The sequence below is a fragment of the Odontesthes bonariensis genome, chromosome 7, assembly GCF_027942865.1.
Source record: "Odontesthes bonariensis isolate fOdoBon6 chromosome 7, fOdoBon6.hap1, whole genome shotgun sequence".
NCBI classification, from domain to species: domain Eukaryota; kingdom Metazoa; phylum Chordata; class Actinopteri; order Atheriniformes; family Atherinopsidae; genus Odontesthes; species Odontesthes bonariensis.
Window position 1 is genome coordinate 40,271,855 of NC_134512.1, and position 69,962 is coordinate 40,341,816.

At 44.9% G+C, this 69,962-nt stretch overlaps 5 protein-coding genes across 6 annotated transcripts in view; 2 read left to right on the forward strand and 3 right to left on the reverse strand.

Moving 5' to 3' along the window:
• Nucleotides 1–3,876: 3,876 nt before the first annotated feature.
• znf319b (zinc finger protein 319b) lies at nt 3,877–11,688 on the reverse strand. Its single transcript, XM_075470809.1, has 4 exons — nt 10,937–11,688; nt 10,271–10,327; nt 6,797–6,947; nt 3,877–6,290 (listed from the first exon to the last, which is right to left on the reverse strand). The coding sequence occupies exons 3-4, from the start codon at nt 6,799–6,801 to the stop codon at nt 4,493–4,495; spliced, it is 1,803 nt and encodes a 600-aa protein (XP_075326924.1). The 5' UTR covers nt 6,802–6,947; nt 10,271–10,327; nt 10,937–11,688; the 3' UTR covers nt 3,877–4,492.
• A 1,107-nt stretch (nt 11,689–12,795) lies between these two features.
• Nucleotides 12,796–19,402, forward strand: usb1 (U6 snRNA biogenesis 1). Of its 2 annotated transcripts, XM_075470812.1 has the most exons (7): nt 12,798–13,110; nt 13,956–14,095; nt 14,441–14,624; nt 14,918–14,971; nt 17,092–17,197; nt 17,394–17,474; nt 19,148–19,402. In XM_075470812.1, the coding sequence occupies exons 1-7, from the start codon at nt 12,947–12,949 to the stop codon at nt 19,268–19,270; spliced, it is 852 nt and encodes a 283-aa protein (XP_075326927.1). In that variant the 5' UTR covers nt 12,798–12,946; the 3' UTR covers nt 19,271–19,402. The 2 variants fall into 2 exon arrangements, with proteins under 2 accessions (XP_075326928.1, XP_075326927.1); XM_075470813.1 differs by lacking the exons at nt 17,092–17,197; nt 17,394–17,474; nt 19,148–19,402 and adding an exon at nt 16,556–16,721 and having other exon boundaries at nt 12,796–13,110.
• Nucleotides 19,403–19,734: 332 nt separating this feature from the next.
• On the reverse strand, nt 19,735–36,341 carry pla2g15 (phospholipase A2, group XV). The gene is made up of 7 exons (XM_075470811.1): nt 36,036–36,341; nt 32,577–32,733; nt 31,901–32,019; nt 31,706–31,804; nt 31,395–31,619; nt 22,466–22,578; nt 19,735–21,166 (listed from the first exon to the last, which is right to left on the reverse strand). The coding sequence occupies exons 1-7, from the start codon at nt 36,169–36,171 to the stop codon at nt 20,765–20,767; spliced, it is 1,251 nt and encodes a 416-aa protein (XP_075326926.1). The 5' UTR covers nt 36,172–36,341; the 3' UTR covers nt 19,735–20,764.
• A 14,265-nt stretch (nt 36,342–50,606) lies between these two features.
• Nucleotides 50,607–60,430, forward strand: LOC142384841 (BTB/POZ domain-containing protein kctd15-like). The gene is made up of 5 exons (XM_075471153.1): nt 50,607–50,719; nt 53,244–53,419; nt 55,780–55,924; nt 56,534–56,836; nt 60,111–60,430. Exons 1-5 carry the CDS (start codon nt 50,693–50,695, stop codon nt 60,270–60,272), a joined length of 813 nt encoding a protein of 270 aa, XP_075327268.1. The 5' UTR covers nt 50,607–50,692; the 3' UTR covers nt 60,273–60,430.
• An 84-nt stretch (nt 60,431–60,514) lies between these two features.
• The window catches only part of LOC142384523 (transcription initiation factor TFIID subunit 4-like), a 29,404-nt gene continuing 19,956 nt past the window's right edge, over nt 60,515–69,962 (reverse strand). Inside the window, exons 11-15 of the mRNA XM_075470814.1 lie at nt 67,467–67,594; nt 67,151–67,276; nt 66,998–67,054; nt 66,399–66,521; nt 60,515–62,063 (exon numbers count right to left, since the gene is read on the reverse strand). Coding sequence (XP_075326929.1) covers nt 61,908–62,063; nt 66,399–66,521; nt 66,998–67,054; nt 67,151–67,276; nt 67,467–67,594 — 590 coding nt within the window. The 3' untranslated portion in view covers nt 60,515–61,907. The remainder of the gene's footprint in view (nt 62,064–66,398; nt 66,522–66,997; nt 67,055–67,150; nt 67,277–67,466; nt 67,595–69,962) is intronic.

The window sequence follows — 69,962 nt, forward strand, 5'->3', positions numbered from 1 at the left end:
CCAGGTGGAAACCAGTTAGAAACCAGCTGGAAATTAGTTGGAAACCAGCTGGAAACTAGTTAGAAACCAGCTGGAAACTAGTTGGAAACCAGCTGGAAACCAGTTAGAAACCAGCTGGAAACTAGTTGGAAACCAGTTAGAAACCAGCTGGAAACTAGTTAGAAACTAGTTGGAAACCAGCTGGAAACTAGTTGGAAACTAGTTGGAAACCAGGTGGAAACCAGTTGGAAACCAGTTGGAAACCAGTTGGAAACTAGTTGGAAATCAGCTGGAAACTAGTTGGAAACTAGTTGGAAACCAGGTGGAAACCAGGTGGAAACCAGTTGGAAACCAGGTGGAAACCAGGTGGAAACCAGTTGGAAACCAGCTGGAAACCAGTTGGAAACTAGTTGGAAACTAGTTGGAAACCAGGTGGAAATCAGCTGGAAACTAGTTGGAAACTAGTTGGAAACCAGGTGGAAACCAGCTGGAAACTAGTTGGAAACTAGTTGGAAACCAGGTGGAAACCAGGTGGAAACCAGGTGGAAACCAGTTGGAAACCAGTTGGAAACCAGGTGGAAACCAGTTGGAAACCAGTTGGAAAGGACCACAGGAGGAGGAGGATTCTTCATCAGCGAGTTAAATCTTTGTGCTTTTACTTTCCAACCTCGAACCCAAAAGGTTTTGACAGATCGGGATCAGAACCGCCGGGCCGGGCCGGCTCATTCTTTGGCTTTGAACATGAGACTTTCCTTCCTTCATATAAACAGTTAAAAGTGTGCAAAGTTAGCTCGTGACATATATGGAACCCATTTTTAATTTTTGTCACTTTTATTTCGCCATTTATGCCAAATTATAAACAACTTTTTGCTCTTAAGACCCTGGACTCTCCTCCAGGAAGAGACGTCCATCTCAGCTTTAAGTGCAGCGATTAAAAAAAAAACATCATACAAGCAAATGTGAAATGATTAAATAACATCATATTTCTCACAGTCTGACAAACACACGATCCCTAAAGTGGAAAAGATGGCACGACCTCACAGCGATGAGAAGGGACAGAAAGCAAAGATGGAGGCACAGAGACGCTCATTTAAAGGGGAACTCCGGGGCATTTGAAGCGTGTTTCCATTGCTAGAGGTTGTCAAATAATGATAGTATGACACAGAGAGGTGCGTATCTGCGCTCCCTGTGTGGAGATCGCTCTGTCCGCACAGCGTGTCATGCGAGGCTAATACGTGGTGGCTAAGGGGCAAGCGCTAACCCTTCCACGTAAAACAACAACTTGCACACTGCAGAAACGTCACACCACTTTATAAACCATCCGACAATAAAGTCACAAGCCTTACCATCAAAACCATATGCATGGTTCTCACATTACTGGCATGGGGACGTTACAAAACAACTTTATAAACAGCATGTAACTCACCGGCTGGTTGTACAATTATCTTCTCAAGAAAAACTGCGTTCAAGTATTTAAAACATTACAACAATATTACTGGGCATGTATTGTTGTAATGTTTTAAATACTTGAACGCAGTTTTTCTAGAGAAGATAATTGTTTTGTATATGGGATTATTCTTCATCGACTCTTCTGGGCTTTCACATGCGCGAGCCTACAACCAGCCGGTGAGTTACATGCTGTTTATAAAGTTGTTTTGTAACGTCCCCATGCCAGTAATGTGAGAACCATGCATATGGTTTTGATGGTAAGGCTTGTGACTTTATTGTCGGATGGGTTATAAAGTGGTGTGACGTTTCTGCAGTGTGCAAGTTGTTGTTTTACGTGGAAGGGTTAGCGCTTGCCCCTTAGCCACCACGTATTAGCCTCGCATGACATGCTGTGCGGACAGAGCGATCTTCACACAGGGAGCGCAGATACGCATCTCTCTGTGTCCTACTATCATTATTTGACAACCTCTAGCAATGGAAACACGCTTCAAATGCCCCGGAGTTCCCCTTTAAGGCTCAGACAACAAGAAACTTTGTAATAAATTCTTTTCAATACTGCACTCAGACCTGGAATCAACAGCTGTACAAGAGGGGGGCGACATGTAAACCGAGAAGCTTTTCAAGCTCAACAAGAATCTCACGGCGTTTAGAGGAGGCGTTCACAAACCGCCACGCACCACAGAAGAAGAGAGGAGACGGGCTGGTCCTGCAGAAACCAGTAAGGTTCGTGGTTAAAGAGGAACTGAGAAGGCGCCGGACAGGATTCCCGCTTACATTCACAGGCTGTGTTCGAAACCGCATACTCATCGATCAAACAGTATGCAGAGCGTTTACCCACAATGCATTTGGCTCCTGCCCGAGCCGAAATCAGCCGGCCTGAAGCTGATTTCCCTTAAGCTCTAAACTCTGTAAACTTTAGCAACATTTGAAACATTTTCAGGTGAGAAAGTAGTCGTTTAGATCCCCAACGTGTTAAACCTGACAAAATACCGGCTGTTTACCATTTTGTTCCCACGAATTCGGCGCTACTAAAGCTAGCCGCAGTGAGCAACGCACTTCCTGTTATTTTCACAAAATAAAATACCCGTTGCCTTTTATCATAGGGAAAGCCATTACCATACAATAGGTGCTTTTGTTTTGAAAACAGGAAGTGAACCTACCCTCGTTGTAGCTAGCTTGAAACTGCTGTTTTGACAGGAAATGACGATCGGCGACGTCACGTTACGTTGCATCTTGGGTAGTTTGACTATGAGTAGTAACCTCATGATGCATACCCAACATTTCAGAGAATCTAGTACGCATCCGGGAACTTAAAAAAGTTAAAGTTAGTATGAGTAGTGGGAGAAGTATGCGGTTTGTAACACAGCCATACACTCGCACGCCGGCTTCTCTTGGAGAGTCGCGGCGTCTAACTGGCACGATCACCGGACGGACGAAAACAACAGAGAAAAAAAAGATGAGCTCTCAGTCAAAACGTTTCACTTGGTAAAAAGTTGCAAGAATACAAAAAAAAACTAGTTCTTCTGTACATGTTCTTCTTTAAGAAAGACTGACTCATCCACAGTATGTACAGGCCGGGAGGCGGAGTCACAACCAGGAGGCGGAGTCACCACCAGGAGGGGGAGCCACCACCAGGAGGCGGAGTCACTACCAGGAGGCGGAGTCACCACCAGGAGGCGGAGTCACAACCAGGAGGCGGAGCCACCACCAGGAGGCGGAGTCACCACCAGGAGGGGGAGTCACCACCAGGAGGCGGAGTCACTACCAGGAGGGGGAGTCACCACCAGGAGGGGGAGTCACCACCAGGAGGCGGAGTCACCACCAGGAGGGGGAGTCACCACCAGGAGGCGGAGTCACTACCAGGAGGCGGAGTCACCACCAGGAGGCGGAATCACCACCAGGAGGCGGAGCCACCACCAGGAGGGGGAGCCACCACCAGGAGGCGGAGCCACAACCAGGAGGGGGAGCCACCACCAGGAGGCGGAGCCACCACCAGGAGGCGGAGTCACCACCAGGAGGCGGAGTCACCACCAGGAGGGGGAGCCACCACCAGGAGGCGGAGCCACGACCAGGAGGCGGAGTCACCACCAGGAGGCGGAGCCACGACCAGGAGGCGGAGTCACCACCAGGAGGCGGAGAGGGACAGGGTGCAGCGTCAGGACGGCATTTTAACAGCGGCTCACACGCCTTCCGTCAACTCCTCCTGAGAATTAGTTCCATACATTCCCAGGAGCTCCTCCTGCTGTTTCCATGGGTGTAAAAGAGCTAAAACCCAGAGAGACTGGAACAAGACTTTAAAGGGACAGTTCGCCTCTTTAAAGGGACAGTTCGCCTCTTCTGACATGAAGCTGTGTAACATCCCATATCAGCAGCATCATTTCTGAACATCTTCTTACCCCCTGCTGCGTCCTGTGAGCAGAGTTCCAGCCTCGTTTTGGTGTTGATGAAGGTAGTCCGGCTAGTTGGCTGGGGTTTAAAAAATAAAGCGTTTTGCTTCTCAGAACAACATGCGTTCAACAGAGTAATACATTTGCATCACAAAATGGTTCTCCAGGAAAAACTCAGACCTCACAATCTCTTGGCCCTATTTTCTCTCCCTTCACTACCTTCATCAACACCAAAACGAGGCTGGAACTCTGCTCACAGGACGCAGCAGGGGGTAAGAAGATGTTCAGAAATGATGCTGCTGATATGGGATATTGCACAGCTTCATGTCAGAAGAGGCGAACTGTACCTTTAAAGCATCTGCTCTGATATTATTGCTGAGGAAATCGTCCTCACTGAACCACCGACAAATCGATTCCCTGCTGGTGGAAACTCTCAGAGAAACAACAGATCGGTGCAGCTCAGCTTTAACGCTCTTAGAAACATATTTACTGCCCAGCTCCTTTACAAACCGAAACACTGGCTGCCTGATTCTCACAGAAAGATGTTTGTGCCTCCCGGTGGCTGTTACTGAGAGAGGGGGCTGGGAAACACAGGAAGTGTCCCACACACACACACACAGGTGCAGGTGGAAACAGATGCAGTAAAAGCATCCTGAATGGGAGGCGTTAGTCTGGGCTCAGAGGCACTGCGGCACGCTGTAGCCGCCGCCCTCGGCCGTGTGCTGCACCGTGTGCTCCTGCAGCGTTCCCAGGTCGCTGAAGCGCTCGCCGCACCACACGCACTTGAACTGGCCCTCGCGGGAGTGCGTGCTCTGGTGCTTGCTCAGGTGCTCGCGCTGCTTGAAGCCCTTGCTGCAGTGCTCGCAGCGGAACGGCTTCTCGCCCGTGTGCACGCGCAGGTGCCGGTTCAGGTCCGACGAGTACTTGAAGCGCTTCTCGCAGTCGGGGCACTTCAGCGGCTTCTCCCGCGACGGGTCGCAGCGGTGCTGCACGAAGTCGGAGGAGGACAGGAAGCGGCGGTCGCACAGCGAGCACTTGAGCGGCTTCTCCTGGCAGTGCGAGTTCTGGTGGCGCTGCAGCGTGGAGCTCTTCTTGTAGCCCTTCCCGCACACGTCGCACTTGTACGGCTTGTCGGGCGAGGCGCCGGACGACTCGCCGCACTTGTGCCGGAGCAGCTCGCCCGACTGGCTGAACTCCTTCTGGCAGGAGGCGCACTTGAACAGGTTGTCCATGCCGTGCACGTGCTGGTGGTACAGCAGGTGGGACGGCTGCATGAAGCCCTTGTCGCACAGGTTGCACTTGAACGGCCGGTCGGACGGGTCCTTGTGCGTGCGGCGGTGGCGCAGCAGGGCGCACTGCTGCCTGAAGCTCATCTGGCACTCGTCGCAGTGGAACGGGCGCTCTGAGGAGTGCGTGCGCTCGTGCTGCCGCAGGTCCGACGGGCGCTTGAAGCCCTTCCCGCAGGCGGCGCAGCGGAAGGGGCGGGAGCCCTGCGGGTGGCACGGGTGGTGCAGCAGCTCCGACGACTCCTTGAAGTGCAGCTCGCACAGGTTGCACTTGAACAGGTGCTCGCCGGAGTGCACGTACATGTGGCGCACCAGGTGCGAGCGGTGCTTGAAGCTCTTCTCGCAGACGGCGCACTTGAACGGCCGCTCGCTGCTGTGCGTGCGCTGGTGGTGCTGCAGGTGGGACGACTGGCTGAAGGCCTTCTCGCACACCTCGCAGCGGAACGGCTTCTCGCCCGTGTGCACGCGCTCGTGCCGCGTCAGCTCCGACAGGTGCTTGAAGCCCTTCAGGCAGACGGAGCACTTGTACGGCCGGTCCCGGGCCGACGGGAAGGGGAGGACGGAGCCGCCGTGGGCGGGCGCCGCAGCGTCGCCGCCGCCGGAGGAGGAGGTGGGCGTGGTGCTGCCGGAGGAGCCGGGCCGGTACGTCTTCTCGCAGATGGAGCACTTCATGGGGTTGGAGCTGTTGTGGGAGGTGTGGTGCTGGGCCAGCGAGGTGAGCAGGGAGAAGCCCATCTTACACACCCCGCACACGAAGGGCTTCTGCTCCACCTGCACGCACTGGTGCTCCAGCAGGTCCGTGGCCTGGTGGAAGATCTTCAGGCACTGCGTGCACTGGAACGACCGCTCCTGGCTCGCCATGCACTGGTGCTCCAGCGGGTTGGCCAGGTGGGAGATGTCGTGTCCACAGGCACCACACTTGTGCTCGGCCCCCCCGACCTGTAGGGACGCCTGCTGGGCCTGAGCGTGCTGCTGGCTGCCGGCGTGCTGCTGCTGGCCGTGCTGCTGCTGCTGCAGCGCCGCGGCGTCCGGCTGCAGCACGATGCCGTACACGGCGCAGCCCAGCGCGCCCTCGCCTCCTGCAGGGATGGTGTGGACAGCGGGAGGTGGAGCGACCGTGTGCTGCTGCCAGGCCTCCGTCATGCGCGCCCGGGCGTACGGATTCAGTTTGGCAGCTGGAGCGGCCCAACTGCGGCGAGAAAGGGACACGGGCACATGTCAGAATCAGAATCAGCTTTATTGGCCAGGTTTGACTAATCAAACAAGGAATTTGACTCCGGTAAAAGACTCGCAAAGTATGTAGACAAATGGAGACATTTTTAAATCCAGGTTAAAAACATTTCTGTTCTCATGTGTCTATGCATGAAATCTGCACGATATCTTTGAACTTATCTGGACTGTTGCTGGTTTTTAAATTCATTTAAATGATTTTATTTGTTTCTCTTTATATTCTTTTATGTATTTTAATGCTTCTTCCACTCCCTACTGCAATGCTTTTATTTTATGTAAAGCACTTTGAATTGTTCTGTACATGAAATGTGCTATATAAATAAATTTGATTTGAAAGTAAAACACTCAACAAAAACAAAAGAATAAAAATTAGAAATACAGAACAGTAAGAGTAGAACTTGAGTACGATGTTGAGAAATGGGCTTCGGGCTTTTGGATGTGTCAGGCAGAAAGGGAAACACTCACTCCATGTCTGAAGCGGTGCTGGAGGACGCAGCGGCTGCTCGGTGCAGAGGCCGTGACTGAAGCTGTGATGGCTGAGGCTGGAAGGTGCTGAAGAAAAGCTGGGAGAGGGGAGGGAAACCGGCGGCTCTCACTCCATCCTCTAAGGCTGCATCTGCATGAAAAACAGAATCAAAACAGCACATGAAGAAACAGAACCAGTGTTGGGGTCAAGTCACCAACTCAACATGACAGAAGCTGATGGATCACTTTTAAATGTGTTGTTACTAAGGCCGGGCGAGTTAACTCGTTATTATTTTACGCCGATAAAGATTTTGTCACGCATTAACGCATTTTTGTTTTTTTAATCTTTGTTTTTTTTAATTAATTTTTTGGGGCTTTTGTGCCTTTAATAGAAAGTTCAGAGAGACAGGAAGCAGAGAGAAGGGGAACAACACGCAGCACAGGGCCGTCCAATGCAGGGCGTCTGCTCAGCCCACTACGCCACGGACCACCCCTGTTTTATTATCCATTTTATTATTGTAAAAGTCTGTCGCTCACAGGCTTTTATTTTGTAAAAGTCTGTTGCTCACAGGCTTTTATTCTGTAAAAGTCTGTTGCTCACAGGCTTTTATTTTGTAAAAGTATGTCGCTCACATGCTTTTATTTTGTAAAAGTATGTCGCTCACAGGCTTTTATTTTGTAAAAGTCTGTCGCTCACAGGCTTTTATTTTGTAAAAGTCTGTCGCTCACAGGCTTTTATTTTGTAAAAGTCTCTTGCTCACAGGCTTTTATTTTATAAAAGTCTGTTGCTCACAGGCTTTTATTTTGTAAAAGTCTGTGGCTCACAGGCTTTTATTTTGTAAAAGTCTGTGGCTCACAGGCTTTTATTCTGTAAAAGTCTGTTGCTCACATGCTTTTATTTTGTAAAAGTCTGTGGCTCACAGGCTTTTATTTTGTAAAAGTCTGTTGCTCACAGGCTTTTATTTTGTAAAAGTCTGTTGCTCACAGGCTTTTATTTTGTAAAAGTCTGTCGCTCACAGGCTTTTATTTTGTAAAAGTCTGTCGCTCACAGGCTTTTATTTTGTAAAAGTCTGTCGCTCACAGGCTTTTATTTTGTAAAAGTCTGTCGCTCACAGGCTTTTATTTTGTAAAAGTCTGTCGCTCACAGGCTTTTATTTTATAAAAGTATGTCGCTCACAGGCTTTTATTTTGTAAAAGTCTGTCGCTCACAGGCTTTTATTTTGTAAAAGTGTGTCGCTCACAGGCTTTTATTTTGTAAAAGTCTGTTGCTCACAGGCTTTTATTCTGTAAAAGTCTGTCGCTCACAGGCTTTTATTTTGTAAAAGTCTGCTGCTCACAGGCTTTTATTTTATAAAAGTATGTCGCTCACAGGCTTTTATTTTGTAAAAGTATGTCGCTCACAGGCTTTTATTTTGTAAAAGTCTGTTGCTCACAGGCTTTTATTTTGTAAAAGTCTGCTGCTCACAGGCTTTTATTTTGTAAAAGTCTGCTGCTCACAGGCTTTTATTTTGTAAAAGTCTGCTGCTCACAGGCTTTTATTCTGTAAAAGTCTGTCACTCACAGGCTTTTATTTTGTAAAAGTGTGTTGCTCACAGGCTTTTATTCTGTAAAAGTCTGTCACTCACAGACTTTTATTCTGTAAAAGTCTGTTGCTCACAGGCTTTTATTTTGTAAAAGTCTGCTGCTCACAGGCTTTTATTTTGTAAAAGTGTGTTGCTCACAGGCTTTTATTCTGTAAAAGTCTGTCACTCACAGACTTTTATTCTGTAAAAGTATGTCGCTCACAGGCTTTTATTTTGTAAAAGTCTGTCGCTCACAGGCTTTTATTTTGTAAAAGTCTGTCGCTCACAGGCTTTTATTTTGTAAAAGTCTCTTGCTCACAGGCTTTTATTTTATAAAAGTCTGTTGCTCACAGGCTTTTATTTTGTAAAAGTCTGTGGCTCACAGGCTTTTATTTTGTAAAAGTCTGTGGCTCACAGGCTTTTATTCTGTAAAAGTCTGTTGCTCACATGCTTTTATTTTGTAAAAGTCTGTGGCTCACAGGCTTTTATTTTGTAAAAGTCTGTTGCTCACAGGCTTTTATTTTGTAAAAGTCTGTTGCTCACAGGCTTTTATTTTGTAAAAGTCTGTCGCTCACAGGCTTTTATTTTGTAAAAGTCTGTCGCTCACAGGCTTTTATTTTGTAAAAGTCTGTCGCTCACAGGCTTTTATTTTGTAAAAGTCTGTCGCTCACAGGCTTTTATTTTATAAAAGTATGTCGCTCACAGGCTTTTATTTTGTAAAAGTCTGTCGCTCACAGGCTTTTATTTTGTAAAAGTGTGTCGCTCACAGGCTTTTATTTTGTAAAAGTCTGTTGCTCACAGGCTTTTATTCTGTAAAAGTCTGTCGCTCACAGGCTTTTATTTTGTAAAAGTCTGCTGCTCACAGGCTTTTATTTTATAAAAGTATGTCGCTCACAGGCTTTTATTTTGTAAAAGTATGTCGCTCACAGGCTTTTATTTTGTAAAAGTCTGTTGCTCACAGGCTTTTATTTTGTAAAAGTCTGCTGCTCACAGGCTTTTATTTTGTAAAAGTCTGCTGCTCACAGGCTTTTATTTTGTAAAAGTCTGCTGCTCACAGGCTTTTATTCTGTAAAAGTCTGTCACTCACAGGCTTTTATTTTGTAAAAGTGTGTTGCTCACAGGCTTTTATTCTGTAAAAGTCTGTCACTCACAGACTTTTATTTTGTAAAAGTCTGTCACTCACAGGCTTTTATTTTGTAAAAGTCTGTTGCTCACAGGCTTTTATTTTGTAAAAGTCTGTTGCTGTCTGCTGTGGAACAGGAAAAGAAAGTAATCGGCGGATCCACCAAACATGGAGAAGGGTACGGAACTTTTACTCGGCCATTTTCATTTTAAAGTTCTTCCAGACGGCGGAGTCGACAGAACCAAAGTCATCTGTAAACTCTGCCAAGTTGAATTGTCTTCTCAGCGTAGTAGTTCCAGTCTAAAATATCACTTAAAGGCAAAACACACAACTGATAGCAGCAAGTCATTCAAGGAAACAGACAGTGGAGCGAGGCTTCTACATAAAAACTACAGAAAGATGCTGATGTTAAAAGTGTGTTTGCACAACAAATGTTATGGCACTTTCATTCATATGGCAGCACATTTAAAATAAAGCTAAATGCTAAAAGCTATACGCTACTTTTGGATTCATTTTTGGATTCTGCGTACAAATGCGATTAATCGTGATTAATCAGGGAAATCATGTGATTAATTAGATTAAACATGTTAATCGTTGCCCGGCCCTAATATTTACTAACATAAGGAAATGGTTCCAAGTCTTTAAACTAAAAAAAATATAAGAATTATGAGCTTCTCATAATCCTTACCATCTTCTAAATGGAAGATATTATCACCACAATGATTTTTCATTTACTCTAATCAGTGTTGTGTGTTAGTTTGCCCGCTGATGTTGGGATAACATCTTTACCGTAAATCAGGTTCTCTCAGGTCATCTCCAGGAGCGCAGCTAAACTGCCCATAGTTTCTGAAACAGAAAAAGAAAATCACAATGAGAAATCTTGCTGAAATATATCTGATATTAAAGCGTTAATCAGCATTTTAAAAAAAGCATATATATTATAACAGCATTAATCAGTGACATCAATACCAGATGGGCTCACTTCTAAAAGGATTTCTGCACCAAACTAAAGACAGAAAGTAAAAAAAAAGTGGCTGTATGTGTTATTTAATGGGTAACATCGATCTGCAGAACACTGAATTATTTGAGTTTTCCTGAATCATAATTCTTTAAATGATAAATCTGCACCTTCTCTTACATAATAAGGCAGAAATTCCAACTTAAATCTATACAAATTTCCCCAGAAAGCATCAAATTAAACGTCTGACTGATAATTTCCTCCAGATAAAAATAAACGTGCAGCTGAGTAATAAAGAAAGAGTTCCAATGCAAACTAAGCCTTTATAATTCCGACACACAAATCACAGCCACGCACACCAGCCTGGGTGTATTCTCAACATTTTACTATCATTAACCCTTTAAAATGACACAGCTAATGATATGATTCATTTCCAACCAAAAGGGTTCCTGAGAATGTGCATCATCCTGAGCCAGTGTGCTCATTAACATATTCACCTGGACACAAACAGCTCCACCGGGGTGTATTTTTCTTTTTTCTTTACTTAGATGCTTTATGCTGGAGGTGGAGGTCCACCCCCGTCTATGCACAGATCCAAAATGTTCGACGATTCGCGGTAAAAGTGGAAGCGTCTGCGCATCACAACGTTTCTTCGTCTCCAGGCAAAGATCACAGGCACCAGGATGGGTTAGCCAGCTAGCTTAGCTACCTAGCTCAGGCAAAGATCACAGGCACCAGGATGGGTTAGCCAGCTAGCTTAGCTACCTAGCTCAGGCAAAGATCACAGGAACCAGGATGGGTTAGCCAGCTAGCTTAGCCACTTGCTAACCCAGCCACGGAGGCGGCGTTAGCCCGAACTAGCCTCCGCAAAAAAACAGCAACCAGGCGGGGAAGGCGGCGGCGGCGACACGGAAAAACACCGCTTTTACATCCCCGGAGCTTTGAAGTGAAAGCCTGCTGAGAAATCCCGGTTTTATACCGATCAGTTGTAGCTTAGCTGCCCCCCACAAACAGCGTGAGGTCCCGTCTTCTCATCCGTAAAACGGCTCCTGGATGCTCCGTTGTTCTGAGCCCTTCGGGTTCCAGGGGCCGAAAATGAAGGCGCATTAAAACGGGCGGAAATTGTCCAGAGTCAACCCATTAACGGCTTCATTTCTCGGGCTCCCGACGCGTTCTCTCCGCCGGCGAGAAGAAGATCCGCATTTTGTTGTTAATTGTTAGCTTAGCTACCGGCTAGCTGCGGAGCCCCTGCCCGCGCACGGGAACATGAATAAACTAAGAGTTAATTGGCTGCTCACACACATGCACGCACACGCACGCACACGCACACCCAGACTGGTGTGTGTGATGGTTTGGATGTAACACCTGGAAAAACTTATCATTCACAATCTCTTAATGAGTAAAAGCGGTTTATGAAAGATTTAAATCGTGCTATTTGTTGTCCTGCACATTTAACCTGGTAGCACCACAGTTTACATTTTTTATTTACATTAGATTTTTATTTATATATATAGTTACATTACATTATTTGATTGTTTAAATTTACATACATTATTTAAATTAATGTGTAATATTTTTTTACATTACATTTTTATTTACATGACATTTTTTGCATTTTATATGTGCTTCACTTTTTCACAACAAAGATCTGTGAAATCTGTTTGATTTGTTGTTGAATGGAAAGTTTATGATGGTTGCGTTCCGCACTTTGTATTAAGAATGTTCAATAAAGGTTTATTATATACATTTTATTGTGGTAGCAGCAGTTACTGGTGAACTTTCACTTTACCTTTTTTTGCCAAACGATCGGCAGAGAATGACTTGGTTTTGTGAACAAAATTAATCAGGAAAGCCCACAGTTGCAAATATGCAACATTGCCTAAAATTATCAAAAATAGCCCAATTCCAAAAAATTCCAAAAATATTGGTTTATTCCCACCCAAAAAGATGCAAGAAGAGCCTAATTGATTTTTTTTCAATGATTATTCATATGCTTGGGTGCTACAAGGTTAACTAAACAATCCAAAACTTAAAAACATAGAGTCCTACACCTTTATAGGCTTATTATAATACGATATCTTCAATATAAGTACATATTAAGCACTATTATAAAGTCTGATGGAATAAAAGGGAAGTAACGTGAACAGTTTGTTATGTGAAATTCTCACATCAGAAACACGGTGCTGTAAAAATACCAAATGACTCTGGAAGTACGTGAGGATAAACATAATGATAGTGTAATAAACATTCCTTTTTTTTTAGAGCCATCTTTAATCAGTAAAGATTTTTTTTTTTTTAAACGCATTTTGAGAAGCGGAACTCTGAAGCGGCAGAAGGTGTTGCTCCGGGACCCAAACTGGCGTAGCAACCGATGTTTACACCGGAAGTGCTAGCAAAAGCCGCCGGAAGTTCCTTTTCAAAGCCGAGTTGTCGCTCGTGTTTTGGAGCTTGAACAACAACGTTGAAGCCACCGGCTCCCGGCTGTTAACGGTGCCCGGTGGTGAGGGATGTTGGTCGGTTACAGCAGCAGCTCGGAGGACGAAAGAGAAGCAACCGCGACCCGGAGCCGAAGCTGTTCCCGAAAGTGGCGGAAGGAAGATGGCGGCAGCGATGACTGCACGGAGGAGAAGAAGAAGAAGATAAAAACCGAGGAGCTGGCTCCTAAAACCAGGTATTTTAAAATCAGGTATCAAAATCAGACTTTGAATTTTAAAAACCAACAGTGTAAAAAAAAAAATAATAATTCTAAAAACAAAAATCAGCTGGTCCAGTCCAGAGTCCAGACTAAACATGGAGAAGCAGCATTTAGCTGTTATGCTGCAAACAAGTGGAACAAACTGCCAGTGGAGATTAAACTTTCACCAAATGGAGACATTTTTAAATCCATGTTAAAAACATTTCTGTTCTCATGTGTCTATGCATGAAATCTGCACGATATCTTTGGACTTATCTGGACTGTTGCTGGTTTTTAAATTCATTTAAATGATTTTATTTGTTTCTCTTTATATTCTTTTATGTATTTTTAATGCTTCTTCCACTCCCTGCTGCAATGCTTTTATTTTATGTAAAGCATGAAATGTGCTATATAAATAAATTTGATTGATTTGAAAGGACAAACATTTTCAGATTTGAGCTCCTCAGACGTGAGATTGTCGCAGTTTTCTTTCAGTGTGACGATGATGAGAATATATTTGGGGGTTTTGACCTTTCGTTATATCTGGCAACACTTTTCACATTCTTACAGAAAGATATATTAACTGGGAAAATAATTGTTTCAGACTTACTGACTTGTCATTAAACTGATTATTTAGAGTCGATGACATCATCAGAATGAATCTTCAGCCTTTCCTCTCTTCATTGCCTGATGGTACCTGAGAATATTTAGTGATGAATTTACATTGACCTGAAGATATTGTTCTGACGGACATCTTTCATCTTGTGAAACATGTTATATTATGATGGCCTGTTTATTTGGGCTGAAACTGAACTGCGTGCCTCCATCTTGGTTTCCTGCAGGCTGCCGCTCCCCGGCTGCCTCGCGGCCATGTTTCCAGACGAAGTGGATCCACAAACTGAAGACAGCTCCCTTCATAGTGGACGTGTCCGCTCCTTCAAGCATGAGAGAGGAAACTGGGCCACTTGTGTTTATTTGCCTTGTAAGAGCCGCCCGAAATAGGGCAGAAAAAGCATCCCACCGCCCGATTCGTCACCTTGTTTCATTTCTTTTCTCCTCGTTTTTTTAAGGAGAAAAGATTTATTTTTATTATTTTTATTTTATTTATTTAAAAAATTAAATTTAAATTTTTTTTTTATTTATTTATTTCGTCATTTATTATTATTAGTTAGTAGTAGTATTTTTATTAGAATTGGTATTATTGTTGTTGTTGTTGTTAATATAAAATCATTGTAAATATTAATATTTTTTGAGCCACATTACAAATTCGAATTTCCCCCAGTGGGGGATGAATAAAGTATGTTTCTGTTCTTCCTCTCCTCGTCAGACCCTCCTGAGGAGGAGTTTGAGGAGCTGTTGGAGGAGCTGCTCCTGGCGGCCGGGTCTCGGGGGCTCGTTCTGACCCCACAGGAGGAGTTCCACCTCAGCCTGTCTCAGACGGTGGTGCTCAGACACCACTGGATCCAGCCCTTCACTCAGAGCCTGAAGGCCAGCCTGGCCCGCTGTAAGAGGTGGGTTACTCTGACACTAAACTGCAGACAAGTGCTCCTTTCAGTCAAATATGAACCGCTTTAGATTAGAGACGCGTTTAGTTTGCAAGGAATATACTGACAAAGATTACGATGTACAAAGGTAGGCAAAGAAATGGAAAAATCATTTGTAAAAGGGCTTAAACGGTGAAAATAATGCAGTTTTCCACACGGTGTCAGGTGCTCTCTTCCTTTCAGGATCAGAGCTGAACGAACAGAAAGAATAAACTGATGAAACTGATGTGATTCTGACTCCAGCTGTTTCTTGTTGCCAGGTTTGTGTGCACAGCAGGGAGCCTGCGGGTCTACTGTAACGCTGAGAGGACGAGGTAACGTCTCTAAGGTCTTTTATCATCTGTTTTTCTCAGAGTCCACCCGGTCAGCCGGTCACTTTACACACGTTTGTTCTTCAGCGCGTTGATTTAAGGTGGAATGATGGATATCGCTGTAATGTCGATAAGGGAAGAAATGGGTTTGAGACCTAATGAGACTTAAAGGTGGTTGGAGCAACTGTTGGCTGTTTGTGAGATGCCATTCAGCTTCTGTCAGTAAAGCCAGCAAAGAGGCGACCCGACAGGCAAATGGAAAATAGAGATGTGAAAGAGCAGAAGAAGAAAAATGTGTCAAAGGGAAGTTTTTTGAGCTGTTTGGAAGCAGGTGAATGCAAAGAAAGATTATGTTCTGATGTCTGTAATCATCATTTCTGTCCAGGACAGTTTCAGTTTTATTTATTCATTTTTATTTCTTTAAATTATTCTGTTGAACCACAATTCTAAACCAAGGTCTGGTTTTCACAAGTTTTATTTCTTATTACTTTGGTTGCTTTCAGGTTATTTCAGTTTCTTTCTTTAGCAGAAGGGTCCCAACAATCTGTAATCTCACTAAATAAACACGCAGACTCTTTTTAGGTCCTGTAGCATTACGCCACATTGCTTAAAGGGACAGTTTGCCTCTTTTAGCCGCTTTCGGACAGAGTAGTTCTAAGAACGCAGTTATCAGAACTGTCCTACTCGAATTTCGTTCTGATAACTGTCCTTACCCAGCGGAGCTGTTTCAGTCTGCATTCGCACATGAGTCGGTACCTGATAGGGACTGATGCGCCGCGCGCAGCCGTCTGCGTCAGTGACGTGTTAGCCGTTAGCCGTTTAGCGCCACATTCAACAACAAAACAAAACAAAACCAGGTAAAAGTAAGGAGAGAAGAAAAAACAGCACCAAGAAGCTAACATGGAGAGCGGGGAGGCCACCGTGTTCATGGTCTGCATGATGGTGATATTAATCATGGACAATCACATCGGGCGTCTAATATCGAGGCTGGAAGAGCTCACAGAGAGAGTCAGGAGATACTTTTTCATTTCATGAAGGAAGAAAGGAGAGCAGAGCGCTGCAGACAAATGAGACCAGTGTAAGTTTAACTTATTAAACACCCGCCGGTTGTGTCCGTGTCTATGAGGAAACATTTCAGCCGTGATAGCATGACATGGGGCGTAGCTACCGACCACCACACACCTCCGTTAGATGCGTTCTATAGAACCATGAAAAGACCCGACCTCGGAGAAGGAGCTAAATAGTTATAGGAACTAAGGGAGAAAGCCCCGAGTTCCTGTATGTCTGAAGACGGGAGAAAACGGCCCCGCGGATTAAAAGGTTATTAGAACTGCCAAAGGTTCCTACAGTCCGAAAGCGGTGATTGACATGAAGCTGTGTGACATCCCATATCAGCAACATCATTTATGAACATCTTCTAACCCCCTGCTGGTTTCCAGCAGGCTGTGATACGAAGGGAGAGAAAATAGGGCCAAGAGATTGTGAGCTCTGACTTTTTCCTGGAGAACCATTTTGTGATGCAAATGTATTACTCTGTTGAACGCATATTGTTCTGAGAAGCAAAACGCTTTATTTTTTAAACCCCAGCCAACTAGCCGGACTACCTTCATCAGCACCAAAACGAGGCTGGAACTCTGCTCACAGGACGCAGCAGGGGGTAAGAAGATGTTCAGAAATGATGTTGCTGATATGGGATGTTACACAGCTTCATGTCAGAAGAGGCGAACTGTCCCTTTAAAGAGGCGTACTGTCCCTTTAAAGAGGCGTACTGTCCCTTTAAAGAGGCGTACTGTCCCTTTAAAGAGGTGAACTGTCCCTTTAAAGAGGCGTACTGTCCCTTTAAAGAGGAGAACTGTCCCTTTAAAGAGGCGTACTGTCCCTTTAAAGAGGCGTACTGTCCCTTTAATCTCACTGAGTGAGAGACCAATCGCTGCTGCTGCAGAACTGTTGAAACATTGATGCAGATCTACTGAGATTAAGTTCCAAACTGAAGTGGTTGAAGCTCACAGGCTGAACTCCAGTTGGATGGAGAAGATGAAATTATGGAGCTCACGGTGGGTTATACCCTCAGACTGCAGTTTCCTTCAGTTCAGGACCCATTGCTAAGTGTGTGTCCCCTGCAGGAGCTTCCTGGGGATGGAAGTGTCCGCTGGGCGCGCTCAGCTGTTGGATCTGGTCCGAGTCGTTGACAGAACCATGACAGAGTTCCAGCTGGACACTTTTTATGAGGTCAGTAATGAAAAAGAGCGATTTTAGCCGGTGAAATGTCTCTTTGGAGGTCACATGATGCTCTGCTGACAACGTTTCCTCTCACAGGAAACCCGTCTCACGTCATCGCGTGTTTTACTCTGTTGTTATTATCGTTTCCGTTTTTATTCGTCTTCTTTTTGTGTTGAACCACTCCGGACCCTGCGTTGTTTCCCAGGATCCGTCCTTCCACGTGAGTTTGGCCTGGTGCGTTGGAGACCTGACGGAGAAGCTGAAGGGCTGCGTACCGGAGCTGCAGGTAAAAGCAGCCTCACTTCCACTAAGTCAGTCCGTTTCTTACAGAATAAAGTAAATAAGAAGACCTGCGTTAATGCGCCATAAAAATATTTATCTTTGTTAAATAATTAACGAGTTAACTCGCCCTAATTTTAACATTAACGCTTAACCAGAACAAAGAGATCACATCAGCCCAGCTCTCAGGTCTTTACAGCGGCTCAGATACAGAATAGATTTTAAAGTTCTGCTGCTCGTCTACAAATCACAGAACGGTTTAGGTCCAGAACACATGAATGACATGCTAGCAGAGTATAAACCCAGCAGAGCTCTGAGATCTACTGACTCAGGTCAGATAGTGGAGCCCAGAGTTCAAACTGGACCCGGTGAAGCAGCTTTTAGCTGTTCTGCTGCACACAACTGGAACAAATTGTCTTCCCCCTCTCTCTGCGCCCTGCTTCCTGTCTCTCTCACACTGTCCTCTCATTAAAGTGATGGTTCGGAGTAGATTCAACCTGGGGTCATTTGAACCGTGACATCCAGCCAAGTAGCCCACCCGCAGTTTTTTCGATATTGGCTGAACATCAGCTGAGTTACTGAGTTATCCCAAATAGCTTCGTACAAGCGCTAACGGACCCTGGCAGTATCTCCAAAATTACCACACTAAAATCACATGCCATGACACCAAACTTCTACAGTAGTACAAATATGGTCTGTACTCACAAAACGATGCATTCGGAAGTTTGAAAATAGTCCAGGAGTTTATTATTATCAACACAAGCCTGATAGCTTCTGTGCTGCTAAAGCTGCGTCGACGTCACTTCCTTGATCTGGGAGCTTCAAAGTAAGATGAGGGTTGATCTACTACTGTAGACAACAAAGCAAGGCTGCTCAGTTTCTCCATTGATAAAATAACTTCACAACTCTACAACATAAAAATTCATAAAAAAACATGTAGAATATAGCATATGCTTTGTTGTCTACAGTAGCAGATCAACCCTCATCTTACTTTGAAGCTCCCAGATCAAGGAAGTGACGTCAACGAAGCTTTAGCTGCAGAGAAGCTATCAGGCTTGTGTTGATAATAATAAACTCCTGGACTATTTTCAAACTTCCAAATGCATCGTTTGGTGAGTACAGACCATATTTGTACTACTGTAGAAGTTTGGTGTCATGGCATGTGATTTTAGTGTGGTAATTTTGGAGATACTGCCAGGGTCCGTTAGCGCTTGTGCTAAGCTATTCGGGATAACTCTGTAACTCAGCTGATGTTCAGCCAATATCGAAAAAACTGCGGGTGGGCTACTTGGCTGGATATCACGGTTCAAATGACCCCAGGTTGAATCTACTCCGGAGTATCACTTTAAAGGCATAAAAAGCCCAAAAAATACTTAAAAAAACAAACAAACAAACAAACAACGGGATAAAAGTTTGAAATCTTCAAAATAAATAAAATAAAACAAATAAAAGCCGAGGTCACCCGATATCTATAAAAATCTATAAAATGGGTTTTAAGAAGGGATTTTATTTTATATTTTGTTCCATAGTTGAGCCTGGAGCTGGCAGGAAGGCTCATGTGGGGTCAACATGTCTGATGAACAGCTAAAGTTCAACTGAGAAAGCTGCAGAACCCCCCACAGTCCCAGAGTTTAACGTATTCCCTGTTATGTTCTGACCGGCTTCTCTTTGGGCCGTCAGAGTCTGATGGATGAGCGTGAGGACGGGCCGCTGCCCCTGAGGTTGGACTGCTCAGAGCTGCGCTGCAGGACGGGAAACAAGACGTTCCGCTTCCCTCTGGAGCCGGAAGCTCCGCCCACCTGAAACGCTTTCACTTCACTTTGTAATGTCAGGCTGCGCCGCCCAGCAGGACGCCGTCAGGCTGAATGTGTTCATGTGACCATTTTCTTATGATTCCAAAACTGTAAATAAATAGATTTGCTTCTTGTTTTATAATCTTTGCTGTTTGTTTGTGTCGCTGACCACAGGAACGAGCATCGATGATGTGCAGCTGTGGTGAGAACTGCCTCTGAAAGGCTGAAACCTCGATGAGGAAGCACTTTGGTTGCACAGATGTTCCACCTTCAGGCTGCCGTGCTACTCGGCAGATGAACCTCATTAACCTGCTAACTTTCTCAGCTGGTTAATGAAAGCAGGGGTTTTCTAACATTAGCTTTTAGCTCGTTAGCTTACTTTAGCTCAGCTCAGAATCAGGACGCACTGAAAGCTGCAGAAACTCAGCTGGAGAAGTTTTACCAGAAGCACAAAGAAAACTCAGCAGCCGGGTGTTTTACTTGAAATATTTAATCTACAGAAGGCAGCACATTTACCACAGTTCACAGCAGACGTGATACCTCAGAGCGTATCATCTTGGTCAGGCCCAGTGAGGGCTACACGGCACACAACAATCAGGCGGGTCAGAACCAATGGACATGCCACAAACAGAAATGTTCAGAACAAATACTTCTGGCTCATCCTCTCCGACTCCGACCTACACCCTGTGGCCTTCATTAAATAATACAGCGACGTTTATAGCGCCCGAAAAGCTCGTAAGCTCCTTTCTGACAGTTTTTCTTTGGTCTTTAGACGTAACTAAAGTGATTCCACTAAAAACTAGAAACTAAAATGGTTGTCGTCCCCCAGCTCAGCTGCGTGCCAACAGAAAGGATAAATTCATAAAAACCTTAAAAGCTGCTTTACCGACTCTGGGACGTTAAAAAGCTTCAGAAAATAACCCAAATAATAAACCTAATAACCCAAAGTGGCACAGACAGGATATCTGAGATGTTAAAAAGCTTCAGAAACTTCTTCCACAACATGAATAATAACCCAAAGTGACACAGACGTCAAAAGAAGCCTCACTTTAAAACGTGGGAGGAAAAAGGAACGTTAACAGGATCCAGTCGAGCTCAACAGGAAACTTCCCGACATCGAATCGCTGAATTAGAATCAAAGTTGGTTCATTTGGAACTTGATAAAATGTGAATACTTTGAGCTGTGTGGCACGAACAGGAAACATTTGGCAGTTAGATTTATCCCCGGGTCGGATCTGACCCCGGGCGGGTCGGACCGGACCTGACCCCGGGCGGGTCGGATCTGACCCCGGGCGGGTCGGACCGGACCTGACCCCGGGCGGGTCGGATCTGACCCCGGGCGGGTCAGACCGGATCTGACCCCGGGCGGGTCGGACCGGACCTGACCCCGGGCGGGTCGGATCTGACCCCGGGCGGGTCGGATCTGACCTGACCCCGGGCGGGTCGGATCTGACCCCGGGCGGGTCGGACCGGACCTGACCCCGGGCGGGTCGGCCCAACGGGCTCAGGGGCCGAACAGCACGGTCTTGATGTAGGCCACGGTGGTGAAGTTGGTCAGCATGTTGACGTGCTCGTTGCCCGGCAGCTCCTTTAGGGTGACGGGCTGCTTCTGCCGCCCCACCCACCGCCTGCACTGCACGGCGCTCTGCAGGTTCACCGTCCCGTCCCCGTCGCCGTACACCACCGTGGGCTCCACGTCGGGGAACTTGTCGGAGTAGGCGAAGGCCTCGGCGGTGGGCACGCCGCTGCCGTACAGGCAGTGCACCTCCACGGCGGGCGGCATGAGGTCGGACACCAGCGGCTCCGTGTCCTTCCGCATCAGCCAGCCGTCGCCGAAGCCGATGTCGGAGTAGAGCCGCTCGTAGTCCCGCACCGTGTAGTTGGTGCTCGGCGTCTGGATCAAAACCTGGAAGAAGAACAACTGTTTCATGTGGTTCATTCTGAGTAAGAAGATATTTTTCATCCTTCCTCTGAAACACTGAAGCTGCCATCATCTGAAATGCATTAAAAAAGGTTCATAAACCTAATGTTTATTCACTTTTTTTATTTTATTTTATTTTTTTCTATTCTATTTGCTTGTTTGTACTTTAATTGTTTACATATCTTTTACTGTACGCTGCTGCAACACAACAATTTCCCAAATTGGGATAAATAAAGTACTTATCTATCTATCTAAACGGCAGATAAATATGTTTATGTTAATAAATGCTAGTAATGAATAACTAAAGTCACCGAAAAGTAGTTTTCATTCAAGCTTGTGTTAAAGTAAATTTTTTTTAATCAACTTTAAAACTCAGTTTTACTTCAACTGGAATATTTTTAGATCTGAAAGATTCACATGATGAAGGATATAAGAATAATAATGCTGTATTCATTATAATCGATGTCTTTGGAAGCCGTTTCTGTAATCTGCCATTGTGTGTTTTAACAGAAATGGGTGTTTACCTCATATACTCTAGGCTTAAAATTTGGGCTAAAAAGTTCAAATTGGCATCTAAAGGGTTAATTTTTTATCAGAACTGAAGTGGAATAAAAGATTTATGGGAAAAAAAGTGGAAAAAATATTAATATATGATGTTTTTAGGTCGTTTTAAAAGGGGACAAAAATGTCCCTTTTCAGAAATTAAGGAGTTTTATTTCTACACAATGAAAAATTGCATTGTATATGATGTGTGTTTGAAATTTCGAAAAAATAGATATAGATAGATAGTGATGAGTATCACTATCTACAGTGTGAAATTAGAGGAGAAAGTTCACGCCAAGTGGAGAAAAATGTCCCCTATCAGGGATTAGGGTTAAAACATTTATGGTGAAATCAAAATAATTTTGAGGGATAAATAGATCAATACGATGTTAAAGGAAAATAATCCAAAATAAAAACAGAAATAAGAAATTAACAAAAGAATTCATTATATTCCAAATAAAATAACAAATTAAATCAAAACTGAGTGGTAAAGTTAATTAATAGCAACATTAACACAAGCTTTAAAGAGCAGGTATTTCATTTCAGTCGCATTAATTATCATACAAACTTAATTAATTTGTCATTAATATCAGATTCTAACTGGATCAATGTGCTGCTGGAAAATAAGGATCAGAAGGAGCGATTCTTAACTCTTAAGAGTTCCACCAGATGGATAAAACATGATGGAAACTAGTGTTGTCAGATTAAAACGATCATTGTCTGAATAAAGGGAAAGCAGACCTGATCTTTGGGCCAGGAGTGGGCATAAGGCAGCAGCCAGTTGGTGGAGATGGCGGTCCGCTGCTGGGAGCGGATCTTCAGCGGGCTGATGACCGGGATGCGGTTATTATCGCCTGAAAGCGGAGAGCACAAAGAGGACGGGGAGGTCAGCGTGAGCAGCGACTCAAAGCCGACCGATTCCTCAGACACCTGAAACTCTTTCCCACCCGGCTGCTCCAGGAACCATCCCATCGATGGTCAGAGCAGATGAAGAAAGGGACTCAAAGCTGGTAAAGACAATGGCTGTGTTCCAAACCGCATACTTCTCCTAACTTTTTGAGTTAGTAAGCGAGTTTGAGTATGCGAGAAGTTCCCGGATGCATACTAGATTCTCCTAAATGTTGGGTATGCATCATGAGGTTACTACTCATACTCAAACTACCCAAGATGCAACGTAACGTGACGTCGCCGATCGTCATTTCCTGTCAAAACGGCAGTTTCAAGCTAGCTACAACGAGGGTAGCTTCACTTCCTGTTTTCAAAACAAAAGCACCAATTGTATGGTAATGGCTTTCCCTATGATAAAAGGCAACGGGTATTTTATTTTGTGAAAATAACAGGAAGTGCGTTAGCGCACTGCGGCTAGCTTTAGTAGCGCCGAATTCGTGGGAACAAAATTGTAAACAGCCGGTATTTTGTCAGGTTTTCAACACGTTGGGGATCTAAACGACTACTTTCTGGCCTGAAAATGTTTCAAATGTTGCTAAAGTTTACAGAGTTTAGAGCTTAAGGGAAATCAGCTTCAGGCCGGCTGATTTCGGCTCGGGCAGGAGCCAAATGCATTGTGGGTAAACGCTCTGCATACTGTCTGATCCATGAGTATGTAGTATGCACTATGTAGTATGCAGTATGTAGTATGTTGTATGTAGTATGTAGTGTGTAGTATGCAGTGTGTAGTATGCAGTGTGTAGTATGCAGTGTGTAGTATGCAGTATGCAGTATGCAGTGTGTAGTATGCAGTGTGTAGTATGCAGTATGCAGTGTGTAGTATGCAGTGTGTAGTATGCAGTATGTAGTATGTAGTATGTCGTATGCAGTGTGTAGTATGTAGTATACAGTATGTAGTATGCAGTATGTAGTATGCAGTATGCAGTATGCAGTGTGTAGTATGCAGTGTGTAGTATGCAGTATGTAGTGTGTAGTATGTAGTATGCAGTATGTAGTGTGTAGTATGTAGTATGCAGTATGCAGTGTGTAGTATGCAGTATGTAGTATGCAGTGTGTAGTATGTAGTATGCAGTATGTAGTATGCAGTGTGTAGTATGCACTATGCAGTGTGTAGTATGCAGTATGTAGTATGTAGTATGCCGTATGTAGTATGCAGTGTGTAGTATGCAGTATGAAGTGTGTAGTATGCAGTATGTAGTATGCAGTATGTAGTATGTAGTATGTAGTATGCAGTGTGTAGTATGCAGTATGTAGTATGTAGTATGCCGTATGTAGTATGCAGTGTGTAGTATGCAGTATGAAGTGTGTAGTACCCAGTATGCAGTATGCAGTATGTAGTATGCAGTGTGTAGTATGTAGTATGCAGTGTGTAGTATGCAGTATGAAGTGTGTAGTACCCAGTATGCACTATGCAGTATGTAGTATGCAGTATGCAGTGTGTAGTATGCAGTGTGTAGTATACAGTATGTAGTATGCAGTATGCAGTATGCAGTATGCAGTGTGTAGTATGTAGTGTGTAGTATGTAGTATGCAGTATGCAGTGTGTAGTATGCAGTATGTAGTATGCAGTGTGTAGTATGTAGTATGCAGTATGTAGTATGCAGTGTGTAGTATGCACTATGCAGTGTGTAGTATGCAGTATGTAGTATGCAGTGTGTAGTATGTAGTGTGTAGTATGCAGTATGTAGTATGCCGTATGTAGTATGCAGTGTGTAGTATGCAGTATGAAGTGTGTAGTATGCAGTATGTAGTATGCAGTATGTAGTATGTAGTATGCAGTGTGTAGTATGCACTATGCAGTATGTAGTATGTAGTATGTAGTATGCAGTGTGTAGTATGTAGTATGCACTATGCAGTATGTAGTATGTAGTATGCAGTATGTAGTATGGAGTATGTAGTATGCAGTATGTAGTATGCAGTATGTAGTATACAGTATGCAGTATGTAGTATGTAGTATGCAGTGTGTAGTATGCAGTATGCAGTGTGTAGTGTGTAGTATGCAGTGTGTAGTATGCAGTATATAGTATGCAGTATACAGTGTGTAGTATGCAGTATGCAGTATGTAGTATGCAGTGTGTAGTATGTAGTATGTAGTATGCAGTATGCAGTGTGTAGTATGTAGTGTGTAGTATGCAGTATGTAGTATGTAGTATGTAGTATACAGTATGCAGTGTGTAGTATGCAGTATGCAGTATGTAGTATGTAGTATGTAGTATGCAGTATGTAGTATGTAGTATGCGGTATGTAGTATGCAGTATGCAGTATGTAGTATGCAGTATGCAGTATGCAGTATGTAGTATGTAGTATACCCCGAAGCCGCCGCCAAAAGCGCCATTTAGAATTCCAGCCGCCGCCAGCCAACAATTTTGTAAGTCAAATTGAGCCGCCATCTATTAAAATTTGGCTGAGCCACCAAGAATTACTTACAATGACTTGGCATTATCATGAATGAAGGTAATACAATTTGTTAGTTATTGGGAGGGAGAGAGAGAGAGAGAGAGAGAGAGAGAGAGAGAGAGAGAGTGTGTGTGTGTGAGAGAAAGCGAGAGTTCCCACCAGTGAAGCGCGGGCTGACCCGAAGCCAGCGGGCGCCTGCAGTTGCGGGTCATAAAAAAATATTTTTAATGATATTCGGGTTGCAATCGGTCGGGTCGTTTTGTCGTTTGAGATAAACATTAAAACATAACGTGGTGAACGTTTGTAATTCAAACAGTAGACACAATGTTCTATTAAATAAATAGGGCCTACACTTTATTGGCTGAATAACTTCCGCAGAGATGACGTACGTGGTCAGAAGTACAGTAGGTATGGAGACAGCAAGAGAGAAGGTCAAGTTGGGAGAGCGGAAGCTCCGCAAACACACACGCAGAAAAAGCCGAGATCATCAAAGATGATGAGCAAAGTCCAGGCTTTGTCATGTGCACCTCCTGTGAAGCAATGTATGCATTTGATAGCCAAATGCCACAAAACTGGAACGACCAACATGGCCCGTCACAAGTGTGGCACCGGGAAGCCATCGCAGCCAAAGAGTAAACAGACCAATTTTAACACCTTAAAAATTAATGCAGGTAGGCTATATGAGGTCCGTTGTGCGTTGCCAATGACGCTAGGATGTTCATTAAGACCATTGGCTACTTTTTTTAAAAGCGGGTCGGGTCGACATTTTTTCATAAATATTTCTTGCGGTCTGAGTTAACGGGCGGGTTAGTGGAAAAAGCGGTCGGTTGCGGGATGTTTTTTCGTCGACCCGCGCGTCACTGGTTCCCACCCCTTGGGCTTGAATTCTTTTTTTTTTCATGGTTCTCCGTTGTTCTTGAACTTTAATAAGTGACTGAGATAATACTGTAAATAAGACATGTACATGTATTTGTTCCCAATAAGTACATTGTGCTTGAAAAGGTGTTTTTAATATGAATTTTTTTTAAACTTTTAATAAACAAATGCTAAAATAAATACATTATTTGTTGTAGTACTATCCGTTTTTTTTGCTAACCTGTGTTGTGGAAATAGCCTATGTATATGTGTAACCAGTACACTGCATGTTGGGACCTTGTTAATCAGTAGTAGTGTGTAGTATGCAGTATGTAGTGTGTAGTATGCAGTATGTAGTATGCAGTGTGGAGTATGTAGTATGCAGTATGTAGTATGCAGTGTGTAGTATGCAGTGTGCAGTATGTAGTATGCAGTATGTAGTATGTAGTATGCAGTGTGTAGTATGTAGTGTGTAGTATGTAGTGTGCAGTATGTAGTGTGTAGTATGTAGTGTGCAGTATGTAGTATGCAGTATGTAGTGTGTAGTATGCAGTATGTAGTATGCAGTGTGTAGTATGCAGTATGTAGTATGCAGTGTGTAGTATGCAGTATGTAGTATGCAGTATGCAGTATGTAGTATGCAGTATGCAGTATGCAGTGTGTAGTATGCAGTATGTAGTATGCAGTATGCAGTATGCAGTATGTAGTATGCAGTATGCAGTGTGTAGTATGCAGTATGCAGTGTGTAGTATGCAGTATGTAGTATGCAGTATGTAGTATGCAGTGTGTAGTATGCAGTGTGTAGTATGCAGTGTGCAGTATGTAGTGTGCAGTATGTAGTGTGTAGTATGTAGTGTGCAGTATGTAGTATGCAGTATGTAGTGTGTAGTATGCAGTATGTAGTATGCAGTGTGTAGTATGCAGTATGTAGTATGCAGTGTGTAGTATGCAGTATGTAGTATGCAGTATGCGGTATGTAGTATGCAGTGTGTAGTATGTAGTGTGCAGTATGTAGTATGCAGTATGCAGTATGTAGTATGCAGTATGTAGTATGCAGTATGCAGTATGTAGTATGCAGTATGTAGTGTGTAGTATGCAGTATGTAGTATGCAGTGTGGAGTATGTAGTGTGCAGTATGTAGTATGCAGTATGCAGTATGTAGTATGCAGTATGCAGTATGTAGTATGCAGTATGTAGTGTGTAGTATGCAGTATGTAGTATGCAGTGTGGAGTATGTAGTATGCAGTATGTAGTATGCAGTGTGTAGTATGCAGTGTGCAGTATGTAGTATGCAGTATGTAGTATGTAGTATGCAGTGTGTAGTATGTAGTGTGTAGTATGTAGTGTGCAGTATGTAGTGTGTAGTATGTAGTGTGCAGTATGTAGTGTGTAGTATGCAGTATGTAGTATGCAGTGTGTAGTATGCAGTATGTAGTATGCAGTGTGTAGTATGCAGTATGTAGTATGCAGTGTGTAGTATGCAGTATGTAGTATGCAGTATGCAGTATGCAGTATGCAGTGTGTAGTATGCAGTATGTAGTATGCAGTATGCAGTATGCAGTATGTAGTATGCAGTATGCAGTGTGTAGTATGCAGTATGCAGTGTGTAGTATGCAGTATGTAGTATGCAGTATGTAGTATGCAGTGTGTAGTATGCAGTGTGTAGTATGTAGTGTGCAGTATGTAGTGTGCAGTATGTAGTGTGTAGTATGTAGTGTGCAGTATGTAGTATGCAGTATGTAGTGTGTAGTATGCAGTATGTAGTATGCAGTGTGTAGTATGCAGTGTGTAGTATGCAGTATGTAGTATGCAGTGTGTAGTATGCAGTATGTAGTGTGCAGTATGTAGTATGCAGTATGCAGTATGTAGTATGCAGTATGTAGTATGCAGTATGCAGTATGTAGTATGCAGTATGCAGTGTGTAGTATGCAGTATGTAGTATGCAGTATGTAGTATGCAGTGTGTAGTATGCAGTATGTAGTATGCAGTATGCAGTATGTAGTGTGTAGTATGCAGTATGCAGTGTGTAGTATGCAGTATGTAGTATGCAGTATGCAGTATGTAGTATGCAGTGTGTAGTATGCAGTATGTAGTATGTAGTATGCAGTGTGTAGTATGTAGTGTGTAGTATGTAGTATGCAGTATGTAGTATGTAGTGTGTAGTATGCAGTATGCAGTGTGTAGTATGCAGTATGTAGTATGCAGTATGCAGTATGTAGTATGCAGTGTGTAGTATGCAGTATGTAGTATGTAGTATGCAGTGTGTAGTATGTAGTGTGTAGTGTGTAGTATGCAGTATGTAGTATGTAGTATGCAGTGTGTAGTATGCAGTGTGTAGTATGCAGTATGTAGTATGTAGTATGCAGTATGTAGTATGCAGTGTGGAGTATGTAGTATGCAGTATGTAGTATGCAGTGTGTAGTATGCAGTGTGCAGTATGTAGTATGCAGTATGTAGTATGTAGTATGCAGTGTGTAGTATGTAGTGTGTAGTATGTAGTGTGCAGTATGTAGTGTGTAGTATGTAGTGTGCAGTATGTAGTATGCAGTATGTAGTGTGTAGTATGCAGTATGTAGTATGCAGTGTGTAGTATGCAGTATGTAGTATGCAGTGTGTAGTATGCAGTATGCAGTATGTAGTATGCAGTGTGTAGTATGCAGTATGTAGTATGCAGTATGCAGTATGTAGTATGCAGTATGCAGTATGTAGTATGCAGTATGCAGTATGCAGTGTGTAGTATGCAGTATGTAGTATGCAGTATGCAGTATGTAGTATGCAGTATGCAGTGTGTAGTATGCAGTATGCAGTGTGTAGTATGCAGTATGTAGTATGCAGTATGTAGTATGCAGTATGCAGTGTGTAGTATGCAGTATGCAGTGTGTAGTATGCAGTGTGTAGTATGTAGTGTGCAGTATGTAGTGTGCAGTATGTAGTGTGTAGTATGTAGTGTGCAGTATGTAGTGTGTAGTATGTAGTGTGCAGTATGTAGTATGCAGTATGTAGTGTGTAGTATGCAGTATGTAGTATGCAGTGTGTAGTATGCAGTATGTAGTATGCAGTGTGTAGTATGCAGTATGTAGTATGCAGTATGCGGTATGTAGTATGCAGTGTGTAGTATGCAGTATGTAGTATGCAGTATGCAGTATGTAGTATGCAGTATGCAGTATGTAGTGTGCAGTATGTAGTATGCAGTATGCAGTATGTAGTATGCAGTATGTAGTATGCAGTATGCAGTATGTAGTATGCAGTATGCAGTGTGTAGTATGCAGTATGTAGTATGCAGTATGTAGTATGTAGTATGCAGTATGTAGTATGCAGTATGCAGTATGTAGTGTGTAGTATGCAGTATGCAGTGTGTAGTATGCAGTATGTAGTATGCAGTGTGTAGTATGCAGTGTGTAGTATGTAGTATGTAGTATGTAGTATGCAGTATGTAGTATGCAGTGTGTAGTATGCAGTATGTAGTATGCAGTATCCAGTATGTAGTATGCAGTATGCAGTATGTAGTATGCAGTATGTAGTATGCAGTGTGTAGTATGCAGTATGTAGTATGCAGTATGTAGTATGCAGTATGCAGTATGTAGTATGTAGTATGCAGTGTGTAGTATGCAGTATGTAGTATGCAGTATGTAGTATGCAGTATGCAGTATGTAGTGTGTAGTATGCAGTATGCAGTGTGTAGTATGCAGTATGTAGTATGCAGTATGTAGTATGCAGTATGCAGTATGTAGTATGCAGTATGCAGTATGTAGTATGCAGTATGTAGTATGCAGTATGCAGTATGTAGTATGCAGTATGTAGTATGCAGTATGCAGTATGTAGTATGCAGTATGCAGTATGTAGTATGCAGTATGTAGTATGCAGTATGTAGTATGCAGTATGCAGTATGTAGTATGCAGTATGTAGTATGCAGTATGCAGTATGTAGTATGCAGTATGTAGTATGCAGTATGTAGTATGCAGTATGCAGTATGTAGTATGCAGTATGCAGTATGTAGTATGCAGTATGTAGTATGCAGTATGCAGTATGTAGTATGCAGTATGTAGTATGCAGTATGCAGTATGTAGTATGCAGTATGCAGTATGTAGTATGCAGTATGTAGTATGCAGTGTGTAGTATGCAGTGTGTAGTATGCAGTATGCAGTATGTAGTATGCAGTATGTAGTATGCAGTATGTAGTATGCAGTATGTAGTATGCAGTATGCAGTATGTAGTATGCAGTATGTAGTATGTAGTATGTAGTATGCAGTATGTAGTATGTAGTATGCAGTATGTAGTATGTAGTATGTAGTATGCAGTATGCAGTATGTAGTATGTAGTATGCAGTATGCAGTATGCAGTATGTAGTATGGAACACAGACTCAGTCAAACATCTCTGTAGAGATACTTCCTCCTTCAGCAGTTTAAAATGGATCCTGCTGCTGAATGATTCCACATCTGAGGGAACCAGATTCCCAGCAGCTGAGCATCTTACCCAGTGATGTTAGAGACTCAGCTTGTTGTCATCTTTGACAGAAGTGTTGCAGCTTAGCTAAGACGGCTGATCAAGATCAGGAAGTTTCTTTTTGGGACATTAAAGGTCTAACTTTCTGTCGGACTGGCTTCCTTCAGTGCACGTTATTCAGGTAAAACACACAGACCCTGGAGCTGAGCTTAACTGCTTTCTTTCCCGTCTCCTATAAACTCTCTACGAGCCCGACCAGTAGGGATGGGAATTGATCAGATTTTTACGATTCCAATTCCATTTTCGATTCTGCTTAACAATTCAGTTCTTTGTCGGTTCCCTTATCGATTCTCATTTGGAGAAAAAGGACAACAAACCGGTCGATCAGCATCAACTTTGTTTAGTTTAGAAGTAACACGAGTCATGACCTCACAAACCCAACAACGGTGAGGTCCACATTGGTCTATCCTGGCCTGGGTAATTTAACTCTTCCTGCTCTGGTGAAAGGAGAAGCTGGAGGTAGAGGTGAACTGGGGGTAGTACCACCAGTTAGCATGTCCTCGGCTCAGTGTTAGCCGAGGACATGCTAACGTTGTTTGTTTGTTAGTTAGTTACCTGCAGTGTTAGCCGAGGACATGCTAACGTTGCTAACGTTGTTTGTTAGTTAGTTAGTGACCTGCAGTGTTAGCCGAGGACATGCTAACGTTGCTAACGTTGCTGGGTTCAGATTCACCGACGTTAATCATTCAGTCATAGTTATTGCATGTTGGTAGTGTTTCCTCCCTTTGGTGAAATATTCACTTTGCCAGTTGCCCTGTTGTCGTCTTTTTTAGGGATGTGGAACCAAAGTTTCGAGCGTGGTGACGTCATTCGCGCCCACTGGAATCGATAAGGGAATCATTTGCAAAATCGCCAAAACGATTCCAAGGAATTGAAACACTGGGAACCGGTTCCCATCCCTACCGACCAGGGTCTGATGTTGGCTCTGCTAACCGGGCCTGGAAGCAGCTGTTGGCTCTTTCTTACCAGATGTGACCACGCGCAGCGTTTTGGCCACGCCGGCCCACGGCGGGCCCAGGCACACGAAGGCTTTGACGTATCGGTCCTTCCAGGCCTGCGGCTGCTGGTTGAGGAAGTACAGGGTGTACATGTTCCCCATGCTGTGGGCGATGAGCACCACGGGCCCCCCGGCCTTCTCCGCCATCTCCTCGATCATCTGCTGCAGCGCCAGGAAATACTCTTTGTTCTCATCTGTGGCAGAAAGAAGCAGAGCAGAGAAGATGAGCTCCCACACGCCCCCCCGCTGGCTCAGCTGGGACTCTGCGCTCGGGCCTTACTCGGGGCTTTCCTCCAGTCGTAGGGAGCTCCTCTGACATCATCGTCCCTGGTGTAGCCCCACTCCACCATGGCCTGCACGATGCTGAAGAAATACATGCCTGGGGCAGCAGAGAAGGAAAGCATGAAAACACCAGCTGGGAAAAGCTCAGGGGGGGGACAGATCCAGGAGAAGGTTTGGCGGGTCTCTGACTCACCCACGCTCCGTTTGCTGGGGTCCAGGTACTCCACCGAGTACGTCTTCCCGAAGCCGGGCACGCGGACGTCCACGCCTGGCGGGGAGGAGGAGGTGTGCGTGGTGGAGTTGTAGATCAGCCTGCACACACAGAACAGAGAGAGTTCTGCACCTGTGGTGGTCCCACTTCAACTTTCCCTCTGCCCGCCCGACTGAGAGTGACGTGCAGAAAGCCCACATCTGGTTTTTAGAATTACAAAACAGATGTGAAAGTAAACGTTTGGGTTTGATCTGAGAGTACGCCTGGTTCATGTGAGTCCAGCTGAGTTCCAAACCGCATACTTCTCCTGCTAACTTTCTGAGTTAGTATGCGAGTTTGAGTCAGCGAGAAGTTCCCGGATGCATCCCAGCCTGGAAACGCTTTCAGTGGGCTGACTCAGAGTCTCAGTGAGCTGATTTCAGTCAGTTTCTGAGCAGAGAAACAGAAAAACCTGGGGGGGGAGTTCAGCTGGACTAATGAAGACTTCAGAGGTTTTACTGACAGATGCAGAAAGATGGAAGTTTGGAGCCTGAACAGAGCAGCTGGGACCCTCTGAGTCCAGCTTTGTTCAGACTGAAACAATGATTCAGTTTTTTCTTCTTTCCTTCTGAACTCTACTGAAGGACTCGGGTCGTTCGCATCAGATGTGGACACCCACCTGATGTTGTCTATCCAGCAGTCGATGGCGACGGGGATCAGCAGCTCCAGGTTGAGCCACAGAGTGAAGAAGACGTCGGTCTTCTTGTAGCAGATGTAGTGGACCACGCTGGGTTTATCCAGCTTGGCCTCCAGCTGGTTTCCCAGATCCCCCGGGACTGCAAAAGAGCAACAAAACGGCTCCTGTCAGGAATTCTTCCTCCACGAAGGACACCGACCGGAAGGCCAAACTTCTGTTTGTGCGCCTGACGGCACAATATTCATCACACACAACCATGCTGGTGGTTATAATTCAGTAAAAGAAGTTTAGTGTGGTGGAAACCCACAGCAGGAGAATGGTGAGAGCTACTTTAATCCCTGAGAACATCTGCAAAGACGTTTTAATCTCCACCAGATCAGCGAATGGATTCTTTTAAAAAAGCCCTGAGAACTCTTACAATTATTTATTTATTTCTTTTTAAATGCTAGTTTTAAAATGTAGCACTTTGAGGTCATTCAATTGATGTAAAGTGCTTTATAAATGTAATATATTATTATTATTATTATTATTAGTGAAGTCACAACTCATGCAGATCAAGTCTTAAAAACCCTGAAACAAACTGCAGCAGAAGATTTGTTTTCACCGTTTCCATCCGTCTGTTCACACCTTCTGAAACTCTTCGGTTCCCAAAACTTTGCAGAATTTATTTAAAAGAAGAAGAAGAAGAGGTGACGCAACGCGGCGGTTACCTTGGTTACCTAAGTTTCTGGCATCAAGTAAAACCTTAAAAACAGGAACATTTGATAGAGAAAACAGAAGGTAAAACAGGGATTTTAAGCAGGATTCCTCCTGATTCGAGCTTAAAATCTTAATTAAATCTTAAAGTTCTGATTGTCCGTTTCCATCCACACTGTGAAGAGATGTTTGTTTTAACAGCTTTGTTCTGACTTAACTGTTCAACCGCCCACGGACCTGATCTCAAAGGGCGAACAGGCCCTCTGAGCTGTTTGAGGCTGATCATTTAAATTGATCCGGGGGTCAAAGGTGGCTCCAGCGGCTGCTTATCAGAGGAAATCACAGGACAGCGAGCGTTATCTGACACAGCACTTTGTTCTGCTGATTCCACACCGATCTGAGCCTGAGGACGCATCATTATTATTATTATTATTACGTATTGTTGTTATTATTATAGTATTTTTTTTTTTTTATTTATTTATTTATTTATTTTATTTATCCTTAGTGCTCTTAATTGTTGTTGTTTTTGTCTTTATTTAGCTTTTTTACTTCTCGGGGGGGGGGGGGTAGTCTATCATGTGAGACCCTTTAACGTTTGGACCCTTATCTCGGACCCTGTGCTCAGAACAAACACAGATAAACTCGTCTCCTGCCAAACAGTGAGGGGAAACTAAAGGCATGTAGGCTGTGGATATAGGTGCTCTGCTATAATTATTAACTCGAAACTCAGACTGAACGTTGTGCTTAAACGGGGGGGGGGTAAAATTTAAAATAAAAAAGCAACTTTCCTGGTATCCCAAGAATTTAAATGTGCTGAGAAGCCAAATGTGTTCCAGCTGGGTCACATGACCAGGAGACTGTCGGCCATCACACAAGCAGGCCTGTGCAAAAGTCCTCAGTCATCACTTTAAATAAGCACACAGTTTTATTATAAACCCAGAATCTGAGGCAGAACCAGAGTTAGTTCAGCTCTGAGCAGCTTTAAAGTGAATATCTGCAGATGTTTCCATGGTAACAGCTGCAGAGATTCACTGAAACATGTTCCAACATGAACATAAACCCAGAATCTGAGGCAGAACCAGAGTTAGTTCAGTTCTGAGCAGCTTTAAAGTGAATATCTGCAGATGTTTCCATGGTAACACCTTGTTGCTGCAGAAATCCTGTTTTCTGTCTGTCACACTGTGTTATCTTTGCTGTTTTTCACACATGCAGCTAAAGAAATGGGAACAAATCTTAATTCCAGTCTAAAACCCACAAAGAGCTTCTAGATGATTCATTTCTGGAGGCATAAAGCAGTTTAATCATTTCATTTATATTAACTGTTCCATAATTAGTCATTAGATTTTATCTTATATTCCTTTTTTAAGCTTTAAATTGAATCTTATTTACTTTTTCTTGATGTTGAATAACATATAATTCTTATTATTGTCTGTTTTTTCTACTTTTAGACGTGATAACGTTCATTATTTTAGGATAAGGATTTTTTTAAACTGAATTTCTTATATTAATTTGACTTTTTCACAGATGCAGCTAAAGAAATGGGAACAAATGATGTGTCTCTGTGACAGGCTGCTGGGAACAAAGAGCCTAAAGATCCAGTTTAAAATGTGGACACAGCACTGGTCCATCCCTTGAGTTAGGAGCCTTTTTCCTGCCTGAATGCTTCACAGCTCAGAGCTAAGTGGCTGAACAAAGAAAAACTGGACTGAAGATGAGGGAAGAAGCAGGAAATGTCCAAATAAAAACGATGAAAAACCTTCAGAAAGTGTTGAAACTGTTGCTGAAGATCACTTAAGCTGCTTGGATGCAAAATATAGAGAAATAAGAGGCGTCTCATGACCAAAATGCTTAAAAAAAAAAAACACATAAAATACTTAATATGGCTGTCAAAATCATACAAATGTAGTTTATTATAATTAAATATGTGTGTTTGTTCATTTTAGGCCACTATTTGCAGTAAATTAATGTAAAAAAAAAAAAAAATCAAATAATTTTTTGTTGCTCGTCTGACTCCAAATCTGAGGGAATTTTATTCCTGTTTGGTGATATAAACAAACTAAAACACACTCAAATGAGTGAAAAAGCAGCTAAAGTCTAAGGAAAAACTCAGAAAACCTGGAGAACTACAGCTCAAGACCACTTTAAAATAAAGATAAAGATAAATGATCTTTACACAGTAAAGTATTCACAGAACGGTAGAATACATGCGTGTTTTCCACCATTAACACTGTCCTGTTTTCTGATTTTCTGCAAAACAACCAAATGAAATGCTTCTTGCCACATGGAACACACCGTTCTCTGAGACAAAGCTATGGAAGTTTTTCTGTGCCATCAATCAGTTTGAATACGAATTTCTAATGTTGAATTTTCACAACATCAAAATCAGACTTTGAATTTGAAAAAACCAACAGTGTAAAAAAAAAAATCTACATCTAAAAATTCAATTTTTTTATATACTGTTGGTTTTTCAAATTCAAAGTCAGATTTTGATCCTGTAAAAATTCAACATTAGAAATTCGTATTCAAACTATGATGGCACAGAAAAACTTCCATACAAATCTCAGTCTCAGTCTAAATAAATGATAACAAATGAACAAATCCCGGATAACATGCAACATAAACTCTGTAATGAACAAATTCTCGCTTTTATAGCTTTATATAACCTCAGAATGATGGCTCCCTGCCTCCTGAGTTGCGCCATCGTTGTCAACAGATGACAAGGCGGAAAGGAGCAGAAACACTTACTGAGGACGACGGGGGGTCTGGCCGCCCGACGCGGCTCGTCCCCGGGACATGTCTCCGCGGGTCTCCCGCTGCTCCGGGCCAACAACAACAACAACAAGCCGAGGGAAAGGGCGGTTACCCGGTGCCAGCCCGCCATGCCTCCCGCTGTCTCATAGCCCGGCGGACGCAGTCAGCTCCTCGGCGTGTGTGTGCGGATCTGCCGCAGAAGGTTTCTGGTTTAATCGGTTAAATCCTCAGAAGGGTAACCTCCGGTAAACAAGACATCACGAGGGCCAGATCCCAGATCCCAGAGCAATCCAACCCGGAAGCGCCGCAATCAAGCCAAAAGTCATCGAGCGCAGATGTGTCGAGCGGAGGCGAGCTAAGGTTGAACTTTCATAGTTGCTTTAAAAACACCTCATATTATATATTAATTTAATATTATTAAGAAGAAACATTCAAACTTACCTTACCAGCTTTTTACAACAGTGCGTTTTTAATAAAATGACCGTATAAATGTTTTAAAAGGAAAACATCTTCAGAACTTTTTCTTATTTTATTTTATTTATTTATTTTTATTATTATTATATTTTTTTATTCAAACATGTCACATAGACAAAACAATGACTCAAAAGTAAACAGTTTTTTTTTTAACTTTACATATTCACACCTCCACATATAGAAAAAAAAATGAAGGATCTTAAATACACAAGATGAAAAAAAAGGGGATAATAAATAAAAAAATAAAAACAAGGAGAAAATAAAAGTCCATATGGAAGTTTTTCTGTGCCATCAGAGTTTGAAAACGAATTACTAATATTTAATTTTTACAGCATCAAAATCAGACTTTGAATTTGAAAAACCGACAGTGTAAAAAAAAAAATCAATTTTAAAAACAAAAATCAGTGTAAAAATAAACCAGACTCAACATCCGGGTAAACAGGGAGAAGCAATCGTTAAAATAAAAAAAAGTCGTTAAAAAGCAAAGTTAAAATACTGAAGAACTTACTTTTAAAAATACTTAAGTATTCAAAAGTACAAAGTACGTTTTCTAATATCAGTACATTGCTGTATTGTTTTCTGAATGGTTTTACAGAACCATGTAACTCTCTGAAACCACTTAAAGATAGGGTAGGAGATCCTGGATTTTGAGTCCAGCGAAGCTGCATTTTGAAAATACACCGGTAAAAAGTCCCAACCCTTTTCTTCACTTTCCCCCCGAAGGCACGCCTCTAGAGTACATGAACACGCACGAGCACGAAGGTGCATGAGCGCTGTTCTGACAGCAAGCATCGATCGTTGCCGTATTTAGTATTTAGTTTATGCTAACTATACGTTTAATAATGCTAGGTGCTAGCCAAGCTGGCTCTAGTTTAGCTTCCTGCCAAGCTTCTGGACGCGTAATTCGTTCACGGAGCAGGGTACGTGCACAGGGGGGGGGGAGGGGGAGGGGGAGGGGGGAGCAGATTGCAGTTTGATAGACGCATCAGAATCCAATCATTGTGAACGGTCCGTTCACAATGATTGGATTCTGTTTTTCCTAGATTGTACGTTCTAGAGGCCACTAAAACTTTTCATATTTGTGTCAAAACTTTTAATTAATTGGTTGTAATGGGGGTGTGAAGAGTATTACAAGCAATATGTAAAAAAATGTTCCAGAAAAAGATCCCCTACCCCACCTTTAATGTAGACTTTTTGCACCACTCTGCTACAGAATAACAACAACAGGGCAGCTCTGAGCTAACAGCTAACAGCTCTGAGCTAACAGCTCTGAGCTAAGAACTAACAGCTCTGAGCTAACAGCTAACAGCTCTGAGCTAACAGCTAACAGCTCTGAGCTAAGAGCTAACAGCTCTGAGCTAACAGCTAACAGCTCTGAGCTAACAGCTAACAGCTCTGAGCTAACAGCTAACAGCTCTGAGCTAACAGCTAACAGTACGCGTTCATTCATTCATTGGTCGTAAAGTATCGGTGAAATAAAGACAGATAAAGCCTTATTCAGAGGCTGTATTGTCTCTGTTCTCTCTGTTATATAAGCAGATCTCCAGCGATCTAAATATCTTCCGAAGGACGCCGACTTTCGGCAAACTGTTATCGGTGAGCAGATGAACGCATTTTATGCCAGAAATAAGGTCCAGGTTTTTAAAAAAAAAATTAACTTGTACTTATTTTATTCAGTTAATTTTGTTATTTTGTATTAAAGTCCTGAATAATAATTTGTTTTCCATGTGTTCATGTCACTCAAAAAATATGCATCTAATTCAATTCAGGTTCGAGTCAAATAGTTAAAAAATCATTTCACTCACAAAAAAAAGAGCCAAAACAAAATTCACCAGGCCAGGAAGGGGGAAGGCAGTCGGGTCGGCCGGCCCTGCCAATGAGGTGTCCCGTATTTATTTATTCAGGGAGTTGGCAACCCTAGTGGAGGCACATGTGGGTCGAAACATTCTCAGCATGTCTTGATGCTGCTCGAAACATATTTAGTTCAAGGTAAAGATAAACAATCAAGACGCTGACGGAGATGCAGCAGCATTCTCAGACTGCAGGCGTCACATAGAGATTGGGTTTGGGCCACTTACGCAGAATGATGGTGAAGAGATGGAAACAAACTGAGGTCATTGGGAACATGCTGGAATCTACATGTTTGGTGACAGTCTGTCCAATACGAAGGTGAGTCCAACAGTTCTAATGTGTGCGTAGCATTTATTTCAGGTTAAAACATTAATCTTATGAAATAACTGCGCTTACATTGACCTGCAGCTCTATCTGAAACATGCTGATTAGTAATGTTAACACACAGAGAGCGGGACACAGCTTTGGTTTAAACTGAAACTTTGGAGAAACCTTTTTATTTTAAACTTGCAGCACAAAAATAAGTTGATCACATAGTTATGTTGAGAAGACACGAAGTGAACCGTGTCTTTAAAGGTGATTCTTACAGTGTGTGTGTGAAAGCGTGAGCCTTGTATTTAGTGTGGAGCATAAACCCAATAACCCAAAGATTCGGTACTGTGTGACGACAGCCATTTATTCTTTATTAGAGGAACTTTTTACAATAAAACCACGATACGGGACAAAGAATAAAATGATTCAGCTGAGTGATTAAACCATCTTTAGACATTTTAAGATAAATAAGAGCTGTATAATAACACAGTATTTAAAATAATTAAGATGACATTTCACATTTCCATGAAGTGAAACAACAAATGACTGAAACGGACATTCAAATATAAGTTTTTGTATTTTTATTTAAATTTTATGAAGGTTGCAGAACGTTTAGAAAACGAATTGAACATTTATGTAAGAAAAAAAATTAATGTAAAAGTATTGAAATGTAAAATTCGAATGAAAAATAAAATTCTAAGAAATTAAGTTCTAAAATCTGAAAGGATTAAACAGGAAGCACAAAATAAACGGCTGAAAACATCTAAATATAAATGTAATTTAACAGATAAATACATTAAACACATTCAACCTGAATATTTGGTCGTTTATTCTCGTCTCTTATTGCTCCATCTTGTTATTTATCCGCCGGTTCGCTCTCTGAACTCTCTGAGTTCCAGGTGTTCAGGTGATGGTGGCGCCCAGGTGGCCGCTGGAGAAGCTGAGACCTGCTGCCGGACAGCGCCCCCTGCTGGACTCCGGCAGCATTACACCTCAGCGCACAGTCAGATAATAAACAATAATCAAAACTCTTCTTCTCTTTCTAAACTGGGCACCTGATGGCTTCTTTGGTCTTTCACCATGATGACTCCACATTATTACCTTTTGCTTTTCCCATTAACGCCGCCCATTCAGCCGCTTTGTTTTTTTTTTTTTGTTTTTCTTTTAGGGTGCACGTAGGGTGGGCGGTCGCCCACATGTCCCGTAGTAAAAACCGGCCCTGCTGACGTCTCAGTTAAACCTGGGAAACTGAAAAGTGAATGTTCCATCGTCTGTAAGCTGGACGGTTGATGCTTAATGCTCAGGAACAGGACAGACCTGCAGCCTGGGGGGTTTAGGGCTCCTACATGAACACCAACGGCACAGTTTCACCCAGCCTCATCAGAGCGCCGCTTTATTCTGACCCTCTCTGTCCTCCGTACATGTTCGGCGTCTGTCACCTCTTCATGCCTGAGGGGACGGGGGGGGGACATCTGAAGCCCCCTGCTCTTTGTCTGCTCTCAGACGGCCCTGAGGGTCCCTGTCAGAGGCTCCTCCACCCTCCCACAAACACCCGTCTTCCTTCTGCTTCCTCTGCTCTGACTCCAGCAGAACTGGTTCTGATGATCCCAGTAACACCAGGACTGGGTCCAGCAGTGGGAGAGGAACCAGAACCAGAACGGTTCCTGTAACCGTAAGAACCCGGTTCCTGTAACCAGAAGAACCCGGTTCCTGTAACTAAAGAACCCGGTTCCTGTAACCAGCAGAACCTGGTTCCTGTAACAGAAGAACCCGGTTCCTGTAACTATAAGAACCCGGTTCCTGTAACCAGAAGAACCCGGTTCCTGTAACCAGAAGAATCTGGTTCCTGTAACTAAAGAACCCGGTTCCTGTAACCAGCAGAACCTGGTTCCTGTAACAGAAGAACCCGGTTCCTGTAACTATAAGAACCCGGTTCCTGTAACCGTAAGAACCCGGTTCCTGTAACCAGAAGAACCCGGTTCCTGTAACTAAAGAACCCGGTTCCTGTAACCAGCAGAACCTGGTTCCTGTAACAGAAGAACCCGGTTCCTGTAACTATAAGAACCCGGTTCCTGTAACCGTAAGAACCCGGATCCTGTAACCAGAAGAACCTGGTTCCTGTAACAGAAGAACCCGGTTCCTGTAACAGAAGAACCCGGTTCCTGTAACAGAAGAATCCGGTTCCTGTAACTGTAAGAACCCGGTTCCTGTAACTAAAGAACCCGGTTCCTGTAACCGTAAGAACCCGGTTCCTGTAACCGTAAGAACCCGGTTCCTGTAACAGAAGAACCCGGTTCCTGTAACCGTAAGAACCCGGTTCCTGTAACAGAAGAATCCGGTTCCTGTAACAGAAGAACCCGGTTCCTGTAACCAGAAGAACCCGGTTCCTGTAACAGAAGAATCCGGTTCCTGTAACAGAAGAACCCGGTTCCTGTAACCGTAAAAACCCGGTTCCTGTAACCGTAAGAACCTGGTTCCTGTAACCGTAAGAACCCGGTTCCTGTAACCGTAAGAACCCGGTTCCTGTAACTAAAGAACCCGGTTCCTGTAACCGTAAGAACCTGGTTCCTGTAACAGAAGAATCCGGTTCCTGTAACAGAAGAACCCGGTTCCTGTAACTAAAAAACCCGGTTCCTGTAACCGTAAGAACCCGGTTCCTGTAACAGAAGAATCCGGTTCCTGTAACAGAAGAACCCGGTTCCTGTAACCGTAAGAACCCGGTTCCTGTAACCGTAAGAACCCGGTTCCTGTAACAGAAGAATCCGGTTCCTGTAACCGTAAGAACCCGGTTCCTGTAACAGAAGAATCTGGTTCCTGTAACCGTAAGAACCCGGTTCCTGTAACCGTAAGAACCCGGTTCCTGTAACAGAAGAATCCGGTTCCTGTAACAGAAGAACCCGGTTCCTGTAACTAAAAAACCCGGTTCCTGTAACCGTAAGAACCCGGTTCCTGTAACCGTAAGAACCCGGTTCCTGTAACTGTAAGAACCCGGTTCCTGTGACCGTAAGAACCCGGTTCCTGTAACCGTAAGAACCCGGTTCCTGTAACTGTAAGAACCCGGTTCCTGTAACCAGAAGAACCTGGTTCCTGTAACCGTAAGAACCCGGTTCCTGTAACCAGAAGAACCCGGTTCCTGTAACTAAAGAACCTGGTTCCTGTAACCGTAAGAACCCGGTTCCTGTAACTAAAGAACCTGGTTCCTGTAACCAGAAGAACCCGGTTCCTGTAACTGTAAGAACCCGGTTCCTGTAACCGTAAGAACCCGGTTCCTGTAACTGTAAGAACCCGGTTCCTGTAACCAGAAGAACCCGGTTCCTGTAACCGTAAGAACCCGGTTCCTGTAACTAAAGAACCTGGTTCCTGTAACCGTAAGAACCCGGTTCCTGTAACTGTAAGAACCCGGTTCCTGTAACCGTAAGAACCCGGTTCCTGTAACTGTAAGAACCCGGTTCCTGTAACCAGAAGAACCACAAGAACAATACAATAACCCTGAGGGTCCCTGTCAGAGGCTCCTCCACCCTCCCACAAACACCCGTCTTCCTTCTGCTTCCTCTGCTCTGACTCCAGCAGAACTGGTTCTGATGATCCCAGTAACACCAGGACTGGGTCCAGCAGTGGGAGAGGAACCAGAACCAGAACGGTTCCTGTAACCGTAAGAACCCGGTTCCTGTAACCAGAAGAACCCGGTTCCTGTAACCGTAAGAACCCGGTTCCTGTAACCGTAAGAACCCGGTTCCTGTAACAGAAGAACCCGGTTCCTGTAACCAGAAGAACCCGGTTCCTGTAACCGTAAGAACCCGGTTCCTGTAACAGAAGAACCCGGTTCCTGTAACTAAAGAACCCGGTTCCTGTAACCAGAAGAACCCGGTTCCTGTAACCAGAATAACCTGGTTCCTGTAACCAGAAGAACCCGGTTCCTGTAACCAGAAGAACCTGGTTCCTGTAACTGTAAGAACCTGGTTCCTGTAACCAGAAGAACCCGGTTCCTGTAACTGTAAGAACCTGGTTCCTGTAACCAGAAGAACCTGGTTCCTGTAACCGTAAAAACCCGGTTCCTGTAACCAGAAGAACCTGGTTCCTGTAACTGTAAGAACCTGGTTCCTGTAACCAGAAGAACCCGGTTCCTGTAACCATTAGAACCTGGTTCCTGTAACCGTAAAAACCCGGTTCCTGTAACCAGAAGAACCCGGTTCCTGTAACTGTAAGAACCCGGTTCCTGTAACCATTAGAACCTGGTTCCTGTAACCGTAAAAACCCGGTTCCTGTAACCAGAAGAACCTGGTTCCTGTAACTGTAAGAACCTGGTTCCTGTAACCAGAAGAACCCGGTTCCTGTAACCATTAGAACCTGGTTCCTGTAACCGTAAAAACCCGGTTCCTGTAACCAGAAGAACCTGGTTCCTGTAACTGTAAGAACCCGGTTCCTGTAACCAGAAGAACCCGGTTCCTGTAACCATTAGAACCTGGTTCCTGTAACCGTAAAAACCCGGTTCCTGTAACCAGAAGAACCCGGTTCCTGTAACCATTAGAACCTGGTTCCTGTAACCGTAAAAACCCGGTTCCTGTAACCAGAAGAACCTGGTTCCTGTAACCATTAGAACCTGGTTCCTGTAACCGTAACAACCCGGTTCCTGTAACTGTAAGAACCTGGTTCCTGTAACCAGAAGAACCCGGTTCCTGTAACCATTAGAACCTGGTTCCTGTAACCGTAAAAACCCGGTTCCTGTAACCAGAAGAACCTGGTTCCTGTAACCATTAGAACCTGGTTCCTGTAACCGTAACAACCCGGTTCCTGTAACTAAAGAACCTGGTTCCTGTAACCGTAAGAACCCGGTTCCTGTAACTAAAGAACCTGGTTCCTGTAACCGTAAGAACCCGGTTCCTGTAACTAAAGAACCCGGTTCCTGTAACCGTAACAACCCGGTTCCTGTAACTAAAGAACCTGGTTCCTGTAACCAGAAGAACCTGGTTCCTGTAACCGTAAGAACCTGGTTCCTGTAACCAGAAGAACCTGGTTCCTGTAACCGTAACAACCCGGTTCCTGTAACCATAAGAACCTGGTTCCTGTAACCAGAAGAACCTGGTTCCTGTAACCGTAACAACCCGGTTCCTGTAACTAAAGAACCTGGTTCCTGTAACCGTAAGAACCCGGTTCCTGCAACTAAAGAACCCGGTTCCTGTAACCGTAAGAACCCGGTTCCTGTAACCGTAAGAACCTGGTTCCTGTAACCAGAAGAACCTGGTTCCTGTAACCGTAAGAACCTGGTTCCTGTAACCAGAAGAACCTGGTTCCTGTAACCGTAACAACCCGGTTCCTGTAACTAAAGAACCCAGTTCCTGTAACTAAAGAACCCGGTTCCTGTAACCAGAAGAACCACAAGAACAATACAATAACCCTGTAACCGGTTCCTGTAGCCTGTCATGCTGCAGAACCCTTTCACGGATCTTCCAGTCCAGAATCTGATCTTTAATTTTATCGTTTCATGATCCTAGTAACACCAGGACTGGGTCCAGCAGTGGGAGAGGAACCAGAACCAGAACGGTTCCTGTAACCGTAAGAACCCGGTTCCTGTAACTAAAGAACCCGGTTCCTGTAACCAGAAGAACCCGGTTCCTGTAACCAGAATAACCTGGTTCCTGTAACTGTAAGAACCTGGTTCCTGTAACCAGAAGAACCCGGTTCCTGTAACCATTAGAACCTGGTTCCTGTAACTGTAAGAACCTGGTTCCTGTAACCAGAAGAACCCGGTTCCTGTAACCATTAAAACCTGGTTCCTGTAACCGTAAGAACCCGGTTCCTGTAACCAGAAGAACCCGGTTCCTGTAACTGTAAGAACCTGGTTCCTGTAACCAGAAGAACCTGGTTCCTGTAACCGTAAAAACCCGGTTCCTGTAACCAGAAGAACCTGGTTCCTGTAACCATTAGAACCTGGTTCCTGTAACCAGAAGAACCTGGTTCCTGTAACTGTAAGAACCTGGTTCCTGTAACCAGAAGAACCCGGTTCCTGTAACCATTAGAACCTGGTTCCTGTAACCGTAAGAACCTGGTTCCTGTAACCAGAAGAACCCGGTTCCTGTAACCATTAGAACCTGGTTCCTGTAACCGTAAAAACCCGGTTCCTGTAACCAGAAGAACCCGGTTCCTGTAACCATTAGAACCTGGTTCCTGTAACCGTAAAAACCCGGTTCCTGTAACCAGAAGAACCCGGTTCCTGTAACCAGAAGAACCTGGTTCCTGTAACCATTAGAACCTGGTTCCTGTAACCAGAAGAACCTGGTTCCTGTAACTGTAAGAACCTGGTTCCTGTAACCAGAAGAACCCGGTTCCTGTAACCATTAGAACCTGGTTCCTGTAACCGTAAAAACCCGGTTCCTGTAACCAGAAGAACCCGGTTCCTGTAACCATTAGAACCTGGTTCCTGTAACCGTAAAAACCCGGTTCCTGTAACCAGAAGAACCTGGTTCCTGTAACCATTAGAACCTGGTTCCTGTAACCGTAAAAACCTGGTTCCTGTAACCATTAGAACCTGGTTCCTGTAACCGTAAGAACCCGGTTCCTGTAACCGTAACAACCCGGTTCCTGTAACCATAAGAACCTGGTTCCTGTAACCAGAAGAACCCGGTTCCTGTAACCGTAACAACCCGGTTCCTGTAACCAGAAGAACCTGGTTCCTGTAACCGTAAGAACCCAGTTCCTGTAACCGTAAAAACCCGGTTCCTGTAACCATTAGAACCTGGTTCCTGTAACCGTAAAAACCCGGTTCCTGTAACCAGAAGAACCTGGTTCCTGTAACCATTAGAACCTGGTTCCTGTAACCAGAAGAACCTGGTTCCTGTAACCGTAAGAACCCGGTTCCTGTAACCAGAAGAACCCGGTTCCTGTAACTAAAGAACCCGGTTCCTGTAACCAGAAGAACCCGGTTCCTGTAACCGTAAGAACCCGGTTCCTGTAACCGTAAAAACCCGGTTCCTGTAACCAGAACAACCTGGTTCCTGTAACCATTAGAACCTGGTTCCTGTAACCGTAAAAACCCGGTTCCTGTAACCATTAGAACCCGGTTCCTGTAACCGTAAAAACCCGGTTCCTGTAACCATTAGAACCTGGTTCCTGTAACCGTAAAAACCCGGTTCCTGTAACCATTAGAACCTGGTTCCTGTAACCGTAAAAACCCGGTTCCTGTAACCAGAAGAATCTGGTTCCTGTAACCGTAACAACCCGGTTCCTGTAACCGTAAGAACCTGGTTCCTGTAACCAGAAGAACCTGGTTCCTGTAACCGTAACAACCCGGTTCCTGTAACTAAAGAACCCAGTTCCTGTAACCGTAAGAACCTGGTTCCTGTAACCAGAAGAACCCGGTTCCTGTAACTAAAGAACCTGGTTCCTGTAACCGTAAGAACCCGGTTCCTGTAACTAAAGAACCCGGTTCCTGTAACCAGAAGAACCACAAGAACAATACAATAACCCTGTAACCGGTTCCTGTAGCCCGTCATGCTGCAGAACCCTCACACGGATCTTCCAGTCCAGAATCTGATCTTTAATTTTATCGTTTCAGATCCAAACTGAACAAAAACTGACAAAATGTAGAAACTGTAAGAAAAACCAAACAATGGGTTTAACATCATCGGTATCAGGACATAAAAAGCTGTTAGCTGTTAGCTGTTAGCTGTTATCCGTTAGCTGTTAGCTGTTAGCTGTTAGCTCTTATCTGTTATCTGTTAGCTCTTATCTGTTATCTCTTATCTGTTAGCTGTCATCTGTTAGCTGTTATCTGTTAGCTCTTATCTGTTAGCTGTTATCTGTTAGCTCTTATCTGTTATCTGTTAGCTGTTATCTGTTAGCTCTTATCTGTTAGCTGTTAGCTCTTATCTGTTAGCTGTTATCTCTTATCTGTTAGCTGTTATCTGTTAGATGTTATCTGTTAGCTGTTATCTGTTAGCTGTTAGCTCTTATCTGTTATCTGTTATCTCTTATCTGTTAGCTGTTATCTGTTAGCTGTTATCTGTTATCTCTTATCTGTTAGCTCTTATCTGTTAGCTGTTATCTGTTAGCTCTTATCTGTTAGCTGTTATCTGTTATCTCTTATCTGTTAGCTGTTAGCTGTTAGCTCTTATCTGTTAGCTCTTATCTGTTAGGTGTTATCTGTTATCTCTTATCTGTTAGCTGTTATCTGTTATCTGTTATCTGTTAGCTCTTATCTGTTAGCTGTTATCTGTTAGCTCTTATCTGTTATCTCTTATCTGTTAGCTGTTATCTGTTAGCTCTTATCTGTTAGCTGTTAGCTGTTATCTGTTAGCTCTTATCTGTTAGCTGTTATCTGTTAGTTGTTGTCTGTTCTGTTGTCTGTTAGCTGTTAGCTGATTTCTGTTAGCTGTTATCTGATATCTGTTAGCTGTTAGGTCTTATCTGTTAGCTGTTAGCTGTTATCTGTTAGCTGATGTCTGTTAGCTCTTATCTGTTAGCTGTTATCTGTTATCTCTTATCTGTTATCTGTTAGCTCTTATCTGTTAGCTGTTATCTGTTAGCTCTTATCTGTTAGCTGTTATCTGTTAGCTGTTATCTGTTATCTCTTATCTGTTAGCTGTTATCTGTTATCTGTTAGCTCTTATCTGTTAGCTGTTATCTGTTAGCTCTTATCTGTTAGCTCTTATCTGTTAGCTGTTATCTGTTAGCTCTTATCTGTTAGCTGTTATCTGTTAGCTCTTATCTGTTAGTTGTTGTCTGTTCTGTTGTCTGTTAGCTGTTAGCTGATTTCTGTTAGCTGTTATCTGATATCTGTTAGCTGTTAGCGCTTATCTGTTAGCTCTTATCTGTTAGCTGTTATCTGTTATCTCTTATCTGTTAGCTGTTATCTGTTATCTCTTATCTGTTAGCTGTTATCTGTTATCTCTTATCTGTTAGCTGTTATCTGTTAGCTCTTATCTGTTAGCTGTTATCTGTTAGCTCTTATCTGTTAGCTGTTATCTGTTAGCTCTTATCTGTTATCTCTTATCTGTTGGCTGTTATCTGTTAGCTGTTATCTGTTAGCTCTTATCTGTTATCTCTTATCTGTTAGCTGTTATCTGTTAGCTCTTATCTGTTAGCTGTTATCTGTTAGCTCTTATCTGTTAGTTGTTGTCTGTTCTGTTGTCTGTTAGCTGTTAGCTGATTTCTGTTAGCTGTTATCTGTTAGCTGTTAGCTCTTATCTGTTAGCTCTTATCTGTTAGCTGTTATCTGTTGGCTGTTATCTGTTGGCTGTTATCTGTTAGCTCTTATCTGTTATCTCTTATCTGTTATCTGTTATCTGTTAGCTCTTATCTGTTAGCTGTTATCTGTTAGCTCTTATCTGTTAGCTGTTATCTGTTAGCTCTTATCTGTTAGTTGTTGTCTGTTCTGTTGTCTGTTAGCTGTTAGCTGATTTCTGTTAGCTGTTATCTGTTAGCTGTTAGCTCTTATCTGTTAGCTCTTATCTGTTAGCTGTTATCTGTTAGCTCTTATCTGTTAGCTGTTAGCTCTTATCTGTTAGCTGTTATCTGTTAGCTCTTATCTGTTAGCTGTTATCTGTTAGCTCTTATCTGTTAGTTGTTGTCTGTTCTGTTGTCTGTTAGCTGTTAGCTGATTTCTGTTAGCTGTTATCTGATATCTGTCAGCTGTTAGCTCTTATCTGTTAGCTCTTATCTGTTATCTCTTATCTGTTAGCTGTTATCTGTTAGCTGTTAGCTCTTATCTGTTAGCTGTTAGCTGTTAGCTCTTATCTGTTAGCTGTTAGTTGTTGTCTGTTCTGTTGTCTGTTAGCTGTTAGCTGATTTCTGTTAGCTGTTATCTGATATCTGTTAGCTGTTATCTGTTAGCTGATGTCTGACAGGGCGTCCGTCATCCTCTCGTCTCTTCACCACCCGACCTCGTTATCCTCGTTATCCTCGTTAACCTCGTTATCCTCGTTAACCTCGTTATCCTGCAGCGAGTTTAGCAGATATTTAAACCTTTAAATTGGTGACACAGTTCCTCTGACTCGGTGTCTTTAATTAGGAGGAAGCTGCAGCTTTCTCAGACGGCCCCGAGGCGTCCACTGACGGCGAGCAGACCCTCAGACGTCCTGCGAACGCCACTGATCGGGTTCAGGGTGACGCACGCCGCTGTGCCACTGACCTCGATCGGTTTCCCATCAGCCCCCCTGAGCCTGCTCCGTGCAGCAGGGGATTGTGGGAACTTTTCTTTGTTTAAAGCAGCAGTTCAACATTTGCTTCGGTTCTCGGCCCGGCGGCTCCGTTCTGGGTGGAGTTGGGTACCTGGTCCAGGAAGGTGGGCGTGTCCTACAAGATTCTGTTTTGTTTTTTTTTCACTTTATTTATTGGTTCTCATAATTTAGAATGATACATAAGACATACAGAAATATAAGAACACATAAAACATATTAATTAAAGAAATGAAGACAAAATAAAGGTGTGTGAGAGAACATTCATGTGGTTTTCAGTAATGATGAATGACAATAGATACATGACATATCAAAACGTTATACCTGTGCGAGCAGGTATGTAATAAAAGGTCGCCATAACCTGCTGAAATTATTATTAGGACGTCGTAGTGCCAGTCTAATCTTCTCTAGCTTCAAGAGTTGTAGCGTATCTCTAACACACCTCAGACGCCCTGATATATGCTCCCAGGAACAGGAAGAAGGAGTTTCACACCTCAGACGCCCTGATATATGCTCCCAGGAACAGGAAGAAGGAGTTTCACACCTCAGACGCCCTGATATATGCTCCCAGGAACAGGAAGAAGGAGTTTTACACCTCAGACGCCCTGATATATGCTCCCAGGAACAGGAAGAAGGAGTTTACACCTCAGACGCCCTGATATATGCTCCCAGGAACAGGAAGAAGGAGTTTTACACCTCAGACGCCCTGATATATGCTCCCAGGAACAGGAAGAAGGAGTTTTACACCTCAGACGCCCCGATATATGCTCCCAGGAACAGGAAGAAGGAGTTTTACACCTCAGACGCCCTGATATATGCTCCCAGGAACAGGAAGAAGGAGTTTTACACCTCAGACGCCCTGATATATGCTCCCAGGAACAGGAAGAAGGAGTTTTACACCTCAGACGCCTCAGCAGCCGGTTCCGGGGCCTCAGCAGCCCGTTGCGGGGCCTCAGCAGCCGGTTCCGGGGCCTCAGCAGCCCGTTGCGGGGCCTCAGCAGCCGGTTCCGGGGCCTCAGCAGCCGGTTCCGGGGCCTCAGCAGCCCGTTGCGGGGCCTCAGCAGCCGGTTCCGGGGCCTCAGCAGCCGGTTCCGGGGCCTCAGCAGCCCGTTGCGGGGCCTCAGCAGCCGGTTCCGGGGCCTCAGCAGCCCGTTGCGGGGCCTCAGCAGCCCGTTGCGGGGCCTCAGCAGCCCGTTGCGGGACCTCAGCAGCCCGTTGCGGGGGCTCAGCAGCCGGTTCCGGGGCCTCAGCAGCCCGTTGCGGGGCCTCAGCAGCCCGTTCCGGGGCCTCAGCAGCCGGTTCCGGGGCCTCAGCAGCCCGCTGCGGGGCCTCAGCAGCCCGTTCCGGGACCTCAGCAGCGGACTTCAGCCCGCAGAGGATCAGAGGGAAGCGGCTCTGCAGCCTCGGGGCTTCTCCTCCATCTTCCAGCGCGCAATAATTGAAATGGCGCATTGTGCCGCGGGCTGCTGGGGCTGCATGCATGACGCCAGACGTCATCCTGCCCAGAGCCAGAGGGGTGTTTGATGGGTTGAATGTGCAGACACCGTGTTCCCGGCTCATGGACGGAAGTCTCCGCTCAGGAATCAGCAAACAGAGGCGCTGAGAGGCGGAGGATCCGCTTCTGTCCGCGGCTGAACCGCCGGCTCACCGCCCTCTCTATAGCCTAATCCTGGCCCCGGGGGTCTGAGGGCCCCGGGCCTCCCTCCTCTCTCAGCCCTCCTCTTTATTCTTTATTCCGTGGCAGAGACGCGCACTGGCTCACTCGGCTCCCCCTCTCCGCGCAGACCGCCGGCCCGTGAGGTGCGCAGCAGCCCGGCTCCGGAGCCGCAGACCCCGCTCTCCATGTCCTCCGTGTCGGTGTCCTCTCAGGTGAGATCAGAGCACGTGCTGCAACTTTACCACCGAAACTCCATTTTTGATGCACAGCCTGTGAGTTTCCGTGAGCTCCGAGGCTCCGAGCGTGTAGCCAGATTCCGTTTGAAAAACATCGGTTTGTAACTGACGCCAGAATGAGAGAAAAAGATGGAAACGACACAATTAAACTTTATATGTTCAGGTAATATCAGGACGTGGGCTAAAAATCGGCATGAACAACTGTTCCGAAAAAGGACGTTTTTCAACCGAAATTGAACTTTTTCTGGTGACTCACCCTTTTCTGACCTGTTCAACCTCCGGATCGATATTCCGCTGTGAGTGGTGGAAATACAAGATTATTAAAGTGATTAATTATTTAGAAATCTCAAACCGAATTAATTAAAGGCCTCAAACTTAAATCAGGTTAAGGCACGTTGGACCTGCCTCGTGTCTTTGAATGATAAAGAAAGAGCTTAAATGTTGAGATTTTCTAAGGGAGTCTGGAGTGTGGCTCGGCGCCTTCTGGGACCTGGTTTCTTTCAGAAAGTGGTTCTTCTCCAGATGTTTCCTTCAGTTAAGATTTATAAGAATGTGACCCCACATGCGTGCATGTTTGTGCACGCGTCTGGTCCATAGGTCGCACGTAGACACAGAGAATCAGCTGGTTTTCCAGGTTCATGAGAAAGGCAACGGGATGCAAACAAGGCAATTTTATTTATAGGGCAATTCAAAGTGCTTTACAGCTACATAAAATCACAAGAAGGCAATAAAACCATTAAAAATAAATAAAAAAAACAGTAATTTTAATTTTTTTTTTTAAATTTAAATTTAAAATTTAAATTAAAAACACATCCCGGAGACACGTCTGCAGAACCCGGAACATCTGGAACATTTCCGGTACCAGCAGCACAGAGGATGCTGTTTCCTGACATTTTAACGCACCAGTCTCCAAAGCAGCTTTGTGCACGCGCGTGCACGTGAGGAGCGGCAGGGGGCCGCTTAGGCCCGGGGGGCCGCAGCCTCCTGTTCACCTCTCAGGCTTCAGAGATCAGGGGGGGATTAACCCAGAGCCCCCCCAGGACATCACGTGTTCCATCAGCGTCTCTGCCTGCCCCCCCCGATGTGCTGCTGATGCCCTCAGTTACCCCCAGCTGCCTCTGACCTCCTCAGGTCCTGCTCCCTGTGAGTCTTTGAGCTGCTTTAACGCTGATTCTGTGGCTCTGAAATCAGGATTTTATTAGAGCAGAGCGACCGTCTGGGAACGCTTTCAGGGAGCCGACTCAAAGTCTCAATGTCAAATCAAATTTATTTGTATAGCACATTTCATGTACAAACAGTTCAAAGTGCTTTACATAAAATAAAAGCATTACAGCAGAGAGTGGAAGAAGCATTAAAATACATAAAAGAATATAAAGAGAAATAAATAAAATCATTTAAATGAATTTAAAACCAGCAACAGTCCAGATAAGTTCAAAGATACCGTGCAGATTTCATGCATAGACACATGAGAACAGAAATGTTTTTAACCTGGATTTAAAAATGTCTCAATGAGCTGATTTTCAGTCAGTTTCTGACCAGAGAACCAGAAAAACCTGTGAGTGAGAGCAGCTTTATGGGGAGTTCAGCTGGATTAATGAACACTTCAGAGTTTTTCCTGAAAGATGCAGAAAGATGGAAGTTTGGAGCCTGAACAGAGCAGCTGTTCCCATGCAGGAGGGATCCAAACCGGCTGGATCCTCTGGGGCTGCTGGTCCGCTTTCTGTCAGTCTGACGTGTTTACATGTTTAACCCTTAACGCCTATTGTCGCATATATGCTACAAACCGTTTGACTCAATCAACCAGCTGAGATAGCACTTGTTTCTAGTGGGACCGCAAAGAGACGGACTTATTTCCTGTTGCAGATTTATATAAATAAATATGTAAAAAAAAAAAGGGTGAATAAAAAACGTTGTTTTTTCACTGTTATATTACTGTGTTGTTGTTATCTTATTATTGACCATTATGCCTATTATTATTAAGCAACATACCAAATTTTCTATTTATTTTTTGTGCAAAAGTGAAATGAATGATCTAAGCATTATTTACCATCTACTTAAAGGCTAAAACACACACAAAACATTTGTTTATATACAGCTATATAAATTCAGGCGTTAAGGGGTTAAAGGTCCGGTTCTGATGAGAATAAAAACTTTGTTTGGGTTTTTTCTGCTTTATGTCCTGACTTTTGGTTTCTTGGGTTCTGTTTTCCTGTTTGTGTTCTCAGTATTCTGGAGTTCTGGCTCTGAATCAGGATTTATTCTGTCTGCATCAGTCTGGTTCTGCCTCAGTTCTGATCTAAGTTCAGTTTCTCAGACTCTGGTTTCTGTTGTGAGAGTTTGGGTTCTGTTCAGAGCTTTGTTCGGTGTTTTATTTTGAAAGTCAGCTTCCTGTTTCTCCTCTTTTAGTTCTTCAGTCGCTGTTTTAATCTAAAGCTCCCTTTGAACAGGAAGCGGATGTTTTTATCTGTCTGACCTCACCTGTGCTTACCTGTGGTTACAGGAGGGGCGGAGCCTGTCCAGGATGTCCCTGAGCCGCTCGCCGGTGTCGCCCATGGCCGCCCAGGGCATCCCGTCCCCCGCCCAGCTCACCAAGGCCAACGCGCCCGTCCACATCGACGTGGGGGGCCACATGTACACCAGCAGCCTGGCCACGCTCACCAAGTTCCCCGAGTCCAGGTGAGTGGCAGCAGACAGGTGCGTCAGGTGGGCGGAGCATCAGAGTAAAGGTCCAGGTGCGTCAAGTGGGCGGAGCCGCGTCAGGTGGGCGGAGCTTCAGAGTAAAGGTCCAGGTGCGTCAAGTGGGCGGAGCCGCGTCAGGTGGGCGGAGCTTCAGAGTAAAGGTCCAGGTGCGTCAGGTGGGCGGAGCTTCAGAGTAAAGGTCCAGGTGCGTCAAGTGGGCGGAGCCGCGTCAGGTGGGCGGAGCTTCAGAGTAAAGGTCCAGGTGCGTCAGGTGGGCGGAGCTTCAGAGTAAAGGTCCAGGTGCGTCAGGTGGGCGGAGCTTCAGAGTAAAGGGCCAGGTGCATCAGGTGGGCGGAGCTTCAGAGTAAAGCTCCAGGTGCGTCAGGTGGGCGGAGCTTCAGAGTAAAGGTCCTGGTGCGTCAGGTGGGCGGAGCTTCAGAGTAAAGGTCCAGGTGCGTCAGGTGGGCGGAGCTTCAGAGTAAAGGGCCGACTCTGAAGGGAACAAACTCTGCTGCCGTTTCCCTTTTTAACAACAGTTCCTGTTGTTTCCATCACCGGGTTCAGTTTTCAGGGTTCAGCTGCGGTGCTGATGCCACATTCAGTAATAAGTCTGTTAGCCTTGTAGCACCCAAGCATATGAGTAATCATTGAAAAAAATCCTTTAGGCTCTTCTTGCATCTTTTTGGGTGGAATAAACCAATATTTGATCATTTTAGGCCATGTTGCATATTTGCAACTGTGGGCTTTCCTGATTAATTTTGTTCACAAAACCAAGTCATTCTCTGCAGATCGTTTGGCAAAAAAGGTTTTAGTGAAAGTTCACCAGTAACTGCTGCTACCACAATAAAATGTATATAATAAACCTTTATTGAACATTCTTAATATAAAGTGCGGAACGCACCCATCATAAACTTTCCATTCAACAACAAATCAAACAGATTTCACAGATCTTTGTTGTGAACAAGTGAAGCACATATAAAATGCAAAAAATGTCATGTTAATAAAAAAATGCAAAAAAATAATGATAATAATACAATTTGGAGAGCTGAGCTCCCATTAGCGCTGTGAAAGGTGGACAAAGCAGAGCACACCAAAGCAGAGCAGACCAAAGCAGAGCAGACCAAAGCAGAGCAGACCAAAGCAGAGCACACCAAAGCAGAGCAGACCAAAGCAGAGCACACCAAAGCAGAGCACACCAAAGCAGAGCACACCAAAGCAGAGCAGACCAAAGCAGAGCACACCAAAGCAAAGCAGACCAAAGCAGAGCAGACCAAAGCAGAGCACACCAAAGCAGAGCAGACCAAAGCAGAGCACACCAAAGCAGAGCACACCAAAGCAGAGCACACCAAAGCAGAGCAGACCAAAGCAGAGCACACCAAAGCAAAGCAGACCAAAGCAGAGCAGACCAAAGCAGAGCACACCAAAGCAGAGCACACCAAAGCAGAGCACACCAAAGCAGAGCAGACCAAAGCAAAGCAGACCAAAGCAGAGCAGACCAAAGCAGAGCAGACCCAAAGCAGAGCAGACCAAAGCAAAGCAGACCAAAGCAGAGCACACCAAAGCAAAGCAGACCAAAGCAGAGCACACCAAAGCAAAGCAGACCAAAGCAGAGCAGACCAAAGCAGAGCAGACCAAAGCAGAGCACACCAAAGCAAAGCAGACCAAAGCAGAGCACACCAAAGCAGAGCAGACCAAAGCAGAGCAGACCAAAGCAAAGCAGACCAAAGCAGAGCACACCAAAGCAAAGCAGACCAAAGCAGAGCAGACCAAAGCAGAGCACACCCAAAGCAGAGCACACCAAAGCAGAGCAGACCAAAGCAGAGCAGACCAAAGCAGAGCACACCAAAGCAGAGCACACCAAAGCAGAGCACACCAAAGCAGAGCAGACCAAAGCAGAGCACACCAAAGCAGAGCACACCAAAGCAGAGCACACCAAAGCAGAGCACACCAAAGCAGAGCACACCAAAGCAGAGCAGAAGGAACTGGAACAGAGCCGGTGGTCTGCAGAGTGTAACTCACTGAGCCAAGAAAATGATGCTGTGACAGCTGTCGGCACATCAATGTAATGTAAACAAATATTACTGTAAATAATGTATGTAAATTTAAAAAATCAAATAATGTAATGTAAATAAAAATGCAATGTAAATAAATAAAAAGCTTGTTGCATATCTGCAACTGTGGGTGCTGCAAGGTTAAACTTACGTCATCCCCCTGAAATGCTGCTCCAAACGAGTCCAAACACAGAACCGTTATGAGCTCAGTAGACCCACAGAGACGTTTTTACACTCTGCATGAAGTGATGCTGCTGGCCGTGCACGTTCATTTATGTGTGTGTGTGTGTGTGCGTGCGTGTGCAGGATCGGGCGCCTGTTCAGTGGCGCTGAGCCCATCGTGCTGGACAGCCTGAAGCAGCATTACTTCATCGATAGAGACGGAGACATCTTCCGCTACATCCTCAGCTTCCTGCGCACCTGCAGACTGCTGCTGCCCGAAGACTTCCAGGTACCTGCTCACATGATCAGCTGCACACGGGTCACATGATCACATGATCACATCTAAATGTTGGGTATGCATCATGAGGTTACTACTCATACTCAAACTACCCAAGATGCAACGTAACGTGACCTTGCCATTTGAACGGTCAAATTCCGTTAACGGGACGAGAGCAGTCAAAACGGCAAAACAGGAAGTGCGTTAGCTCACTGCGGCTAGCTTTAGTAGCGCCGAATTCGTGGGAACAAAATTGTAAACAGCCGGTATTTTGTCAGGTTTTCAACACGTTGAGGATCTAAACGACTACTTTCTCTCCTGAAAATGTTTCAAATGTTGCTAAAGTTTACAGAGTTTAGAGCTTAAGGGAAATCAGCTTCAGGCCGGCTGATTTCGGCTCGGGCAGGAGCGCAATGCATTGTGGGTAAACGCTCTGCAAACTGTCTGATTGATGAGTTTGCCGTTTTCAAGTATGTAGTATGCAGTTTCGAACACAGCCGAAGTGTCATCAGGTGATACAGGAAGTGTCATCAGGTGTGACAGCTGAAGCTGATTGGAGGGTTTTAAAGGCCCCGCCCACATGGCAGAGTGTAATGTGACCCCTCTCTGCCCCTCCCCCAGGACTTCCCCCAGCTGCACGAGGAGGCGCGGTACTACCAGCTGACCCCGATGGTCCGGGAGCTGGAGCGCTGGCAGGCGGAGCGCGAGGCCCAGCGGGCGGCGCCCTGCGAATGCCTGGTGGTGCGCGTCACGCCCGACCTGGGCGAGAGGATCGCCCTGAGCGGCGAGAAGGTTCTGATCGAGGAGGTCTTCCCCGAGACCGGAGACGTGATGTGCAACTCTGTGAACGCCGGCTGGAACCAGGACCCGACCCACGTCATCCGCTTCCCGCTCAACGGCTACTGCCGGCTGAACTCTGTGCAGGTGAGCTCGCTCTTAAAGGGCCGGAACACGCAGGCGAGCTCGCTCTTAAAGGGCCGGAACACGCAGGCGAGCTCGCTCTTAAAGGGCCGGAACACCCAGGCGAGCTGGCTCTTAAAGGGCCGGAACACCCAGGCGAGCTGGCTCTTAAAGGGCCGGAACACCCAGGCGAGCTGGCTCTTAAAGGGCCGGAACACCCAGGCGAGCTGGCTCTTAAAGGGCCGGAACACCCAGGCGAGCTGGCTCTTAAAGCAGGCATGCAAACTTGCCACCTTTCGGCGAAATTCGCCGTTTTGAAATCAAAATGGGTCATTCTTCTGAATCGCGTAGATCCGAGGAGAAAAAAAAATGGGGGGGGGGGGGGGGGGGGGGGGGGGTGAGCATGTCAACTAGCGAGTGGAACTGTGAACCTCAAAACTACACTAGACCTATGTGACAACAAATGACTGACAAGAGTGGCGTGTGAGAGAACCACTATCACCAATCAGAAGTGAGGAGGGCGAACCCCTATTCACACCCCCCCCCCCCCCCCCGGACCACCCCCCTGCTACAATTTGACTGATGTCCTGAAATAGTCTTCATAACGAATTGTGTCGTTAGATCAATTAATGTGCTTTTAATAGTGTCTTTAATACAAGTGTCAGCTAAATGTCTTGATAACAGACTTGAAATAGTCTACAATTCCTCGATATTTCACCGCCTCACAGAACGCTGTTTGTGTTAGTGCTACTCGAGGTAACTGTAGAGTGGCTAACTAGCGCCTTCCACACAAGTTCAGGGCTTTGCTAATACTTTTAGCCAACGTCAATGGAGACCTTAATTGTCGCCGGACTTGGCTTTTTAACGAGGTATGCCCCTTCATAATACCCTCCGATAATCACGGAAAGGGAACATTTTGCCCATTTGAGGAGGTCGTTTCATTCGTCGTGAGTTTATCAATGCAGAGTCCGGAGAGCTCTGCCACAGGTCGTATTTGAGAGTGCGACCCCCATCCCCTCGCTGTTCGCCCACACCCCCGTTGATGATGACAGCCTACAGGTGCACTCGTGTTCATCCAGTATGATGCACCATCAATCGAAGTTAAAAGGGGGCACAATGTAGGATTACGTAGTGCTCGTGGCATGCATGTCTCAAAACTTACACTGTCATGAAAAAATGCCGTTTAACTAAGCTTGCCGCGAGAATGTTTTTCATGTTAGAGTGCCAGCTGTCGATACAAATTTGTCTCTGGCGGTACGTCAAGTGAATTGCTGATATAAGTTTTTCCCGTGGAGCTCGTTTGGCTCGGCATGCCAAACGTTCACTTTCGTGGTTTAATGACAGCGGACCGTGAAAGTGGTCGGGAGAGTCATCGTTCAGGCTATTACTAAGCATAGGCTGTCTTGGGGCAGTAATTAATTAAACGTTTAATCCTACATACTTGTAGTATCCCTTTAAGGACCATGGGACTAAATTTTTCGTTAAATTTAATGTAATTAAATGTATGATACTACAGTTAAATGCTTTTGAAGACCTGTGATGTTATATATCAAACACATAATAGTACAGTAAATGCAATTGATAGGCCTACTGTACCTATAAATTCATCTTTTATGCTGCACAGCTGTTCTCTACTTAATGCAAATGGGACATACTGTATATTTTATAATATATATTTTGTATAATTTACAACTTAATGCGTCTCATGTTTCCGCTTTTCCGCGCGTGCCGTGTGTCCGTGTACCCTTCTCACCTTTTTCACCCCTGACCAGTTTGCATGCCTGTAAAGGGCCGGAACACCCAGGCGAGCTGGCTCTTAAAGGGCCGGAACACCCAGCTGAGCTCGCTCTTAAAGGGCCGGAACACGCAGGTGAGCTCGCTCTTAAAGGGCCGGAACACCCAGGTGAGCTGGCTCTTAAAGGGCCGGAACACCCAGGTGAGCTCGCTCTTAAAGGGCTGGAACACGCAGGTGAGCTCGCTCTTAAAGGGCCGGAACACCCAGGCGAGCTCGCTCTTAAAGGGCCGGAACACCCAGGCGAGCTGGCTCTTAAAGGGCCGGAACACCCAGGCGAGCTCGCTCTTAAAGGGCCGGAACACCCAGCTGAGCTCGCTCTTAAAGGGCCGGAACACGCAGGTTAGCTCGCTCTTAAAGGGCCGGAACACGCAGGTGAGCTCGCTCTTAAAGGGCCGGAACACCCAGCTGAGCTCGCTCTTAAAGGGCCGGAACACGCAGGTGAGCTCGCTCTTAAAGGGCCGGAACACCCAGGCGAGCTCGCTCTTAAAGGGCCGGAACACGCAGGTGAGCTCGCTCTTAAAGGGCCGGAACACGCAGGTTAGCTCGCTCTTAAAGGGCCGGAACACGCAGGTTAGCTCGCTCTTAAAGGGCCGGAACACGCAGGTTAGCTCGCTCTTAAAGGGCCGGAACACCCAGGTTAGCTCGCTCTTAAAGGGCCGGAACACGCAGGTGAGCTGGCTCTTAAAGGGCCGGAACACCCAGGTGAGCTCGCTCTTAAAGGGCCGGAACACCCAGCTGAGCTCGCTCTTAAAGGGCCGGAACACCCAGGTGAGCTCGCTCTTAAAGGGCCGGAACACCCAGGTTAGCTCGCTCTTAAAGGGCCAGAACACCCAGCTGAGCTCGCTCTTAAAGGGCCGGAACACCCAGGTGAGCTCGCTCTTAAAGGGCCGGAACACCCAGGTGAGCTCGCTCTTAAAGGGCCGGAACACGCAGGTGAGCTCACTCTTAAAGGGCCGGAACACCCAGGTTAGCTCGCTCTTAAAGGGCCAGAACACCCAGGTGAGCTCGCTCTTAAAGGGCCGGAACACCCAGCTGAGCTCGCTCTTAAAGGGCCGGAACACCCAGGTGAGCTCGCTCTTAAAGGGCCGGAACACCCAGCTGAGCTCGCTCTTAAAGGGCCGGAACACGCAGGTTAGCTCGCTCTTAAAGGGCCGGAACACGCAGGTGAGCTCGCTCTTAAAGGGCCGGAACACCCAGCGGGTGCTGCTGCTTAAATATTTCAGTGTAATTTGTTCCACAGATTTGAGGTAATGCAGCTTAATCAGGAACGGTTTGCTGTGACCTTTGACCTTTTGTGACAGATTTAAGGCAGAACGTTTGACCAGCTCACAGGAAGTTGGACTTTTACAGTTTAAGTTTGAAGTTTTTTGGGGGATTTTCCACATTTTGTCCTGGTTGGCGTTGCGGTGAGGTCACAGTCTCACTCTGGATGTCTTGGGTTCTATCGGAACTCCTCGTTTTATATCTCGCCAACCTTACCTGGCTCTCCGTGTGTCCCTGCAGGTCCTGGAGCGCCTCTTCCAGAAGGGCTTCGGCGTCAGGGCGTCCTGCGGCGGCGGCGTCGACTCCTCGCAGTTCAGCGAGTACGTCCTGTGTCGCGACGTGCGACGCAGCCGCTCCGTCACCGGCACCCCGATCCGGATCAAGCAGGAGCCTCTGGACTGACGCCGGCGGCGGCAGAACCGGCCGTGTGACCTCAGAGCGCCGCCGGGCCCGCGGACGCCTTTTCTACCTGGACTTAACTTAACTCTTTTTATAACATTCTGTCGTCTCCGTGTCCCTGATGTGTTTGTACAGACGTGTTGATTAAAAACCTGAAATCTCTGAAAACCGCTGTCATGAGGAGGCTGCACGCCATGTGCTGCCATGGCAACACGCCGGAACACCAGAACACCACACGCAGCTGCTTCTTCGTCATTTTCTTTATTTCTTTTTGAAAAGGTACAAACGACTGTAAAATTGCATCGCCTGAAAAGCGTCAGGTTGAATACAGAACGTAGGAAATATAAATAGTCGCATAAATCGAGTCCCTCCAGCAGATGGACTCGAGCCGGGTTCTGAGCCGGGTTCTGAGCTCGGTTCTGAGCCGGGTTCTGAGCCGGGTTCTGAGCTCGGTTCTGAGCCGGGTTCTGAGCCGGGTTCTGAGCCGGGTTCTGAGCTCGGTTCTGAGCCGGGTTCTGAGCCGGGTTCTGAGCCGGGTTCTGAGCCGGGTTCTGAGCTCGGCGTCGGTTAGCAGGTTCGAGCTAAATGTTATACAAACAAAAAACAAAAAAAGACAGTTAAAGCGTTAAAAACCCTCAAATCTGTGAGGCCCCGGCTGCATTTCATCTACCGACAGTCGCCGGTTCAATGACCAATCAGAGCGGAGCTTGAGTTCAGTCCCTCGTCGGCCATGATGAAGACGAGGAGGAGGCTGCAGGAATGTCGAACCTTCATGCCTGAGTGAGTTCCTGTGCGTCGGAGAGCCAGCTCCCTGCCACCGAAAAACTGCAAAGTGTTTGTTAAAGGGACAGTCCCACATGTCACATGACATGAGTCACATGATCAGAGTGATGTCATCACCAGCTCATCCCGGGGGAGTTTCAGATGCTTACGTGTTTAAATGACTCGATAAACAAACCAATCAGGCTGAATCTTTCATTTCATTGATTATTGATCAGCTGATCGGAAATGTTGAACTGTTCCTTTAAGCTTTCCGTCTATCGAGCGTCACATGATCATCACACACACAATAAAACACGCACACATTAAAATGAAGTAACAGCGTTCATACGAGTGTGAGCGTCCTGAACGCGCCGGCGGCCGGGTCGACCCAGAATGCACCTGTTCAGGTACAGCCGGAGTTGGGAGGTGGCGCCAGGACGCCGACAGCCAATCAGAACGCTCTTCATCACCACACCTGTTGCCGTTAAAGGAGCATTCCGCGTCTGAGCCCTCCCGGGTCGTCAGTGCGTTCAGGCGCGACGCTCTACGGTAAAAAGCCGTTTCGCCGGGACGCAAAGATCATCCGTCACATCCTCAGAGTCAATAAAACTGAACCTGCAGATTTAAGAGAGTCTGCACCTGCGGGTCTGAGCCGGAAACCGTCAGAACCGATTTAAACTGGGGGAATGCTCCTTTAACACGGGCCGACCGACGAGACGAAACCTGGAGCTGTGAGTTCATGAGAGAATCCATCGGCCCCTCGGGGGCCCGGGGGGCCGCCCTCACTGCAGGGGGCCGCCCTCACTCCGGGTGGCCGCCCTCACTCCGGGGGGCCGCCCTCACTCCGGGGGCCGCCCTCACTCCGGGGGGCCGCCCTCACTTCAGCAGCGCCTTGTAGAGCGTCAGAGATCGAGCCGTGCTGCGTTCCTGCTCCAGACAGAAGATGAAGTCCCTGAGGTTGACTCGAGTGATCCGCTGGCGGAGCTGCTGGCGAGAGGAGGAGCCCGAGCCCGAGCCCGAGCCTGAAGCCACCTGGGGGGGCACAGAGCACTGTGTTAGAGGGGGGGGGGGGGTGTTCAAACAAACACTGAAGCAGAAGAAGAAAAAGCTGAACGGGTTAAACTTCTGTGTTGCATCAGGACTGAATCCAGCTGCTCCAACTCGCCCGTTTCCCCCACCGAACACGAAGTAAACAGGAAGTTGTTAGATTGATTGATTGAACGTCGCCGATCGTCATTTCCTGTCAAAACGGCAGTTTCAAGCTAGCTACAACGAGGGTAGGTTCACTTCCTGTTTTCAACCAATCAGAGCCAGGAGGAGCTCCAACCAATAGATGTGCTTGGATGGACCGAGATCTTCCCAGATATGAAAGTAAGGCTGTGTTCGAAGCCGCATACTGCATACTACATACTGCATACTGCCTACTGCATACTACATACTACAAACTGCATACTATATACTACATACTGCATACTACATACTACAAACTGCATACTGCATACTACATATTACATACTGCATACTACATACTGCATACTACATATTACATACTGCATACTACCTACTGCATACTATATACTACATACTGCATACTACATACTGCATACTGCCTACTGCATACTGCCTACTGCATACTACATACTACATACTACAAACTGCATACTGCATACTACATACTACAAACTGCATACTATATACTACATACTGCATACTACATACTACAAACTGCATACTGCATACTACATATTACATACTGCATACTACATACTGCATATTACATACTGCATACTACCTACTGCATACTATATACTACATACTGCATACTACATACTACAAACTGCATACTGCATACTATATACTACATACTGCATACTACATACTGCATACTGCCTACTGCATACTGCCTACTGCATACTACATACTACATACTACAAACTGCATACTGCATACTACATACTACAAACTGCATACTATATACTACATACTGCATACTACATACTACAAACTGCATACTGCATACTACATATTACATACTGCATACTACATACTGCATATTACATACTGCATACTACCTACTGCATACTATATACTACATACTGCATACTACATACTACAAACTGCATACTGCATACTACATATTACATACTGCATACTACATACTGCATACTACATATTACATACTGCATACTACAAACTGCATACTATATACTACATACTGCATACTACATACTACAAACTGCATACTGCATACTACATATTACATACTGCATACTACATACTGCATACTACATATTACATACTGCATACTACCTACTGCATACTATATACTACATACTGCATACTACATACTGCATACTGCCTACTGCCTACTGCATACTACATACTACATACTACAAACTGCATACTGCATACTACATACTACAAACTGCATACTATATACTACATACTGCATACTACATACTACAAACTGCATACTGCATACTACATATTACATACTGCATACTACATACTGCATATTACATACTGCATACTACCTACTGCATACTATATACTACATACTGCATACTACATACTGCATACTGCATACTGCATACTACATACTACATACTGCATACTACATACTACATATTACATACTGCATACTACCTACTGCATACTATATACTACATACTGCATACTACATACTGCATACTGCATACTGCATACTACATACTACATACTGCATACTGCATACTATATACTACATACTGCATACTACATACTACAAACTGCATACTATATACTACATACTGCATACTACATACTACAAACTGCATACTGCATACTACATACTGCATACTACATATTACATACTGCATACTACATATTACATACTGCATACTACCTACTGCATACTACATACTACAAACTGCATACTACAAACTGCATACTATATACTACATACTGCATACTACATACTACAAACTGCATACTGCATACTACATACTACATATTACATACTGCATACTACATACTGCATACTGCATACTACATACTGCATACTACATATTACATACTGCATACTACCTACTGCATACTACATACTGCATACTACAAACTGCATACTATATACTACATACTGCATACTACATACTACAAACTGCATACTGCATACTACATACTGCATACTACATATTACATACTGCATACTACCTACTGCATACTACATACTGCATACTATATACTACATACTGCATACTACATACTACAAACTGCATACTGCATACTACATACTGCATACTACATATTACATACTGCATACTACATACTACAAACTGCATACTGCATACTACATACTGCATACTACATATTACAAACTGCATACTATATACTACATACTGCATACTACATACTACAAACTGCATACTGCATACTACATACTGCATACTACATATTACATACTGCATACTACATACTACAAACTGCATACTACATACTACAAACTGCATACTGCATACTACATACTGCATACTACATATTACATACTGCATACTGCATACTACATACTGCAAACTGCATACTACATACTGCAAACTGCATACTGCATACTGCATACTACATACTGCATACTGCATACTACATACTGCATACTGCATACTACATACTGCATACTACATATTACATACTGCATACTACCTACTGCATACTGCATACTACCTACTGCATACTGCATACTACCTACTGCATACTACATACTGCATACTGCATACTACATACTGCATACTGCAAACTACATACTACATACTGCATACTGCATACTACAAACTGCATACTACCTACTGCATACTGCAAACTGCACACTGCATACTGCATACTGCAAACTGCATACTACACACTGCATACTACATACTCCGAAATCAGCCGGCCTGAAGCTGATTTCTCTTAAGCTCTAAACTCTGTAAACTTTAGCAACATTTGAAACATTTCCAGGTGAGAAAGTAGTCGTTTAGATCCCCAACGTGTTGAAAACCTGACAAAATACCGGCTGTTTACAATTTTGTTCCCACGAATTCGGCGCTACTAAACCTAGCCGCAGTGAGCTAACGCACTTCCGGTTATTTTCACAAAATAAAATACCCGTTGCCTTTTATCATAGGGAAAGCCATTACCATACAATTGGTGCTTTTGTTTTGAAAACAGGAAGTGAACCTACCCTCGTTGTAGCTAGCTTGAAACTGCCGTTTTGACAGGAAATGACGATCGGCGACGTCACGTTACGTTGCATCTTGGGTAGTTTGAGTATGAGTAGTAACCTCATGATGCATACCCAACATTTCAGAGAATCTAGTATGCATCCGGGAACTTAAAAAAGTTAAAGTTAGTAGGAGTAGTGGGAGAAGTAGGCGGTTTGTAATAAGTATGTAGTAAGTATGTAGTGTTAGAACTTCTTCTTCTACTGAATTACAGCCACTAACAGCAGCCTATAGCGCCCCCTCTGGTGGAGATTTCCTTCATCGGTCAACAGAAACTCGACTGAGACGCGCCACAAAGATCCTCTCTTCATGAGGACGTACCACTGTGTGCTCTGTGTGTTTATCTGTGAGTTCTGGATAAATAAACGGAAGAAGGATCTATGACATCAACAGGAAGTGATGATTCTAACTGACTGAACGGAGGAGAAGGGGGCGGGGTTAAATTAAGTTAAAAAAACATGTTTATTTATTCATTCTGATTGTTTTCTTTAGTTTTTACTCAAACAAATAAAGAAATAAAACCACCAAACGTCATTAAACTAACTCTGAATATAAACGACCCCCCCCCCCTCTGAAACGTTCCCTTTGTCTGCTGGGGTCAGCCTCAGGCAGTCAGGCAGGTGGCGGGGACCATCACAAACCCCCCCCCCACCCCCCACGCACCCTCAGGCTCATTTCTGCAGAGCTGAAATCTACGGCTGCCTCCAGGAACAGGAGGCGGGGGCTCCACCCACAGCGGCCCCCCAGGCCGACCCTGACCCCCTTCAGTCGGCTTCGGTCAGATTCACCTCCTGGAAGGTCAGGACGCACGCCCCGGCTGTTCCACCTGCCCCCGGCTGTTCTACCTGCCCCCCCCAGAGTAACCGCTCACATGCTTCCTGTGTGGTGACCAGAGGATTCCACCAGGGGGCGCCCCGGATGGCTCAGACTCACAGGACGCTGTTCAGGGTAAACATGGCGTCAGCAGAAGGCGTTTTGTTGACCTTAGCTTCAGAACAGAAAGCAGCGCTTCGCTGCCGCCGAAGGTCGGAAACGTTTACAGTAAACACGGGTCAGCGGGTCGCCGTGACGACACAGAGCCATGGGGTCACATGACCGCCTGAACTACAGAGGGGTGTCGCGTCTGGTCTCGTACCTCGCTGCCGGCCGAGGCTCCGCCCCCTGAATCCAGCTTGCGCTTCTTGCGCGGCCCGATGGCGGCGAGGGCCGTGAGGTTTGCGTCTCGCTGTCGCATCTGAGCCAGTTCCTGCTGCTGCATCTGAGGAGACAAAACGCCAGAGATGATGTCATCAACAGGACCACCGTAACCAGAGATGATGTCATCAACAGGACCACCGTAACCAGAGATGATGTCATCAACAGGACCACCGTAACCATGCTTTGGCGTTTGGTTTTAGAACCACGTGAAGGGAAACACGTGATTACAGTCAGAAGTACGTAAAGCTGCATGTTTAACCGTCTGATGAACATCTGTCTGCTGCCTCATGTGAGCGGACAGCTCTGCCTTTAACAGAACCGGGCTGGGACGGGTTCTGTGGAGCTGCAGGACAATCTGAGTCTGAGTTTCTCCGTGACACAGACAGAAAGATTCTGATCTTGGTTCTAAAGTTAAATACGGAGCTTCCTGTGCCTCTGCTGGCTGCGTTTTCTCTGCCGTTAACAGAACAGAATGTTTGTTCTTTGAACAGTTTACTCTGAAACAAACCTGAGTGAGACGGTAAAAAGCAGCTGTACCTCTTTTGCCTTCGCCTTGAGTCGAGCCTGCTCTGGATCTTCCTGTCGTGCACGACTCTGAAGGTGAAACAGAACAGCGGGTTAGGAACAGAAGGAACTCCTGGTCCTGGTTCTGGTCCTGGTTCTGGTGCAGCCTGTTAGAATCTGTGGTACCTTGGCCGCCTTCAGCAGAATCTCCCGCTCCTGCTCGTCCTTCCTCTGCTTCTCCATCCTCTCCAACTGCTCGAAGAAACGCAGCTGAGAGCGCACGTCTGACGTCTGCTCGTAGTGATCTTCATCCTGAGGGAGGAAGACAAGGTGTGAGACGGTTACTGACCTCAGAACTCTGACTTACTGACTGTTAGCTTCAGATTTCAGCTGCACACAGACTGGGTGAAAAACCTCAAACTTTTCTGCAAGAATTCAAACTTTGAAAAGTTTCTGCCAACATCTGGAAACAAATAAACTGTGTTTCTGCGTGTGTTCTCACTTTCCCATCCGTGCGGTGCTGAGCGACAACCGAAACCTTCTCCAGCAGCGAGCGCAGCCGTGACTGCGTGGCGTGGGAGATGATGTTCACCACGTCCAGCGGAACCTCGGTAACGCCCAGCTTCCTCGCTGATGTAAGCAGGAGTAAACAAGATGTAAGCAGGAGTAAACAAGGTGTAAGCAGGAGTAAACAAGATGTAAGCAGGAGTAAACAAGGTGTAAGCAGGAGTAAGCAGGAGTAAACAAGGTGTAAGCAGGAGTAAACAAGGTGTAAGCAGGAGTAAACAAGATGTAAGCAGGAGTAAACAAGATGTAAGCAGGAGTAAACAAGATGTAAGCAGGAGTAAACAGGAGTAAACAAGATGTAAGCAGGAGTAAGCAAGGTGTAAGCAGGAGTAAACAAGATGTAAGCAGGAGTAAACAAGATGTAAACAGGAGTAAACAAGATGTAAGCAGGAGTAAACAAGGTGTAAGCAGGAGTAAACAAGGTGTAAGCAGGAGTAAACAAGATGTAAGCAGGAGTAAACAAGGTGTAAGCAGGAGTAAACAAGATGTAAGCAGGAGTAAACAAGATGTAAGCGGGAGTAAACAAGGTGTAAGCAGGAGTAAACAAGATGTAAGCAGGAGTAAACAAGGTGTAAGCAGGAGTAAACAAGATGTAAGCAGGAGTAAACAAGATGTAAGCAGGAGTAAACAAGATGTAAGCAGGAGTAAGCAGGAGTAAACAAGGTGTAAGCAGGAGTAAACAAGATGTAAGCAGGAGTAAACAAGATGTAAACAGGAGTAAACAAGGTGTAAGCAGGAGTAAACAAGGTGTAAGCAGGAGTAAGCAGGAGTAAACAAGGTGTAAGCAGGAGTAAACAAGATGTAAGCTGGAGTAAACAAGATGTAAGCAGGAGTAAACAAGATGTAAGCGGGAGTAAACAAGGTGTAAGCAGGAGTAAACAAGATGTAAGCAGGAGTAAACAAGGTGTAAGCAGGAGTAAACAAGGTGTAAGCAGGAGTAAACAAGATGTAAGCAGGAGTAAACAAGGTGTAAGCAGGAGTAAACAAGATGTAAGCAGGAGTAAACAAGATGTAAACAGGAGTAAACAAGATGTAAGCAGGAGTAAACAAGGTGTAAGCAGGAGTAAACAAGGTGTAAGCAGGAGTAAACAAGATGTAAGCAGGAGTAAACAAGATGTAAGCGGGAGTAAACAAGGTGTAAGCAGGAGTAAACAAGATGTAAGCAGGAGTAAACAAGGTGTAAGCAGGAGTAAACAAGGTGTAAGCAGGAGTAAACAAGATGTAAGCAGGAGTAAACAAGGTGTAAGCAGGAGTAAACAAGGTGTAAGCAGTAAACAAGATGTAAGCAGTAGTAAGCAGGAGTAAACAAGGTGTAAGCAGGAGTAAACAAGATGTAAGCAGGAGTAAACAAGATGTAAGCAGGAGTAAACAAGATGTAAGCAGGAGTAAACAAGGTGTAAGCAGTAAACAAGATGTAAGCAGGAGTAAGCAGGAGTAAACAAGGTGTAAGCAGGAGTAAACAAGATGTAAGCAGGAGTAAACAAGGTGTAAGCAGGAGTAAACAAGATGTAAGCAGGAGTAAACAAGATGTAAGCAGGAGTAAACAAGGTGTAAGCAGTAAACAAGATGTAAGCAGGAGTAAGCAGGAGTAAACAAGGTGTAAGCAGGAGTAAACAAGATGTAAGCAGGAGTAAACAAGATGTAAGCAGGAGTAAACAAGGTGTAAGCAGGAGTAAACAAGATGTAAGCAGGAGTAAACAAGATGTAAGCAGGAGTAAACAAGGTGTAAGCAGGAGTAAACAAGATGTAAGCAGGAGTAAACAAGATGTAAACAGGAGTAAACAAGGTGTAAGCAGGAGTAAACAAGATGTAAGCAGGAGTAAACAAGATGTAAGCAGGAGTAAACAAGATGTAAGCAGTAAACAAGGTGTAAGCAGGAGTAAACAAAATGTAAGCAGGCATAAACAAGATGTAAGCAGGCGTAAACAAGATGTAAGCAGGCGTAAACAAGACGTAAGCAGGAGTAAACAAGACGTAAGCAGGAGTAAACAAGATGTAAGCAGGCGTAAACAAGATGTAAGGAGAAGTAAACAAGATGTAAGGAGAAGTAAACAAGATGTAAGGAGAAGTAAACAAGATGTAAGGAGAAGTAAACAAGACGTAAAAAGGGGTAAAAAAGATGTAAGCAGGAGTAAACAAGGTGTGAACAGGCGTAAACAAGATGTAAGCAGGCGTAAACAAGATGTAAAAAGGAGTAAACAAGATGTGAGCAGGCGTAAACAAGATGTGAGCAGGCGTAAACAAGATGTAAGCAGGCGTAAACAAGATGTAAAAAGGAGTAAACAAGATGTAAGCAGGAGTAAACAAGATGCAAGCAGGAGTAAACAAGATGTAAACAGGCGTAAATAAGATGTAAAAAGGAGTAAACAACACGTAAAAAGGAGTAAACAAGAAGTAAGCAGGCGTAAACACGATATAAAAAGGAGTAAAC

Excerpts from the sequence above, each read along its gene's own strand:
- usb1 (XM_075470812.1), top strand. The coding sequence starts at position 12,947 with ATGTTGGTCGGTTACAGCAGCAGCTCGGAGGACGAAAGAGAAGCAACC. Across the intron at positions 13,111-13,955 it reads GAGCTGGCTCCTAAAACCAG|GCTGCCGCTCCCCGGCTGCC; the intron begins GTATTTTAAAAT and ends GGTTTCCTGCAG. Across the intron at positions 17,198-17,393 it reads AGCTGGACACTTTTTATGAG|GATCCGTCCTTCCACGTGAG; the intron begins GTCAGTAATGAA and ends GTTGTTTCCCAG.
- pla2g15 (XM_075470811.1), bottom strand. The coding sequence starts at position 36,171 with ATGGCGGGCTGGCACCGGGTAACCGCCCTTTCCCTCGGCTTGTTGTTG. Across the intron at positions 31,620-31,705 it reads CGACTGGAGGAAAGCCCCGA|ATGAGAACAAAGAGTATTTC; the intron begins GTAAGGCCCGAG and ends TTTCTGCCACAG. Across the intron at positions 22,579-31,394 it reads GCTGCGCGTGGTCACATCTG|GCGATAATAACCGCATCCCG; the intron begins GTAAGAAAGAGC and ends CTCCGCTTTCAG.
- LOC142384841 (XM_075471153.1), top strand. The coding sequence starts at position 50,693 with ATGTCCTCCGTGTCGGTGTCCTCTCAG. Across the intron at positions 50,720-53,243 it reads CCGTGTCGGTGTCCTCTCAG|GAGGGGCGGAGCCTGTCCAG; the intron begins GTGAGATCAGAG and ends CTGTGGTTACAG. Across the intron at positions 53,420-55,779 it reads ACCAAGTTCCCCGAGTCCAG|GATCGGGCGCCTGTTCAGTG; the intron begins GTGAGTGGCAGC and ends GTGCGTGTGCAG.